Source organism: Balaenoptera borealis (assembly GCF_965194805.1).
Source record: "Balaenoptera borealis genome assembly, chromosome: 7".
In the NCBI taxonomy this organism is placed as follows: Eukaryota; Metazoa; Chordata; class Mammalia; order Artiodactyla; family Balaenopteridae; genus Balaenoptera; species Balaenoptera borealis.
The window spans coordinates 51,816,419-51,888,507 of NC_138864.1; the positions used below are offsets into that span (position 1 = coordinate 51,816,419).

Sequence of the window (72,089 nt, forward strand, 5' to 3'; positions counted from 1 at the left end):
CTGGGACCACTCTATTTCTCTTCCAGGCTGTATGCATTTGTAGGGTGAATACAGGAAGCATTAGACTTAGCAAAACTTAAAGGGTAGTTTAGTGACAGTGTTAGGCTGATAGAGCTGATACAAGATGTCACAACAATTGTAATTAAAAAGGAAACTCTATCCTATGGTCTAAGATATCCTATAAAGAAAAGATGATCTGTTTGATTTTTTTTTTAATTTATATAATTCCAAAATTGTAGGATGGTTTCAAGCATATTGCAAAGACTCTAATAAATAATTACTATATTCTTTACTTTTTATCATTTTGTAGTAATTGCTTTCTCTCTTGCTATCTATGATATTTTTCTTAACAATTTGAAAGCAATAGAAATCATATTTTGTACCCTTAAATGCTTTAGTACCTATTTCCAAGGAACAAAGATGTAATCTTTTATAAACAGAGTGAAATTGCCAAAATTAGATAAATTAATATTGGTACTCTTAGCTAATTAATAGTCCATATCTAAATTTCATTCATTGTCTAATGTCTATATGGCTTTTTTCCCTCAGTAAAAATTGAATAAGTGATCACGCATTGTATTTAGTAGAAATGCCTCTTTATTTTCCTTTATTCCTCAGTTTTTCTTTGTCTCTCATGATTCTGAAAGAGCACAGGGCATTACATTTGTAAAATATCCCTCAGTTTAGATTGGCTACTTCTTCATGATCAGGTTCATTTTGTGTATTTCTAGCACTACAGTAGTAGTGATTTTGTGCCCTTCTCAGTGCATTGCAGCAGTAAGCACATAATATCAATTTGCACCATTAATGGTAATACTAATTTTAATTACGTCATTAAAATGAAATCCACCATGTTATTACACAATAAGGTTACTGTTTTTCTTTTTGCAGTTAATGTTTGTGGTGAGCTGCTTGGATGCTGTGTCATATTTTTCCATTGAACATGAATCCACTTGTTTTATCATCTACTGATGATTCATGTCTGAATCAGTTATTGCTATCATTATTGTGAAATAGTGTTTTCTTCTCCCCCAAGAACTTACATATTTTTATTTCTTTAAATATAAAAGATGAGTTAATAAACATTCTCACTAAAATCGGGAGTAGCTAGAAACATTTTATTTACCCTTTATTTATTATAGTTATGAAATATTTTTACTAGCCTACTAAGAGGTAATGCAGGCATAAATGACCTACCAGAAAAGTCGGGAGATAATATCATCACTGTTTCTGGTCCATTGTGTGTAGCCTAAAAAAAAAGAAAACAAGGTAAACAATTTGCGAATTCTTACTTTTAATGTAATGGTATGAAAACAGCTAGATACAATTGAAATGTATACAAATCAATGGCTGATTGATTTATGCCCACAATAATAATGACTAGTTTTTAATAAAATAAATAAAACAATGAATACCCATAATAATAAAACAAGTAATTTCATGTAGGTAAGAAAATAAATTAACAGTCCCAGCCATGTATGTATTACTTTAAAAAGAATAAAATTACAAAACTTGACCACTAGATAAGGAATTATTTGAAAAACAAAGAGGTATATGTATATTTTGGAAACTTTATGTGAAAGAATAGCTACAATTTTTAAAAGAATGATGTGGCTCTTGCTACCAAACATTATAATGTAATAAAAGTTAGAATAGTGTGGTTCTTGCATAAAAGTAGACAAAGGGAAAATGTAGATATCACAGAGTCTCCATTATAAATAAAACAATTATGTAATAATGGAAAAATTACAAGTGGATTATGGGTTAATTATTACACGTCACTGTGAAAATTGGACAGCAGTATTTTGGGGGAAAGCGGGGTAACTTCTCACATTGTACACAAACAAAATTTTACTTTTTAAATGGGCTAATTGTGAATGGCTGACATATATTGAGTATATTATATACTATATATAATATATATTATATACTATTCATGTCCATAATAGTTTTTATTTTACACAATTCTGACACATACACTGGTGTTCTTTAGTACATTACCCTTTGTGAGAAGCATTAGAAGAAATATACTCTCCATTTTATAAATGAGAAAGGGGACATTTAGAAAATTTAAGAGATTTGTCATAGTATTGGGTTGGCCACAAAGTTCGTTTGGGTTTTTCTGTAAGATGTTATGGAAAAAACCAAACGAACTTTTTGGCCAACCCAATACAGGTGTCTGGTTCCTGCAGAGATGAGCTTGATATCAAATCTTAGAATTCTTAATCCTATGCAAGTTAAATCTTGTTGCCTTTGTGCACTACTTGTGTATAGTTCAAGAAAAGCTCTCAATACCCCATAATTCTAAGAAGGAAATAATTTTCTAGACCGTTGAACCATTCTGAAATAGAATAGATAAGATTCTTTCACAAAGATGCAATAACTGTTACTTAAATATTATACTTACCTTAATATATTATATCTATTTCAGATACATCTATTTGTAATTTTTAAATGAAGAATCCATTGAAATAAGAATAATAGTAAAGAAAGTTACTAAAATAAGAAGTGGGGAGGAATCCTAATTTATAATATAAGTCAATGTTAAATGTTTACATGTACTAATTCTAGGTAGTTATTTAAAAGAAAGCTTAGTAAAAACTCTATATTTTTTGCTCCTGGAAAAGAACAATTTGTTTATTACAAAAAGAAAAGTGATGCTTATGGTAGAAACTAGTTTAGTAAATGAAAAAATTTTAAATGAACTAACTTTAAAAAATATGAAGCAAATAATAAAGGGAAAGAAAACAATAAAACCAAAGACTATGAAGTTTGAGGAAAAAAATTAAAGTTTTTAAAAATATTTACATTAATAATAATAAATTAGTTGTATTACACATAGGGCCATACTCATAATGTGAATTCATTTTATTCAGTGGACACTTATATCCTGTTACTAATTCTATTTTCAATGTGTCAAAATTAAACTTGGGGTATTCAGTCAAATCCTATTTGCAATGAATAATATAGTGTATTTGAGAAATAGAGGTTCTTCATTGTAACTAAATAAGAGGGGCTTAATTATTAGGGTTTCTACATCAAAACAAGACAACTATCTCAAGAGAAAATGAAAATAGAATGCATAATGTAAGCAGCCTTCATAGAGGGCAGATCCATTCTTTCTCAGCCATATGTGTCAGAAAACTAGTCTGTGTTCTCTATGTTTATTTCTTTTGTCCTTTTGCTCCCAATTCTCCAGTAATCTTATTCTCCACTGTACTTCAGTCGCCCACTGCCGAGTTCAAAACTTAGACTTTGGCATTACCAATAAATATTACTTTCTCTAAAATTGCAGTTTCACTTTCCCAATTTCCTCAAACCCAACAGCAATCCCACTGATAGCAGATTACATTTCCATACTAACACAAAAAATAACTTAAAATGTTTGATAAACATATGCAAAACAAGACATTTTCTTAAAAGCTAGGAATATCAAGATAGTAAGAATTTAAAGACCAAAGAAGCAATCAGAGGAGGTTGCTTTTGGTTGGAACACATCCGCCAATCATGATGAAAGACAGCTGAGTATCTGAGCTATAACTGTGAAGGCTCAAAGGACCAAGGGAACCTACATCCATTCTAATAAGCACTGCCTCCCAACGTGAGGAAGCTGCTAGATACCCATATGTAACCTAAGCAGGGAACATTTGGGTTATACGCTTCAGGACAACGATGATTAGAGTTATCCTTTCAGGGGAAGTCGTAGTCCTGGTTTGAGCATGGGAAAAAAATAAAGAGCTAAATCTTTTTCCTAAGAAACTGAACCCTTGGCCAGGTGTCATATGAATTTCAGTTCGAATTTGTTTGATTATGAGTGGCCAAAGAATCTTCAAGCATGGTTTCATTTTGTAGAACCTCAAGCACTTGGCAGAAGCAAATGAAAAGGCAAATACATCCTGGAAGACATACCTTCATTTTAAGCCTGAGTGGTTCCCTAGAAGCTATTGTAAAATGTCACCAAGGAGCACCAGGCAAAGAAAATGAAGCACACAGCAAAAAGTCACCATGACTGAACCCAACCAGTGACATAAAAGATAAGGAGTTAATGCAAAAATATCAGTTTCTTAAATGTTAAAAGCAAGGAAATCTCTACAGGAAGTCAGAAACTATAAAATGACAAAGCAGATCTAAAATAACTGAATCTTACATTATTCATAGATGCAACATAGTGAAACAATTATAACAGTATTTGCAGTCAAAATAGCCTTCAATGCTGCATGGGTAATTGCTATATGACAGAGATAATACGGCAGATCAGCAAGAAAAAAAAATGGTCTTTTCAAACAAATATGCTGAGAAAACTGGATATACTTATGGAAAACTATGACGAAGAACCTGTCCTAAAAACAGAGAAAAAAATCAGTTATAGATGGATTCCAGCACAAAATATGGAAAGCAAAACTATAAAGCTTTAACAAAATATTATAGAGAATATCTTCACAACTTCACTATAAGAAGTTATTTTCTTGGGCAAAAATAAAGGAAAAGCCAGATAATCTTAGACACCATAAAGGAGAAGATAATTTTGCTTACATTAAATTAAACATGTATTCATCCACAGTGAAGAATACATGAGTAAACAGAGGAGTTACGGAAATGAGATAGGACATGTGTAGCACATGTAACTGATAAGAGGAAATTTTAGAATTTCTGCAAATCTCTCTCTCACTGCACACACACACACCCCCACCGCCACCGCCCTCACATGAGCACACACACACATAGATAATCTAATAGGAAAAAGAAAAAATAATCTTGAACAAGCAATTCATGGAAGATGAACACCAAGTGGGTAATATAAGAGAAGGTATTTAGCCACATAAATAATCAGAGCAATGAAAATAAAAACTGTAGAATAAATTACACATCCATCAGATTGTCAAAATTGTAATGTCTGACAATACTGTTAACAATGGTAAGCAACAACTTGTATGATCCCATTTTTATGAAAGGTCCAGAGAATGTAAATCTTTAGAGATAGAAAGCAGATTAGTGGTTGCCTGAGGATGGAAGTGAGCATGAGGGGTGATGGCTATGAGAAATATACTTAGGGTGATGGGAAAGTTCTAAAATTGTATTGTGATGATGGTTGCACAACTCTATAAATTTATGAATTTACAAAAATCGTTGATTTTTTAAATACTGGGAACAAGTGAATTCTATGGTATATAAATTAAACCTCAATAAAGCCGTTAATTTAAAAAAAAAAAAATAATGTGAAGGAACAAAAACTAACATGCAATGCTGATGGGAATGTAAATCAAAATAACCATGTTGGTGAAAAAGTTTGGCATAATTTATTGAAGTTGAGAATATCAATACCATATGACCCATCATTGCCAGCCGTAGGATATAAATTAGAAAATATCTTGCCCATTTGCAGCAGTATATCTGAATAAGTATTGGAGAAGTGATGTTTGTCAGTACTTCACTGAAAACATCCAAATTATTTAGTACACATCAATATAAACAAATTTCAGCTGAAATCAAGAGCACACTGTTGACAGAAGTAAAATAAAGGAATGCGTAAAGCTTTATTTCATACTCATGTGGTTCAAAAACACGGAAAATAAAACTATACTTCTTGAAGACACACATACCTTGTTCAGGTGTACCTAGGTGGTAAGACTGTAAACTTACACAGAAATATAATTCTCACAAAAGTAATAGATATAGCAGGGAGACAGATTTAAAAACACTGAAAAGTGGATAATTCTGAGGTATTGTAAATATATTATTTCTTAGCCGGTTAGTGTTATATACTTTTAATATTTTAATTGTTTATTAAATTGTGCGTATAACTCTTATAATCATTAACAAAATGCATATATGGTTCGTGCATTTTTTCTATATTTGCTATTTTTCACAATAAAAAGAACAATTAGAAAACAAATATTTAGGTAATGTGGATAATAGAAATGGCAGAAACTGACATGAAACACTTTTTATAACATTAAATATACATTTAAAATTATTATTTATAACATACATATACATGATTACTAATATATATACATATATGTAATTGCTAAGCTCAAGGCGACAAGTAGCATCACTTTTAATTAATGCACTAGGAGTCCTAGGTAATTGAATAAGTCAAGAAAATAAAAGACATCAGGATTGAAAAGACCGAAAATGCTGTTTTTCGCAAATATGATTTCTATGTAGAAATTTTGGAGAACGACCAAATAATTGTAATTAATATTCAACTTGTAATTTACAGTTCATTTAAAAGAAAATCATGTCTGTAAACCACAAACATAAAGAAAATGTAATTTTATAAAGATAATTATATTAAAAACATCCATCTCACGTTGTTAAGAAATTTAACAAAATTTACGTATATCCTTTGTAGAGTGCGTACTGTGCATCAGTCACTGGGATGAATTTCAGAAGTTCAAAGTAAAAAACGGTCACTGTACCCATCCTCATGGAATGTTTTATGTAAGCCACAGAAAATTAGAAGGCAAATTAACGATGTTATGGTTGAGAAAGGAGCTTTCTAGAGGTAGAATAGTCCCAGTTTACATCTGTTTTGCTGACATAATCATAATAGCACCTCCTTTTACCCTCAATTATGTCCAAGTTTGGAAGATAAATTATATAGTCATCAAAACTAGCGGACCACTAGGACATAACCTTAATTTGGGTTATGGGTGTGGCACTAACCCTAATTTGGAAGTTTCAGGAACGATATCACTGAGGAAGCGGTGTCAGTGCCTGGTTGGACCTGAGTTATGATTCAGATTCATCCAAGAGAAAAGATAATAGGGGTTCGTGACACACAGAAGCAATAACACATCAATACTTACAAAAAAGGGAGACCATTACATTGGATAATTGAAAAAACAAATGAAAATGACTGAAGCCCAGACTATAGGAATTGTGCAAGAGAAGAGGGAAGTTATTTTGGGGGGTTTTTCTTGTGTTTTTTTTGTTTTTGTTAGTTTCTGGTGTACAGCAAAGTGATTCAGTTATACATATACATATACATCTCTTCATATTCTTTCCCATGGTTTATTACAGGATTTTGAATATAGTTCTCTGTGCTATACAGTAGGACCTTGTTGTTTATCCATTCTATATATAATAGTTTGCATCTGCTAAACCCAAACTCCCAGTCCATCCCACCCCATCCCCCAACCCTTGGCAACCACAAATCTATTCTGAATCTGTTTCTGTTTCGTGGATAAGTTCATTTGGGTTCTATTTTGTATTCCACATATAAGTTATATCATAGGATATTTGTCTTTCTCTTTCTGACTTATTTCACTTCATATGATAATCTCTCGGTCTATCCAGGTAACTGCAAATGGCATTATTTCATTCTTTTTTATGGCTGAGTAGTATTCCATTGTATATCTGTACCACATCTTCTTTATCCATTCATCGGTCGATGGACATTTAAGTTGTTCCTATGTCTTGGCTATTGTAAATAGTGCACCTGTGAACATAGGGGTGTATGTATCTTTCTGAATTATAGTTTTGTCCAGATATATCCCCAGGAGTAGGATTGGTGGATCATATGGCAACTCTACTTTTAGTTTTTTGAGGAACCTCCATAATGTTCTCCACAGTGGCAGTATCAATTTACATTCCCACCAACTCTGTAGGAGGGTCCAAGAACAGAGAAGTTTTAATGGATGAGGTTGGATCAATAAGCAAGACCCAGACAACTGGAGGGCTTTGGAGGCCAGTCTAAAGAGGACAAGGAGGCTCTAAATAGATTGCATGTGTTTGCAGAGGTAGTGAGTGGAGGAGCTGAAATGTAATAGCATATTGATCTGACTTCAAAATCTATGCTCTCATTGTATATATGGCTGGAATTCTGGGGAAAACATTTATGGAGCATGCAGAGGAAGAGAAACAGGACACTGAGAAGAAGAATCAGGGAGGAGAAAGATCAGGAGGGAAGGATACCATGCAAGCTGAGGGGAAAAAGCTTTGAAAGGTGAAATATTCCGCAGCATCATGTACTCTAGAGAAGTCTCATAAGGTAAATGGACCTGAAATTATGAATTAGTCTATTTAGGAGTGAAAATCAAAATTATGGATGACTCATGTGCTCCCTTGTCTACTAATGCCATCTTTTCTTACACTTGACATCTAAGCAAGAAAACTCAAGGTCCTCATCAGCTTCTCATTGTTCATATTTCTATAAACAATTGATTCTGGGGACTACTGACTTTTCTTCCCAACTATCTCTGAAATCTATTCATTTTTTTCTTCCTTCACTTCCTTCCTTTCCTTATAAATCAGATTATTATCCCTCACTTAAACAATCACTTTAGTATGATATGACTTAAATGTGGAGTCTAAAAATGCAACAAACTAGCAAACATAACAAAAAAAAGCAGACACAGAAATAGAGACCAAACTAGTGGTTACCACTGGGGACAAGGAAGGGGGAAAGGGCAATATAGGGGCAGGGAATTAAGAGGTACAAACTATTGGGTATAGAATAAGCTACAAGGATATATTGTACAACATGGAGAAAATACAGCCAATATTTTATAATAACTATAAATGAAGTATAACCTTTAAAAATTGTGAATCACTGTTGTACACCTGTAACTTATATAGTATTTTACATCAGCTATACTTCAATAAAAAAAATAAAAATAATCACTTCACCTGGTTAGAAGTAATTAATGAAAAGTGTATAAAGTTCTATTGTCATTTTATATCAAGTTGAGAAAGAACAGCCTTACACAGAGGCAGTTCTAGGAAAAATTGACAGATCTGACATTAAAAGACCAGACTAAACATATATTAAGAAAGTAATATAAAAATCAACGATTAAATTCTTTTCACTGCATTAATAATACCAAGAAAAAGAAAACAATTCTTTTAAGTTGCTTTAAGTGAAATACTTCCATTGATTTTTATTTTGATCTAGTTTCATACCACTTAAATTTTTTAAGGCCTATGGAAAGAAGGTGAGGTTTTCTTAAGAAAATTGTGACTATCCTACACTGTATATTAAGTAGTTAGGGCAGGAAGTGTATTACCTAGTGGTTACAAGATTAGGTGATCAATTCTGACATGACTAACCAGTTCTGGTCTCAGATCTTCTTTTAAACTGTGGCTATAATTGTGCCTGCCATATGTAATATCCTTGAAGCTTAAATAGATGTCTAGCACATAATAATTGCTAAATAGGTGTTTATCATTTTTTACTAACTGATATACTTTTTATAATAATTAAAAATTTTACTTTGAATCAGGGTTTTCTCTTTTTTTTTAGCATTCTTCTGACTTGAAATCCTGTACATTTATAAAAACAAGTCGTGTGGTGAATATGGTTAACAGTTTGTATTTTATATACCAATTGGTACTAAGGATCTCAAATAAAATTGTTCTCATCTTAGAAGACAGGATTACCAATATTTTACGTAGAAAACTTCCTTTAGTTTTTTGTTTGTTTTTTTACTGGAGTATAGTTGATTTAAAATATTGTGTTAGTTTCTGCTGTACAGCAAAGTGAATCAGTTATACATAAACATATATCCACTCTTTTTTAGATTCTTTTCTCATATAGGCCATTACAGAGTATTGAGTAGAGGTCCTTGTGCTATACAGTAGGTCCTTATTAGTTACCTATTTTGTATATAGTAGTGTGTAAATGTTAATCTCCAATCTCCCAATTTATCCCTCCCCCCTTCCCCCCCAGTAACCATAATTTTGTTGGAAAACTTCCTTTACTTTTATCCTCTAACTTACATTTCCTTCTTCTCTGCTCTAATTATATTTTTCTTTCTTGCGACCATGAAACTCAGTAGAGAGTCATTATATCTACTTTCTGTCTTCCCTTGTTGGCCACCCCAATTCACTTACTAAGCCAAAAAATTCATCCTCAGTTTTCTTAATTCCTTGTCATATATCTACAATCCATAATTTGTTAAATTATTTTTGTTATTCTCTAAACTTCCTGTACTAGTTTACATTTTCCTTTTAAGTCTTTAATTAAATATTAAACAGATTCTGTAGCTGACGGTAGAGGTGCTTAATGTAAAACATGTGAATTTTTCTTGAAAGTCTACTCTATAGTTGTTTTTTTTTTAATTATTTTTCCTGTTCCTCAGTTTTTACATTCTCTTCCACCCAAGCAGAAACACTTTACAGTTTCCTGATTGCCAAGGATCCATCTTGGTTTTCCAATCACTTCAACAGACTCCTTCATATCCTGTGATGGTTTTATGAACCTATTTTCCACACAGATATATTTAAAAGAAAATCTGGTATTGAAGTATTTTTTTCCATATTACCACAGAGTATTGAATTTGCTGTAGACATATTTGTTGTGAGGCATGGTACCATGTTTTGTTGTTGTGCAAATAAATGTGTCCTGGCACTGACAGTGATTAGGACAAAATGCATCATTATAATTGGCCAGTATACTCAGAGAATTTCTGATTCATTCATCTCTGGCAACAAAACTTCTTGCAAACACTGATGGTGAACGTCCATAGAAAGCAAATATTTGCAGAAAGGTGTTTAAAGGATATTTAAAAATCAGAGTGGAATTATTTGCCTAAGCAATGAAATAAAATGTACCTAATCAATGTTTCATTTATCTAATGTGAAATCTTCACAGTCTATACAGGGATACAGTGCATTCTGGTTTGTGGTATGCACTGATTCCCCAGGAATCACCATCACAAGCCAATAAATGGACAGTCTGCTCTTATGCTTTGAGAGGCAAAAAAGTGGTTGTAAAGTGCTACAAACATGAAATCCTTTCCCACTTGTGGCTGGCTGGTGGAAATTCACTGCAGAAGACCAGAAAGAGACTTGACTTGGCTTTTCCCTTACCAAAGTGGGACTGGAAAATGAAAGATTTTGAAAAATTAAAGACTCATTTTAAATATATATATATTTTGTGATTCCAAAGTGGACTTCACAGATGTTTTATCTATAATTATCCATCCCCCACACCCCTTTCTAATTATAGTGTGGAAAAAAAAAAATCAGTGATGCCCAAAAATTAGAATTAAAAAAAAAAAAAGAAAAACTCGTACAACTTAAATGGTTTGAAATGTTTTGATTTTTTTCTACTTAGAGATTGTGAGAACAAGCTCCTAGAACTTTTTGCTTTTATTATTAACTTTCTAGAGTACTTTATTTCACCAAAAGAGAAAAGGGAGTCTACAGTCTTTCTTATTCTCACAGTTGACTTTACATTTAAGACTTTGTTAAATCCATATTGTATTTTTCATATGCTGAAATTTATTGAATTCCAGGTACTCTGGTTGAGGTTACTAATACCCAAGCCTGTGACAAGTGCAGGTGACTTTCTCACCTTAGTCATGGGGGCAGATAGAAAGTTCATGTACACATGAATGGGATCCGAGGAGACCCAGACACACAAGAGAATTCTTCACATCTTCAGTCCATACACTTCTCTGCTTTCTTTTTTTTTTTCCCTAGTAGTTTTAATGGGTCAAGAGAGAGATGGGTCAAGAGTGTGAATTGCAGACTCTGGTTCAACAATCTAAAAGGGTCATTTGTTTTCATTGGAAGGGAGAAAGTATAAGTACCTTATAGGCAACCAGAATGATAAGGTAATGTATCTCTTGGCTCTAATAGGCATTTATATCCTGTTATATACTCTCTATACCTATATTTTCCTCTGACACAGTAAGAGAATCATACTTGAGGGACTACTTCAAGACAAATTATCACCAGAAATGTGACAGCACAAGGAAAAACACTATTTCTTCGCCACTATATCATTTAATGGTACATTTCCCGGCTACTTCACCTAACTTCCTGTGTGGGTCAAAGAGAGTGTGGCCTCTGTGTGGATATTTACCTTGGCATAGTTGTTCCCTCTCTAATTTTCTTCGTCCTCGCTCACCTTACTGTGGCTGGAAGCCCCTTAATATTCAGGGAACCAGACCAAAATTAAACTTTGTATTAAAGTTAGTCAAGGGGAAGACAGCATTCTGGGTGTGGACGGGGAAAGCTGAGATCTATCTCTGTATCGCAAGTCAGTCAGTCTGTAACTGGCGTCTTTAATTCTGCTGTCAGTTCCTCTTCCTCCTGTTGATCCTTCTTCAACAATGAGACACTTCTACAAAGTTCTCAATTTCTCTCCCTTTCTCTCCTTTTCTCTTTAAAAATTTTCAAACACTTGATTTTTCGGTTAAAAAAATTAAAAGGTTCAGAACACAGCTAAAAGATCTATAAAAATTTGCATGTAATTACATTATAACTGCTTGATAGTTAATATCAATACACTGCACATCAAAATAGTTGTTAGGTCAACTCTGTGCTATGTCTTGGTTTGAGGAGAGCTTTCTTTTTTTTCCTAGTAGTACTTTCTTGAATATTGAAAGAACAAAGTTTTGATATATTGGGGGAAAAAAAAAACGTGACATATCTTTTGTGGTAGTTTGATGTCCTGCAAAATTGTTTGTCTCTTATTTACAAATAGCGCTCATTGCATGGCCTTGCTCATTTCAGCTTATCACATAATCACCACTGTAAAGGCATGTACATTCACTTGCAACAAACCAGTGTTGACTTAGTTTTTTGTTTTTTTGTTTTTTTTATAACTTTATTTATTTATTTATTTTTGGTTGTGTTGGGTTTTCGTTTCTATGCGCGGGCTTTCTCTAGTTGCGGCAAGCGGGGGCTACTCTTCATCGCGGTGCACGGGCCTCTCACTATCGCGGCCTCTCTTGTTGCGGAGCACAGGCTCTAGACGCGCAGGCTCAGTTGTTGTGCCTCACGGGCTTAGTTGCTCCGCGGCATGTGGGATCTTCCCAGACCAGGGCTCGAACCCATGTCCCCTGCATTGGCAGGCAGATTCTTAACCACTGCACCACCAGGGAAGCCCTTATTTACAGTTTTTGAGTGCAATGGAGTAGCACATTTATGAACAAAGAGCTCCTGGCATATCAGTATGCAGCCCAGTAGTTGAAAACTACTTAATGCTTATAATTTTGGCCTGTTGCTTCTGGTCCAGTCTAGATTTTCTGCAATAGCCAAGAAATTATGGCATATTTATCCATTGATGTGGCCAATGGGCAAGACAGGAGATACCTGAAATTACTGGGAAATTATTAACTTTAAGGTACTGTGCTTAAGGCATCTTATATATTAGTTCATTTAATTCTCACATAAACCATGTGTTAAGATTATTTTGAAGAGACTTAGAGATATAAAGAAAGTTCCCAAGGTCTCACAGCCATTTATCAGGTGACCTGGATTTGGATGGGGGGGTGTTTGCTCAGTGTCTGCCATACTACCCAGTGAGTGGAATATATGTTTGGCCACTCATCTCTTTAAAACTTTTCTAACTGTAGCTCTTGGTTCCTAACATCATTTACTGAGCCTTGTTCTCAGAGACAGCTAAGTTGGCAGAAATTTCATCTTTCCTAAGAGAAAGTCCTAAAGAGCAACACATTTATGGACCAGAAGAGCAGCCTCACTTTTGTATTATGTTTAATCCTTTTCATTTAAGAGACCATTTTCTCATTAAAAACGTGGGTGCAGTTACTTTCCATTTTTGTTAACACAAACAACAAAAAAATTGGCTTACCTGTAGGAAGGAAGGCAGTCATTTAGCCATCTGGCCTGGAACTTGATCCTCTACCAAAATTGATGGAAATAGTGTATTTGGAGATAAATCCAGAGTTAGAGCCAGGAATTGAAAAGTTTTCCTATTTGTAGATCAGAGACTTCTTTCTTTGTAGAGAAAACTCAAGTTCCTCATGACTTGTATTGATACCTATTTCTTGGGCTACCCTTATATGTTGGCTTGTATTATACAAGCTTAGAGTTTTATATATATATATATTAGAATTGACTTTGGGGTTAGTGAAAATTTTGTCAATTACTAGGAGGTTACCTGTCTACCCATCAGTTGGAGGAGCTGAATAAGCACCATCACCACTATCTACCTAACGCTCCAGGCAGCAGCATCAGTCATGTTAGACACTCTCTTTCAGGTTTTCCAAACTCTATTGATCTCACTTGTTCTTTATTTTAGGCTAGTGTATCACGTCTCAAGCCTCAATCTTCATAGAAACCACCTGAGGATCTTGTTAAAGGCAGATTTGGATGTGATAGGACTAGATGTCTAATAACCTAGTTATTAATCATCTCAGTTTCTAATAATGGAGGTGGTGCCAAAGCTGCTGATCCAAAGGCCACTTTGAGTAGAAAGGCTTTAGTCCTGTTGTTTTTAAAGTGTGGTCCTAAGCCAGCAGCGTTAATACCACCTTGGAACTTATTAGAAATGCATATCCTCAGGCCCTATCCTAACACCGCAAACTCTGAATCTGATGCCAGCTAAAGTTGGAGGAATCACAGCTTTCGACTGCTTTCTATCACTCCATTTCCTTTGCCACTTGTCTTAGCTCAAGTGCACATCAAATCTCTCTTAGACTAGCCAAAGGGCCCTCTAGCTGGTCTCCCTCAAATCTCATTTTGTTATAAGCCATCCTCTACATTACTACCACAATGATTTGTACACTGAAAATTGGAAGAATTTGCCCTCCTCAAATCCCTCTAAGTGCCCCCTTTCTTTGCAAAATAAAGTCTAAAGTTTGTAACCTAGCATTTATAGGCTTACTAAAATAAATCCTAATGATTTGCAAACAGGAAGTGATAGCTCAAGTTAAAATTTCTAGATAGAATATCATTCGTGGATGTAAAGGTTCATTATATGGGACAATTCATACAGGGAAATAAAAAAGATGATGGCTCAGGGAAATCAGTGTTCTTCATCTTGGTCTCCCTAGCTGTGAAAGAAGCAGGGGAAAAAATAGAATGATAAATCTGAAAAATGCTAGAGTAGGTTTTGCCTCTATTCAGGAAAAATAGTGAGTAATGATGGTTCTGGTTGCTCTATGAGGATTGGTTGAATAATATCCCTCCACCTCTAGGTAAATTTTTGAAAGAAATTCTATAATAGGGAGAGGAAAATTTAGGTCAAATTGTAGAGTTTGGAAAGTTACAAGTATCTGTAATTACTTTATTTCAATGCCAAACTTTTTTTTCTTTTAATATGAAGGGTATTAAAAAAGCTGGTGTGCTTTTTCCAATCTTGGTGCCACAATTTGGCATTTTTTTGTGAGGAATAAAGTTTAAAAATGTTTTTCACACCCTCTCATTTTGGTTCCCCATATCTGTTTCTTAGGTTAGGTAGATGAACCTACTATAAAGTTTCTTTCAGAAGTGCTCAGTGTGATATTTTCCTTTTCAAAACTGAGCCCATAAGTGTGGTTATAGTCAGTGTTGTTTAAAGGGATTTTAAGAACTTGCCTGATGAAGCCCATAGTTAGTTGAGTTTAAGATTACCTTGCTATGTTACAGATGTTTTCCTTTCATTTGAAAGCCTTTTACTTTTGTTATGATTTTATTTTGTTTTAAGGATATTGTCAAGTAATATAAGATTCACAGTTAATTAAAAGTTAGTTAGAAAGTAGAAAATGAAGAAAACTCTTTCCAAAGAAAACAGACTGTAGATTTATAAAAGCTTGCATCAAGGTTTGCATCAAGTTTTGGTAAAAGTTATTGGCAGTGGTGATGGTGGCCATTGGGTTAGATTAACTTCCTGATTAACTTTATGTAAACAGATGAATGAACCTATTATAGTGAAAGATGAAAATGAATATATTATTTGTCCACATTATTTCTTTTGTGTAACTCTAAGGAAAAATAATTGACTTAAGAAAGCAGAGTCTTTCTGATGTCCTGTGAATCTAGATACTTGCAAATCATAATTATCTGCAAAACAGGGTTTTAAGAAAACTGATTCAATTTTATAACTTTGTATAAATCACTTATTTTTCTGGAATTCAGTATCCTGAATTATAGTATGGAGTAAATTATCTTTGAAGATTCTTCCAGCCTATAGTATTCTGATTTGGTAAGTGGTCAAGAAGTTAATGTCTTTTTTACAATGGAGGATGGCTCCATGATGTATTTATTCTCTACCTGACATATAGAAGCTCAATTAGTATTGAGAAGCTATATCTGGACAGCCTTTCAAGTAGCATTTTTGAGTACCAATTCTACTTTAAAACTTGTGTTGCATTAAGTTAGAACATTAATGCCGATCTCAGAGATATATCAACAAGATCATTTCCTCATACTTTTGGCATGCTGTTTTTTTTAACAGGGCAATAAACATCTCTACATTTAAAAAAAAAAAAGTTTCAAAGATTCCACATAAATTTCCACAAAATATAATTCAAAAAACTCAGAAGAAAATGCAAATATATGAAAGCCATGTTAATCATTTTTCACTAGATTGGTCTACTTTCTCAGATTCATCTTTAATTTTTGAGCACAAATATTAAACCATTCTCTTTCCTTGTAGCTTTCTACATAATGTAATCAGGAGATACACTGGTGCATAGCATAAACAGTAGATGACTGTGTAAACATTTGAAGTAATATCTGCCCTGTCTAATGTGAATCTATTGTATATATTCATATAGGTGCAACTAAGAGCTCTTTTCTTTGTAAATAAAATATGTAAATAGCTGATTTGTAAGTACCTATTTCTTTCAGTTATCCAACTTTCACAGATGAGGAAAGTAAAGTAGAATTGAATGAATATCTGAGGCCAGTATATAATTGTAAGCAGAAAAGTTGTTGTTTTTTAAATGTTTCCCCAAAATGAATGAGCTAGAATTTCGCAGTGAGTACCAGAAATCGTAGCACCCACATGGAAGCTATGTTGAGAGCGGAGGTGGGAACAAGGAACCGTAATAAGTGGTGGACTTTGGGGTACGTTTGCCACGTAAAACCCCTCAAACAACACTGCATGGCATTTTGGCTCCTTGGATTTCATGAGATTCAGAAGGTGGATGAGAAGAGATACAAGTTTGGCAGAACATTATAGCCATGTAGTACAGGTAATGTTGTTGAGAGAATCAAGTAGGCTTATTCAGAATTACATCTTCCACCACTTGTGAAATTAACCTGATAATGGAGTTAATCTTTTCCCTGCTTTTCTTCTCCATAAATATGTGAATGAGAAAAGTTTTTTCTATCTCACTGAAACATATGGTTAAAATAGGTAGTGTACTTGAAAGTGCTTTCCAAAAGTATCAAGTAGTTTACAGTTCTGTAACATTGTTGATCATTAAATAGAGACAACTAAAGTAGACTGGAAATTTAACATGTGCTACCCAGAATACAAATTCCTTAAATATATTACCTAAACTAAAACTAACAATAACTCTATAAAATACTGGTGGGTCCTCTTTTTAGCTTCATTTTACCAGCGAGAAAACAGGCTTGTCCATGCTCCTAGAGATTTTCAAGGAGAACTAGAATTCATACCTAGGATGGATGATACCCAAAACCATCTAGTAAGTTCTAGGCACCACATTAAGTTACGTATTTTTGTATTTCATAAATATTTAAGTATTGTGCTCAAAATCTCTTAAGGGGTAGAATTAGAATTCACACCAAGTCTGTGGGTTTCTATGTTTCTGTTTCAAGTTGTCAAAAACCACCATTACAATATTTCTTCCATAATTGAGCAGCTCTTCAAGAACTGAATATTTGTCATACGTAATTTTTATTTTATACCGAAAATAGTGCATTGCAGACAAGTGTAGATTCTCAAAAATCATTTTGAGATTTAATGTTAAGCATTTCTATTTTTGAATAGAAAGCAACCTACCATATCTATGAAAAAAACATATGCCCAGGAATATAGGCACAGACATAGAGAATGGACTTGAGGACACGGAGAGGGGGAAGGGTAAGCTGGGATGAAGTGAGAGAGTAGCATTGACATATATACACCACCAAATGTAAAACAGATAGCTAGTGGGAAGCAGCTGCATAGTACAGGGAGATCAGCTTGGTGCTTTGTGACCAGCTAGAGGGGTGGGATAGGGAGGGTGGGAGGAAGGCTCAAGAGGGAGGGGATACAGGGATATATGTATACATATAGCTGAGTCACTTTGTTATACAGCAGAAACTAACACAGCATTGTAAAGCAATTATACTCCAATAAAGATGTTAAAAAAAAACATATATTAATCCTTTGGCAGTCGTATCATTTGCAAATATTTTCTCCCATTCTGTGGGTTGTCTTTTCATTTTGTTTATGGTTTCCTTTGCTATGCAAAGCATTTGAGTTTAATTTGGTCCCATTTGTTTATTTATGTTTTTATTCCATTATTCTAAGAGGTGGATCAAAAAAGATATTGCTGTGATTTATGTTAAAGAGTGTTCTGCCTATGTTTTCCTCTGAGTTTTAAAGTATCTGGTCTTACATTTAGGTCTTTAAACCATTTTGAGTTTATTTTTGTGTACAGTGTTAAAGAATGTTCTAATTTCATTTATTACATGGAGCTGTCCAGTTTTCCCAGCCCCACTTATTGAACATACTGTCTTTTCTCCATTGCATACTCTTGCCTCCTTTGTCATAGATTAACTGACCATAAGCGTGTGGGTTTATTTCTGGACTTGCTATCCTTTTCCGTTCATCTATGTTTCTATTTTTGTGCCAGTAACATACTATTTGGATGACTGTAGCTTTGTAGTATAGTCTGAAGTCAGGGAACCTGATTCCTCTAGCTCCATTTTTCTTTCTCAAGATTGCTTTGGCTATTCAGGGTCTTTTGTTTCTCCATACAAATTTTAAAAATTTTTTGTTTAAGTTCTGTGAAAAATGGCATTGGTAATTTGATAGGGATTGCATTGAATCTGTAGATTGCCTTGGATAGTATATTCATTTTGACAGTACTGATTCTTCCAATCCAAGAACAGGGTATATCTTTCCATCTGCTTGTGTCATCTTCAATTTCTTTCATCAGCATCTTATTTTCAGAGTAGAGGTATTTTTCTCCTGCGGTAGGTCTATTCATAGGTATTTTATTCTTTTTGATACAATGGTAAACAAACAGCTCATGCACCTCAATATCAGAAAAAAGTGGGCAGAAAACCTAAATAGGCATTGCTCCAAAGAAGACATACAGATGGCTAAGAGGCACATGAAAAGATGCTCAACATCACTAATTATTAGAGAAATGCAAATCAAAACTACAATGAGATGCCACCTCACACCTGTCAGAATGGCCATCATTAAAAGTCTACAAACAAGAAATGCTGGAGAGGGTGTGGAGCAAAGGGAACCCTCCTACACTGTGGTGGGAATGTAAATTGGTACAGCCACTATGGAGAACAGTATGGAGGTTTCTTAAAAAACTAAAAATAGAGCCACCATATGATCCAGCAATCCCACTCCTGGGCATATATCTGGAGAGAACCATGGTTCGAAAGAATACATGCATCCCAATGTTCACTGCAACACCATTTACAATAGTCAAGACGTGGAAGCAACCTAAATGTCCATCAACAGATGAATGGATAAAGAAGATGAAGTACATATATACACTGGAATATTACTCAGCCATTAAAAAGAATGAAACAATGCCATTGGCAGCAACATGGATGGACCTGGAGATTATCATACTAAGTGAAGGAAGTCGGACAGAAAAAGAGAAATATTGTATGATATCCCTTATATGCAGAATCTTAAAAAAATGATACAAATGAACTTCTTTACAAAACAGAAAGACTCAGTCTTAGAAAGCACACTTATGATTACTAGGGGTGAAGGATGGAGGGGAGGGTTAAATTGGGAGTTTGGGAATCATATATACACACTACTATATTTATAATCGATAACCAACAAGGACCTACTGTATAGCACAGGGAATTCTGCTCAATATTCTGTAACAACCTAAATGGGAAAAGAATATGAAAAATCATAGATACATATATATGTATAACTGAATTACTTTGCTCTACACCTGAAACTAATACAACATTGTTAATTAAGTATACTCCAACATAAAATAAAAATTAAAAAAATTTTTTTAAAAAACCCTACATAAATATTTTCCTATTCATCAAGGAAATATCATTATCAACAATTTTCTCTGGTTTTACAAATAATTTTTGCACCTGAAATTGTCATTAAAGTCAGGCTTGTTTGATAAAGTAAATAAGCTCTTCCTTCAACTCCTTGTCTAAATTAGCATCATCAGCTTTTGATTGAGATATTCAGACCCTAACTACAATTTGATACATGCTGAATACTACTACCCCCTTCCCACTAACAAATCACTGTGTGATATAAAAAAGCCAATAATGGGAAATGGGTCTATGAAACAAGACTTTTATTTGGTCTGAGACATGAAGCACAGGCTATCGTGACTAAATTCAGGAAGAGAAAATATAAGCAACCAAAGGCATGAGGGCTTTGCACATGACAGGCAGGCAATTAAAACCAAACTAAAAAAATATATAAACAAATATTTTAAGAGTTGACTTGGGTGACAGGAATTATTCACAATATTGTGTCAGATACTGAATAGAGGAAGTGTATTTTTTCATTCATACCCGGATATCACACATTTCAGTACAAATTGCATCTGACAGCTATTATCAGAGAACTGATTACAGTGGTCTACATGTAAAAGGGTTTGTTTTTCTCTTATAACAAGAAATCCGGAAGTAGGCAGTTGCTATCGTTGTTTCTATAGTTCAGATATCAGGGCCAAGTCTCTGTGTTTCTCTTAGCCTTTTCATCACGGTTCTAAGACGGCCGCTACAGCTCCATCCATTCCTGTCTTAGGTACCAGGAATTATGATGGCACAAAAACAATAAAGAATGCCTCCCAACTGAGTCACATGTCTTTAAAGTGCTTTCCCTAAAACCTCATCCAAGGGCTCCTGCTTCCATTTCCTTGGCACCCTCATTGTAAAGGAGGCTGGACCATGGTGCTTTATAATGTAAGATTTGCCACTAACCCAGAAATAAGGATCCTATTACCAATAACAAAGATGAAAATATATGTGGGAGAGACAAGCAGTTTTTTCTGTCACTACACCCTAGTGAAACTGCTTCACAACTGATATGAGGAGAAAGATTATATAATTAATAAGTTGTACTTATTAAATTGTGGACCAGTAACGAGTAATAGCATGAGTTCAATTATTAGATGGTGGCTGTGAGATATAAGAGTTGGTATTTTCCATCAGTCCGTTAAGACACATCATGAAGAATAAAAAGGGAATTCACTTAGTCAGTTCAACCAAATAGCTAAAAGCATCAGTTTCAAATTTTCATCAAAGAATTTTGATATTCCTTATACTTACTCTAATGTTATTAATTAGCTTTTAAAGAAACACTAATCAAGATACAAAAAAATGCTTCCAGAAAAGAAATTAAGACTTCAAATGAGAAAGATAACAATCAAATTTGCATGGCATTCATATGTTCTAATTTCAAAACCGTCTTCAATTTGTTTCATCATAATATTTTCAAAAGTAAAATACCCAAGTTATAGTAATGAAAATTAGTGAGAAATATATGAATGCTTTAAGTTAAGAAGCTTTATAATCTATTTCTCACCTTCCTTTAGATGTTGCTTTATCATTTGGACTGTAAATGGAGTAATGGTGTAGGGATATGGGGGATAAATCAGGCTATTCGATAAAATGTATATATTTGAAGGCTGACTTAAGTGACTGATATGTTTAAATATTTTCCTACTAAATATGTTTCCAGTGTCTTAAAAAATTTAATAGCAACATAAAGCCTTAATATTCTTGCAGGACTAATGTAGTCTATTTGGGGCTTTCTGTAGCTGATAGAAGTAACTAAAAAATTAACAGTCCAAGTATAATTCCTTTTGGAAATCCCAGATAAGTTAATTAAAAGCAACTTAATTTAATCTTCCAAAATTGTGCTGTTTACATTATGCATCTGATTAACTGCCAGAACACTTTTTATTTAGTAAATACGCCTTCATGCATTTTCTGATATTACATTTTACAGGTGACAGATGGCCCTAGCATGTGTTCTATCTTGGCATGCAATCTAAATTCCTGATTCCAATGACCATGCATGTGTGGATTTGTGTGCAGATGTGTATGTGCATCACATAGAAATATGGACATCCACACCACACGTTCTTGTCTCATGCTGAAGGGAAAAAAGTGCCTGATTATTAACAACAAATAATCTGCAAGGTCCGAACTCTGATTGTTTTATTTCTATAAAACAGAGGATTGAAGGGCTTCTCAGACAACCTGAAGTAGATGGTTGGGAATATACTGTATTCCCAAAATTTAATGTTGGATGGTCCCTTAGAGGTCATCTAGTGTCCCTTATTTTAAGGAAGGGACTTGAAGTTATAGCCTGGAGGGTTTAAGTCAATGAACAACATCATGAAAATAGAGGCAGAGAACCTCTGTTTGAGGTGGAAAATAGCATTACTCCAATCTTTATAAGAATGAAAAAGCTAGAAAATCTGAAAGTTAGTTACTTTTTTTTAAGTCACCAGAGAACTGAAGTCACAGAGCAACCCAGTAACCAAAAATCTGGGAAAAGCCAGGCACTGGCAGGAAGAAATTGTACCTGAACATTTGCTTACCTGACCCAAACACCACCAGATTCTATGTAAGCCTATAAAAAGCTACAGCTACAACTTCTCAATTAGTTACTAAATACTGAGTGCAGGCTAGTGAGAATGTGAAGCCTCTGGGGGCAGGTACAGAGGGGTTCACAAACTCAGGTTTTGCCTCTACAAATGCCACAACACACTCATAGGCAACATCAGGGAGCATTCTGAGAAAGCATTTATTGAGTGCTGGCTCAGCCATGGTGGGTCCAGGAGTGGTTTACAGACATCACTGCCAAAACTTCACCCAGTTACCGTCCCATCTCCCCTCCAGAATAAAAGCTTTCATTTGCAAGGGAAAAGCAATAAGAAGTGTCATCTAAGAGCACTGGTAGAAAACCATTCCAGCTTGGGGGAGAGGGGTGACAGGGAAGAAAATCTTTACCTCTGAGGATGATCAGGGACACATGCTATTACTAACTCTAGAGTTGGAGGAAAGCAAGAGTTCTAAAGGCCATTCTTCTGAGACTGAGGAACACAGCACCATGCTGAGACTGTGGGTTAATCAGAACATGAGGGAAGATCCTTCCATCTCACCCACAACATAAAAAGTATTGCATAAATAACAGTGGGATACAGTTGAGAAGTCTGCATGAGATATTATTTCTCAGGAACAGTGCAAAGGAAAGACACAAAGCCAATGGAGGAAAACAGTCATTGACAAAAATGCTCTGACAGTCTACTTGATAAAAACCAGCTATCACTAGAGGGCTTTAAACCTGTGTGTCACTCCTGTGTGTGTATGACTGAGTGTGACTATACTAACACACCTCACACCAGCCAGTTCTCTATTAGAATTACATAAAGCCATACACTGAAGGCCAAGTAGAAGTTTCTCTAAGAATAGAACATATTTACCTCAGTGACTACACTCCTTAAGAAGGTGTCAGTTTTCAACAAATGAGGCAAATCAAAAGGCAAGTAAAAACACAACACAAGGAGACAAAATCATCATCAGGCCAGTTGTAAATATATAATTATAAGATAGGAAATTTTCTAAAAACCTGTTATGTTAAAGAGTCTAATAGAAAAGATAGACATGTAAGTTCAGATACATAATTGCATCAGAGTGATGGACAATATAAGAGAAAATTCAAATGGAAATACTAAAAATTAAAAACATAATAACATAAAAAAACAATAATGGAGAAAAGTAATGTAAGGCCTTCAACAGCTTCATTGGTAGACCTGACACAGCAAAAAAAGTCACTAAAATCATCCAAAATGAAACAAAAATCAAAAAACAAAGGAAAACAACAAAATAGCAAAAGAAACAGAAGAGAGTGCCTAGGAACTGTGAAAAAATAACAGTTTTGCATATGCATAATTGGAATTCAAAAAGATGAAGAGAAAATGAGGTGGATGAAACTTTTTAAGAAATAATACCCTCCCCCAAAAAAGAAATAATACCCAAGAAGTTTCCAAAATTAATGACAGACACCAAACCACAGACCCAAGAATCGCAGGGACCACTGAGTAGAATAAATTAAAACATATACACACACGTATATCTAATTATATTCAAACAAACTGCTGAAAATAAAGTCAAATTAAAAAATCTTGAAAGAAGCCAAAGAAAAAAAGACATATTACTTATATAGGAATGAGGATGAGAATTACAACAGACTTCCATAAAAACCCAGGCAAGCAAGAACATGATAAAGTAACATTTTTAAGTGCTGAAAAAGAAAGGGGAAAAAAATCAACCCAGAATTCTATAACCAGTGAAAATATCCTTCAAATAAAGATAAAAATTTTCTAAAACAATCAAAACACCTGAAGACCTTCATTGTCATCAGAACTCATCTAAAAATCAATTTTAAATGAAGTTTTTCGGTCAGAGAGAACATAAGAAAATTGTATCTACCCCCAAAATGCAGAGAATTGAAAATGGAATAAATGAAGATAAATGAAATTTATTTTCTTTTTTTTTAATGTTCTAAAAGATAATAATGTAAAGCAAATATGGGAATAATGTATTGTGTGTTAATAGTATACATAAAATGCATTCACATGACAATATTACATAGGATGGGAGAGATATAGAGTTGCCAATCATTTAAATTATACATGGAGTTGTGTAATATTATTTGGAAGTTGAATCTGAGCAATTAAAAGCTATATATTGTAAAACTAAGGGAAACTACCGTTGTTTTTGTAATAGTATAAATAAATCAATCAATGAGATAAACTACAATCATAAAAATACCAAAACAGAAGAATGCAGGAAAAAAGAAAAAGAGAAACAAAGCACAGATATAAAATAGAAATGATCGTCTTAGATAGTAATGTTATAACATACAAGTTAAAGGACAGAGATTGCCAAATGAGATATGTAAAAAGAATGCAAACCCCAATACGTAGGTTGTCTATAAGACACTCACTTTATTTTTTTTTCCAGTTAGCTCTTTTGTTTTATTTTACTTTGTTAATATATTTTTATTGGAGTATAATTGCTTCACAATGCTGTGTTAGTTTCTGTTGTACAACAAAATGAATCAGCCATATGCATACCTATATCCCCATATCCCCTCCCTCTTGCGTCTCCCTCCCTCCAACCTTCCCTATCCCACCCCTCTAGGTCATCACAAAGCACCGAGCTGATCTCCCTGTGCTATGATGCTGCTTCCCACTAGCTATCTATTTTACATGTGGTAGTGTATATATGTCAATGCTACTCTCACTTCGCCCCAGCTTCCCCTTCTCCCTCCCCGTGTCCTCAAGTCCATTCTCTATGTCTGCATCTTTATTCCTGCCCTGCCACTAGTACTATTTTTTTTAGATTCCATATATATTCATTTTTTTTAGATTCCATATATATGCATTAGCATACGGTATTTGTTTTTCTCTTTCTGACTTACTTCACTCTGTATGACAGACTCTAGATCCATCCACCTCACTACAAATAACTCAGTTTCGTTTCTTTTTATGGCTGAGTAATATTACATTGTATGTATGTGCCACATCTTCTTTATCCATTCATCTGTTTATGGATGTTTAGGTTGCTTCCATGTCCTGGCTATTGTAAATAGTGCTGTGATAAACATTTTGGTACTTGTCTCTTTGTCAATTATGGTTTTCTCAGGGTATATGCCCAGTAGTGGGATTGCTGGGTCACATGGTAGCTCTATTTTTAGTTTTTTAAGAAACCTCCATACTGTTCTACATAGTGGCTGTACCAATTTACATTCCCACACAGTGTAGGAGGGTTCCCTCTTCTTCACACCCTCTCCAGCATTTCTTGTTTGTAGACTTTTAATGATGGCCATTCTGACAGGTGTGAGGTAGTATCTCATTGTAGTTTTGATATGCATTTCTCCAATAATTAGTGATATTGAGCATCTTTTCCTGTGCCTCTTGTCCATCTGTATGTCTTCTTTGGTGAAATGTCTATTTAGGTCTTCCACCCATTTTTTAATTGGGTTGTTTGTTTTCTTGATATCGAGCTCCACGAACTGTTTGTATATCTTGGAGATTAATCCTTTGTCTGTTGTTTCATTTACAAATATTTTTTCCCATTCTGAGGGTTGCCTTTTCATCTTGTTTATGGTTTCCTTTGCTGTGCAAAAGCTTTTAAGTTTCATTAGGTCCCATTTATTTATTTTTGTTTTTATTTTCATTACTCTAGGAGGTGGGTCAAAAAAGATCTTGCTGTGGTTTATGTCAAAGAGTGTTCTTCCTATGTTTTCCTCTAAGAGTTTTATAGTGTCTGGTCTTACATTTAGGTCTTTAATACATTCTGAGTTTACTTTTGTGTATGGCATTATGTAGTTTTCTAATTTCATTCTTTTACATGTAGCTGTCCAGTTTTCAAAGCACCAATTACTGAAGAGGCTGTCTTTTCTCCATTGTATGTTCTTGCCTCCTTTGTCGTAAATTAGGTGACCATATGTGCGTGGGTTTATCTTTGGGTTTTCTATCCTGTACAATTGATCTATATTTCTGTTTTTGTGCCAGTACCATATTGTCTTGATTACTGTATCTTTGTAGTATAAAGTCAGGGAGCCTGATTCCTCCAGCTCCATTTTTCTTTCTCAAGATTGCTTTGGCTATTCAGGGTCTATTGTGTCTCCATACAAATTGTAAAGTTTTTTGTCCTAATTCTGTGAAGAATGCCATTGGTAGTTTGATAGGGATTGCATTGAATCTGTAGATTGCTTTGGGTAGTATAGTCATTTTCACAATATTGCTTCTTCCAATCCAAGAACATGGTATATTTCTCCATCTGTTTATTTCTTTCATCAGTGTTTTATAGTTTTCTGAGTACAAGGCTTTCGCATCCTTAGATAGGTTTATTCCTAGGTTTTGTATTCTTTTTGTTGCGATGGTAAGTGGGATTGTTTCCTTAAATTCTTTATTTTTTCTTGTTAGTGTATAGGAATGCCAGAGATGATTTCTGTGCATTAATTTTGTATCCTGCAACCTTACCAAATTCATTGATTAGTTCTAGTAGTTTTCTGGAGGCACCTTTAGGATTTTCTATGTATAGTATCATGTCATCTGCGAACAGTGACAGGTTTTACTTCTTTTCCAATTTGGATTCCTTTTATTTCTTTTTATGCTGTGATTGCCGTGGCTGGGACTTCCAAAACTATGTTGGATAATAGTGGCGAGAGTGGACATCCTTGTCTTGTTCCTGATCTTAGTGGAAATGCTTTCAGTTTTTCACCATTGAGTGTGATGTTTGCTGTGGGTTTGTCATATATGGTCTTTATTATGTTGAGGTATATTCCCTCTATTCCCATTTTCTGGAGAGTTTGTATCGTAAATGGGTGTTGAATTTTGTCAAAAGCTTTTTCTGCATCTATTGAGAAGATCATATGGTTTTTATTCCTTAATTTGTTAATATGGTGTATCACATTGATTTGCATATATTGAAGAATCCTTGCATTCGTGGGATAAATCCTACTTGATCATGGTGTATGATCCTTTTAATATGCTGTTGGATTCTGTTTGCTAGTATTTTGTTCAGGATTTTTACCTCTATGTTCATCAGTGATATGGGTCTATAATTTTCTTTTATGTGATGTCTTTTTCTTGTTATGGTATCAGGGTGATGGTGGCTTCATAGAACGAATTTGGGAGTGTTCCGCCCTATGCAATTTTTTGGGAGAGTTGGAGAAGGATGGGTGTTAGCTCTTCTCTAAATGTTTGATAGAATTCGCCTGTGAAGCCATCTGGTCCTGGACTTTTGTTTGTTGGAAGATTTTTAATTACAGTTTCAATTTCATTACTTGTGAAATGTCTGTTTATATTTTCTAATTCTTCCTGTCTCAGTCTTGGAAAATTGTACCTTTCCAATAATTTGTCCATTTCTTCCAGGTTGTCCATTTTATTGGCATATAGTTGTTTGTAGTAGTCTCTTATATTCCTCTGTATTTCTGCCGTGTCAGTTGTGATTTCTCCTTTTTCATTTCTAATTTTATTGATTTGCGTCCTCTCCCTTTTTTTCTTGATGAGTCTGGCTAAGGGTTTCTCAATTTTGTTTATCTTCTCAAACAACCAGCTTTTAATTTGATTAATCTTTGCTATTTTTTTATTTGTTTCTATTTCATTTATTTCTGCTCTGACCTTCATGATTTCTTTCCTTCTACTGACTTTGGGTTTTCTTTGTTCTTCTTTCTCTAGTTGCTTTAGGTGTAGGGTTAGATTATTTGAGATTTTTGTTTCTTGAGGTGAGATTGAATTGCTATAAACTTCCTTTTTAGAACTTCTTTTGCTGTGTCCCATAGGTTTTGGGTCATCGTGTTTTCATTGTCATTTGTTTCTATGTATTTTTTTATTTCTTCTTTGATTTCTTCAGTGCTCTCTTGGTTATTTAGTAGTAGTGCACTGTTTAGCCTCCATTTATTTATGTTTTTTACAGTTTTTTTCTGTAATTGATTTCCAATCTGATAGCGTTGTGGTCAGAAAAGATGCTTGATACGATTTCAATTTTCTTAAAATTTCCAAGGCTTGATTTGTGACCCAAGATGTGATCTATCCTGGAGAATATTCCATGTGCACTTGAGAAGAAAGTGTATTCTGACAGTTTCAGGTGGAATGTTCTATAAATATAAATTAAATCTATTTGCTCTATTGTGTCATTTAAAGCTTGTGTTTCCTTATTTATTTTCTGTTTGGATGATCTGTCTTTTGGTGTAAGTGGGGTTTTAAAGGCCCCTACTGTTATTCTGTTACTGTCAATTTCCCCTTTCAAGGTTGTTAGCATTTGCCTTATGTGTTGAGGTGCTCCTATGTTGGGTGCATAAACATTTATAATTGTTATATCTTCTTCTTGGATTGATCCCTTGATCATTCTGTAGTGTCCTTCCTTATCTCTTGTAACAGTCTTTGTTTTAAAGACTATTTTATCTGATACGAGTGTTGCTACTCCAGCTTTCTTTTGATTTCCATTTGCATGGAATATCTTTCTCTATCCCTTCACTTTCAGTCTGTATGTGTCCATAAGTTTGAAGTGGATCTCTTGTAGACAGCATATATATGGGTCTTGTTTTTGCCTCCATTCAACCAGTCTTTTGGTTGGGGCATTTAATCCATTTACATTCAAGGTTATTACTGATATGTATGTTCCTATTACCATTTTTTATTTTGTTGTGGGTTTGTTTTTGTGGGTCTTTTTCTTCTCTTGTGTTTCCTGCCTAGAGAAGTTCCTTTAGCACTTGTTGTAAAGCTGGTTTTGTGGTGCTGAATTCTCTTAGCTTTTGGTTATCCGAAAAGCTTTTGATTTCTCTGTCAAATCTGAATGAGATCCTTGCTGGGTAGAGTAATCTTGGTTGTAGGTTTTTCCCTTTCATCACTTTAAGTATATCCTGCCACTGCTTTCTGGCCTGCAGAGTTTCTGCTGAAAAATCAGCTGATAAGCTTATGGGGATTCCTTTGTATGTTATTTTTCTCTTTCCCCTTGCTGCTTTTAATATTTTTTCTTTGAATTTAATTTTTGTTAGTTTGATAATTTGTGTGTGGTGTGTTTCTCCTAGGGTTTATCCTGTATGGGACTCTCTGTGCTTCCTGCACTTGGGTAACTATTTCCTTTCCCATGTTAGGGAACTTTTCCACTATAATCTCTTCAAATATTTTCTCAGACCCTTTCTTTTCCCCTTCTTCCCCTGGGACCCCTATAATTCGAATGTTGGTGCATTTAGTGTTGTCCCAGAGGTCTCTGAGATTGTCTTCAATTCTTTTCATTCTTTCTTCTTTATTGTGTTTCTCAATAGTTATTTCCAGCATTCTGTCTTCCAGTTCACTCATTCATTCTTCTGCCTCAGTTATTCTGTCACTGATTCCTTCTAGTGTATTTTTCATTTTAGTTATTGTGTTGTTCATGTCTGTTTGTTTGTTCTTTAGTTGTTCTAGATCTTTGTTATACATTTCTTGTATTTTCTCAGTCCATGCTTCCATTCTATTTCCAAGATTCTGGATCATCTTTACTATCATCACTCTGAATTCTTTTTCAGATGGATTGTCTATTTCCTCTTCATTTATTTGGTCTTGTATGTTTTTACCTTGCTCCTTCATCTGTGATATATTTTTTTGCCATCTCATTTTTTATTTTTTAATGGGTGAGATTGTGTTCCTGTCTTACTGGTTGTTTGGCCTGAGGCTTTCAGCACTGGAGTTTGTAGGCTGTTAGGTAGAGCTGTGTTCTGGTGCTGAGAGTAGGACCTCTGGGAGACCTCACTCTGATGAATATTCCCTGGTGTCTGAGGTTCTCTGTTAGTCCAGTAGTTCAGACTCGGCGCTCCCACTGCAGGAGCTTTGGCCCAACCCCCGGCAGCTTGCTTGGGGGTTCCTCCTGTCTCCTTGGCGGTTGAGGTCCCCCACCACCATCCGGCAGGTGCCTTAGTTGTGGGGAGATGTGAACTTCGTGTCTTCCCACCCCGCCATCTTGACTCCGCCCCCCCAGAAACTCACTTTAAATATAAACATCATACTATAGTAAACATGATAACTTAAAAAAACAACAAAAGAGAATAATAAAAGGATGCATAAAGATGTGTCATGAAAACATTTATCAAAAGAAAGCAGGAATATATATATTAATATCAGAAAATGTAAATATCAGAACAAGGAATATTATCAGTCATAAAGACAATTCTAACAATGATAAAAGGGTTAGTGCTCCAAGAATATATAATTTTAAATGTTTATGCACCTACATAGGGAAAAAAAAAAAGAGTACAGAACCTAAAAGAAACAGAGACAAATCCAGAATTATATGTGGATTCATCAATATTACTGTTTCATAATTAGTAGAACAAAGAAGAAGAAAATCAGTAAGGATAAACATATCCTAAATAACACTATCAACCAAATTGACCTAGTTAACATTTATAGAACACATCTGAAAAACTGAGTGCTATCAGGATACAGATTCTTTATATAAGCCTTAATAAATTTAAAGAAAAGAAACCATATGTTCTTGGTACGTAATGAATTTAACTAGAAGTCATAACACAGAGATATCTAGAAAATTTCTCAAATATTTGGAAATTAGGCAACATATTTCTCAATAAATCATGGATCAAAGTGGAAGTTTTGAAGGGGATTTTAAAGTATTTTGAACTAAATTAAAACAAAAATACAGCAGATCAAAATGTGTGAGACAGGGCTAAAGTATTGCTGAGGAGAAAATTTATAAAAGCTTATGTTAGAAAAGAAGAATGATCTCACATCAGTGATTTAATTTTCCAACAACTAGAAAAAGAACAGCAAATATGACTCAAAGTAGGCAGAAGGAAGGAAATGATAAAGATCAATGCAAAAAGCAATGTGGTTGAAAATGGAAAAACAGTATAGAAAGTCAATGAACCGAAAGGGTGGTTGTTGGAAAAGATGAATAAAACTGATGAAGCCCTACTCAGACTGGCAAAGAAAAAGAGAGGAAACAGAATTTACTAATATTAGCAATGAAATAGAGGATATCATGAGGGATCCCACAGACATTTTAAGGAAAATAAGAGAATCCTACAATGCTGTGCTTATAAATTCAGCAAATTAGATGAATTAATTCTTTCCTTGAAAAACACAGACTAATAAAACATGCAAAAATAAATATATAACCTTGGTAGTCCTGTATCTATTAAGAAGTTGAATTTATTGTTAAAAATCTTACAAGAAGAGAAAACTCCAGGCTTGGATGATTTCACTGATGAGCACCAACAAATATTTAGGGAAGAAATAATACTGGTTAACACAATTCCTTCCAGAAACTAGAAGAGGGAACACTTCCAAACTCACTTTCTGAGGCCAGCAGTGCTCTAATGCCAAAATCAGATAACGATGTTCTAAGAAAGCTACAAACCCAGCATCATGAACATATACACTAAAATCCTGAATAAATTGAATGCAGAAATATATAAAAATAATTACACATCATGAAAAACCAGGTTTGCTTCCAAGAATGCAAGGTTGATTCAATATTTGAAAAGTAAACATTATAATTCACCATATTAACAGAGTAAAGTAGAAAAAATATAAATATCTCATATACGCAGAAAAGAATTTTCTGATAAAATGAAACACCAATTCATGATAAATACTCTCAGCAAACTAGGAATAGAATAAAACTTTGTTAACCTAAGACAGGATATCTACAAAGCAGTAGAAACAACAAAATTCTTCATCTCACTGCATGCTTAATTCTGAAAAACCGAATTGTTTACTACTAAGGTCAGTAAAAAGGCAAAAATGTCCACTCTTGCCTCTCTTAGTCAACACTGTTTTGGAAGTCCTAGCCAGTGCAAACAGGGCAAAATACAAAAATAAAAGGCCTACTGAATAGAGAAAAAAACAAAACAGAACATTTTTTTCTATTCTCAGCATGGTTGTCTATGTAAAAATCCCCCCAAATTTAACTAAAAGCTGCCAGAACTAAGTGTGTATCCAATGTCATATGATAAAAGGTCAATAAACCAGAAAAATCAATCACATCTCCATACACCATCAAAAAACAACTGGAGTCTGAAATGAAACAAAAATAACTCTAAATATAATAGCATAAACAAAAGATATACTTAGATATAAATATTAAAATAAATGCTGGAACTCCATGCTAGAACCTAGGAAACAGTAATGAAGTAACAAAAGAAAAACTCTACAAATGAAGAGCTATAGCCTGGTCATGGATTTCAAGCTTCAATATTATTAAGCTGTCAATTGTATGTCATTTGCTCTATGGATTCAGTGCAATACCAAACAAACTCTTTGAAAGTTTTTTTTATCAATATTGACAACATTATTCAAAATTTGTGTGGAAAGGCAAAGTATCCAGAATAGGCAAATAATTTTGAAAAAGAAAAACTAAATTGGAAGAATCACCCTGCCCAATTTGAAGATTTATTATAAAGCTACAAAAATCAGTAGAGTGTAGTAGTAGAAAGTGATAGGCACATAGATTATGGGACACCAAAGAGAGCCCAAAGATACCTATGTAAGTATAGCCAACTGATCGTCAACAGTAGTGCAAAGACAATTCAGTGGAGAAAGTATACTGTATTCATCAGACGGTGCTGGAATAGGTGGGCATTTGTCGTCTAAAAACAAAAAAAAATGTGACTTAAATCTCACACTTTATGTAAACATTAGCTCAGAATATATCACAGACCTAAATGTATGATATAAAACTTTATAATTTCTAGAGTAAAATATAGGAGAAAATTTGCATGACTTTAAGTTTGACAAAGACACCAAAGACATAAGCAGTAAAGCAGTAAAGTTTTAGAAAATTGACAGATTTCTCCTTGGCATTTACCCAAAGAAGGTGAAAACACATGTCCAGACAAAACCTGAACACAGATGTTTATAAGCAGATTTATTCACAATTGCCAAGACTTGGAAGCAATCAGTATGTGTTTCAGTAGGTGAATGGATAAATAAACCGTGGTACTACATCCAGACAATGGAATATTATTCAGTACTAAAAAGAAATGAGCTATCAAGTCAGGACAAGACATGGAAGAAACTTAAGGGCGTGTTACTAAGTGAAAGAAGCCCATCTGGAAAAGACTATATAGTATATGATTCCAACTATATGACATTCTGGATAAAGTAAAACTATGGAGACAGTAAAATGATCAGCATGTGCTAGACTTTGGGGAGGTGAGGAGGGGTCAATAGGTGGAGCACGGAGAATTTTCAGGGCACTGAAAATACTCTATGATACCATAATGATGGATACATCTTATTATACGTGTGTCCAAACGCATAAAATATACAACACCAAGTGTGAACTGTAAGGCAAACTCTAGACTCTGGGTGATTATGATGTGTCAGTGTAGGTTCATCAATTGCAACAAACGTACCACTCTGGTTGGGGATGGTGACGATGGGGGAAGCTGTGCATGTGTGGGAACAGCCTCTGTAACTTCCCCTCAGTTTTGCTGTGAACCTTCAACTCTTCTAAAAACATCAATTTAAAACATTGACAAATTTGACTTTATAATTTTTTAATCACTTTATGAAATGCCCTCTTAAGTGACTGAAAAGACAAGCAACAGAATGAAAGAAAATACTTGCAAATAACATATCTGATAATGACATTTATCCAAAATACATTAAAAAACTTTTACATTCAACCAAGAGAAAACAGTGCAATAAAAAATGGACAAAATACCTAAGTAGATACTTAACCCCAGATATACAGTTGGCAATTAAGCGTATGAAATAATTAATATAAATAGTTAACAAACTGCAAATTCAGATCACAATGAGACACCACTGCAAACCTGTCAGGATGCCTAAAATTTGAAAAACAAAAAACTGACAGTACCAAGGGCTGCTGAGGATATGGAACTCCTGGAAGATGCATACACTGTTGGTAGAAATGCAGTATTGTGAAAAGAGTTGGATGGTTTCTTTATAAAATGAAACTATGGTATAATACTCATCCTCCTAGGCATTTAAACCAAGTAAATTGATCCAAAAGACTGCATATTATATAATACAATTCATATGACAATTTAGAAAAACAAAAATGTAAAAATAAAAAAGAGATCAACATGTGCCAAGCACTGAGGGTAGGATGAGCCCGAGGGTATCACAAGGAAACAGTGGGGGTGGTGGAACTGTTTCTATATGATAATGTGCCAGTATGATTATATGCGTTTGTTAAAACCCGTAGAACTGTACACCACAGAGTGAGTGTTACTGTATGCAAATTAAGAATCAACCCTGATGAATGGGGAACCCAAGACGAGATGCAGACTGTGACAAATGAACCCAGCTGTATTCCAAATGCATGACATACCTACACTGAAGAAAAGGGAGAAAGGAGCTGTACACACACACACACACACACACACACACATACACACACACACACACACACACACACCAGAAAAAGAAAGAGAAAAAAATATAGGGACAAAACTGATATGAGAACGGTAGACTCAGCTCCCCGTCGCTGGTTTTTTGTTCAGTGGCACACTGCCTCGATGATTTTCTCATCTCAGTTAACTTTAGTTTGGGAAAGTTATAACGAAAGCCTAAGTCCGTGTAGATTTTTGTGCCTCCATAGTTTTTGTGATCATGACGTTACATTGTCGCCTTTATCTGTTGGGAAGTGTAACTGTGTTTCAGATTCCCACATTTAAAAGTGTCTCCACCAACAGAAAAAGTGTGATTGCAAGCAGTGTTGTCTCCCTCAAAACTGCTCAAAAAGTAGCAGCTCTTCTGAGTGTTTTGAAAAGATCTATCCAATCAGTATATACGGCTTTGCTTCTTAGAGTCCTCAGAATCATCCACCTAGGCCTCTTGCACTGCAATGCCAACATCTAATATTTTGAGAGAAAAAATGCTATTCTTTTCAAAAAAACTTACACTTTAGTATTTTCAGGAAATGTAGCCTTCTCCCGTGCCGCTAAAACATGCAGCTATGTGACCAATCGACCACTGGTTAAGAAGCTTACCTCACCCCCGCTCAGCCTGCCTGCCCTTCTCCTGTCTCCAACCTGGTGTTCCACCTTCTCAGGTCTCTTTTTTTTTTTTTAATTACTTTATATTCTTTTTTTTTTTTTTTTTAATTATTAGCACCTTTATTATTTATTTATTTATTTATTTATTTATTTTGGCTGTGTTGGGTCTTCGCCCCTGTGCGAGGGCTTCCTCTAGTTGCGGCAAGCGGGGGCCACTCTTCATCGCGGTGCGCGGGCCTCTCACTATCGTGGCCTCTCTTGTTGCAGAGCACAGGCTCCAGACGCGCAGGCTCAGTATTTGTGGCTCACGGGCCTAGCCGCTCTGCGGCATGCGGGATCCTCCCAGACCAGGGATCGAACCCGTGTCCCCTGCATTAGCAGGCAGACTCCCAACCACTGCGCCACCAGGGAAGCCCAGGTCTCTTTTTTCCTAAGCACTTTGCCTAACATGTCAAATGAGTTTACACTCTTTAGCAATAACATGCTACTATTATTATTACCATTATCATCATCATCATCATTGTCACCATCCTTATTGGCTGTTCAGCTTGTTTGGGCTTAATCTGAACTCCCTACTTCCCCCATAAAACCTTCTTCTTCTTCATTTTGAACATTTCACCACAGCCTTCTGAATTATACTTTTACCAAATGCTAAATTCAATTTTGTTATAAATTCTATTCTGCCTCTAGAGGAAGGTGAGGCCATCAGTTTCACAGAAGCTCTGCTGGTGCTCCCTGTTGTAGATGTGAAGGTGTCGGTTGGACTGGGGTGATGGGAAGGGCAGTTGCCCGGGAGACATCTAATTGTGTTCTGGTTACACTTTCACTGCATCAAAGCTTCATTTTCTTTAGGAACTAATGTGTCATTCCTTTGCTGGTGATCTTGGGAAAGTCACTTAATCTTTCACTGGGTTTCCTGAAAAGAAGATGATTGGAGGAAATATGTTTAGAAAATTCTTAGATCAATGCAAGTAACTCCAAAACGGTTTTTCTAAATTAGGGTTTCTAAACAAGTACACCTGAGAACAATAGAGACATGCATTAAAATAAAATAAAACAAGGACCTAGTAATAATGAAAACATGGTTTTTGATGGAATAATTCTCTTACAAGATATGGACCATCACCCTTAGTGTATTAGGCAGAATAATGCACCTCTCCCACCTCCCCACCCCGTTACCCACCCCCCCACCATGCGCAAAGATGTCCACCTGAGTCCCTGAAGCCTCCAGATATGTTACATGGCAAAAGGGACTTTGCTGATGGATGAGAGGTTGCTTGCTAATCAGCTGACCTTAAATAAGGAGGTTATCGGGTGGAAAAGTGAGAAAGAAAGGCAGAAGAGTCAGTGAGAGATGCAGCAGAGGAGGGGTCAAGAGAGATGAGGCTTAAGAAGGATTTGACTTATCCCTGCTGGTTGTGAGCTGTAGGGACTACGTGGGAGACTGGAGAAAGCCTTCTAGGGCCTAAGGGCAATCCTCAGCTGTCAGCCAGCAAGGGTGTAAGGATCTCAGTCCTACAACCACAGGGAACTGAACCTGCCAAGACCTGCATATCCCTGGAAATGGATTCTCCCCTTGAGCTTCCAGAAGGGAATGTGACTCTGCCTGCGCACATTTTGAGTTTAGCCTTGTGATACTCAGAGCAGACAAATCAGCCAGTCCCATGGGGCTTCTGACCAATAGAACTGTGAGATAAGAAATTTGTGTTATCTCAAATTGCCAAGTTCATGGTAATTAGTTACAGCAGAAAGAGAAATTGAATATGCCTAGTAACTAGTTCTGCAGCCTTGGGCGTAGCAGTGCTCGACAGGGATACAGAAAGCGAATTGTGGACTAAAAAAATCCCTTCCTGACTCACAGAGAGAGGGATTTTTACTGACCCTGCCATTCTAAAACCTGCACCTTCTAATTTTTGAATATAAACCTCAATCACTACACCTTTATATTAGTAAAGTATTTCATAAAAACCAATCGGAATATAAATAACTGTTAAAGAAGCAGTGAATACTGGATATAAATTCTGAAACAAATGCAGTTTATTCAGATTTTTGTTTTATTCGATGAATATGTCTCACAATTCACTATCGGTGGAAATGCCCTAGATACTCTTTCTTCTGCTTTTCCCCATTAATCATAGCCTATCTTAAAGTGACAAGAAACAGACACGTGTCTTTGACGATTAGGGAAGTCTCTACCACAGAGATCATGAGAGGAGCCACTGAGCAGGGTTGATCTGAATCTTCATCCAGGTACACTCTTAACAGTATTATTGAAAATTTCCAAAAGCTCCACTGAATTTACTACTTCACAAATTACATAAGAACTGTGAATCTGTGAAATACTGACTTCTTCCTATTTTAACAATTATCACAGCGGTTGACCTCCGAAGACCCACACTCCGTAGCCACTGCATGGCCTAAGGCAATCGTTTGAATGTAGATACACCAGAGATAGAACCCTGGTTCCAGTCTGTGAATTCTGGCAGACCTTTTGATGCTTTAATTTTTAACAGAATCTTTAACAGAAGTGAGACTCTCTTGGAGCACAGAAAAACAGGACTTAATGAAAAAATCCCAACTCGATCCTCTTGTATATATAAGTAAACAGATGAAAAGTTTTTTTTTTAAAGTTTATATTAAAAAGCTTTGCATCTTAAAACTTCCCTTTCCTTCCTAAGGAGTGAAAACAAAGAAGGGTCTCGAGGTTGAGACCTCAACCCAGTGATAACGGCCTGCAGGGTTCGATGTGAGCTTTGCATCCTCACTCAGCCAGCACAGTAGTCCTGAACTTAGTTCCTTGTCTTCATCCGCAAGAGATTTAGGTTTAATCTCTCAAATCCATTTTCCACTCCAGAGCTGGCCAGAGCCGTGAGTTCTACAGATTCAGCCTCTCAGATTCTGGGGTGAGAAAGTTTGAGCCACACATGACTTTTCATTGACCCCACCACTCAGAGGGACCAACCTATAGTTGTCTGGGAGTTGTTCTGTACGGTTTAAAGGGAACTGACAGCTCGCTGAGCAGACCCTATCACTCACAGGACGTTGTTACTTAAACATGAAAATCTTTCTTAACCATACCCAACTTTTTAAAATGCAAGCAATGCCTTGGGATCCTACTAGAACTGTAATTTGAAAAATAGGCTATATTTTGATAAGAGGTAGGTATATTTCATAATGTCTTTCATAGTGTTTGACGTTCCACATTTTAATATCATTGTACTTATGAATGTAAAACAGGTCAAACTTTTAGTCTTTTCTGCATGGGATTAGCCCTCGGAATCTGCCCATAAAGGACTGATTTCATAGGTTCAGTTAGTCCATCCCACTTATCAAGGCTTTGTCCCAGTGTTTAGTCTCCTGCTAATGCCCTGACAGTGTTGATGGGCCATAGTGATGTTGACAGGCCACAGAACAGTTTAAATGCAAATGTTTATTTCCACCCAAAGCACCCATTTGGATAGGTACATTGAAAGAATGCTTTTCCCAGGGGATACGTAATCTCTATGTAATCAAAATATTTCATGTGAAAGCATCACAATGCCAGACTCAGAGCTTTGATCTTGAGAGCAGAATATTGAATCTATAAAACAGAGTACAATGCTTTTAATAAAGAAAAACAAAAGGCGTAGCTTTGAACATGAGTTGAATAATATTATTGCATGTTTTCCGCCAAGAATGATCATGGTTAAATGAAGGTTAAATATCTTTGTTTACAGAAAACACTCAAAGAAGGCTTTTCATCTTTTTTTTTTTTTTTTTTCTGGCTCTATTGTAAGGTACATAATGATAGGTCTTTGCACCTGACAAAGATGAGCACTTCTTGGTGAAGTTTGCCACCTTGTGGCAAATATATTAATATAATTTACTGTGCAGGATTAGTAAGGAAGCTTGAGACTTAAAGTTTATTAGAAAATTTAATGGTGCATTAAAAGTATGTGTAATAAAATTCTGTTTATCCAGAGTATTGGAAAAACTGGATGTTCTTGTTAACATTTTAAGTAGCTTTGAATTACCACAGATATAAATATTTATATCTATATGGTACTTTTAGCGATACTACAAGTTAACAGTGCAAGCTCTGGAGACAGAGTGTCTGGATTCAAACCACAGTTCAACCATTTTCTAGCTCTATAGCCTTGGGTAAATTAGCTTATCTCAGGATGCCTCAGTTTTTTAATATGCAAAATAGGGATAATTATAGTTACTCCCTAAGGGTGAGATGATCATTATATGTAGCATGTAACAAATTTAGGACAGTGCCTGGCAAAGCTAATCTCTCTCTGTATATAGTAGTTATTATTGTTATTATTATGATTGGTGCCTTAAATTTTCTAGTGTGGTCCTGATTATAAACAATATATCTTATCGTTGATTGATATGTGGTGTTCCTCATTTAGAGAGTCGAATGAAAAAAATGTGGAGAAAATAATCATATTTAACTGCTATGTGGTACTGGTGATGTACCAGGCACTCATCTAAGTACTTACCACGTACAAATTTACTTCATCCTTATAGCAAGACAGGTATAGTTATTGCCCCAATTTCACAGATAAAGAAATGAAAGCACAGAGAATTGAAGTAACTTTTCTTAAGGCCACAAAGCTGTAAGTAACAGAGCCAAGATTTAAGCATTGATAACCTTGCACTATCAGTTGTGCTCTTAAACACTGCACATATTTCCTCTTGGTATAACTTATATTTGGGAAAACTAGTAAATATTAGATACCTACTTTAGCTACAAAAAGAGGTAGTAGGACAGTATCGTACACATCTTCTTGAAAGTTAGTAAATTCCACTAGAAGTACCAGGTCTTTTAACTCTTATCTGTTCCAGTTCTACATGTGGCCTCTATTCTGTTTGATCTTTTTTTTTTCCCCTGGTTGTTTTATTACAGTCCATTTTCAAATTGAATTCATTGGAAGTTTCTTCCTACTTGAATTTCCCATTTGAACAATTTGATAGTGTACTGTGTGTCTGTTTCCTTTTTCTTCTCCTCTCTGAACCTTAGAAAAGAGAACATAAAACAATAGTTTGGGTTTTTTTTCCCACATCTCTGTTGGAAATACTTTACTGGTGGAAACATTTGTTCAGACTTTTCACATGGGGCATTCAAGTAATGTTTACTGAATAATTGATAAATGAACGAATGCTATATTAATATATCGATGTGAGATTATAAGGTTAGGAAAATCACAATATGAAAAACAGCACATGAAGTTTCTAAAAGCATATGTGTCATCTACTCATCTCTTTGTCACAGTGGTCTTGAATGGCAAACAGTGCAATTATTAATATCTGTGTATCTTAGCTCAGGAAGGAGAGTGAAGACTGTTTGCTTTGGCCAGGGTGGGGTTAATCTGAGAAGAGCCGGGCTTTTTTAGTATAACCTCACCAGTGTAGTGCATAGAAACACTGTCATGCTTATCATTACTTCTACTGAAAAAGAAATACTTTTCTCTCACTATCTGTTTTTGTTAGTAATGTGTCACTAAACAGTTATTTTCCACCTTTGTGTTGTTGTTGCCGCCTTTGGAGAAGTGCTTCTTTTCTATTCTATTTTATCTTATATTTTCTTATCCTATAAGAAAAATCTGCAAAAGTCGTTCTTCCCTTTCAACAAGAAAAACAAGTTCTTCTTAGAGGAACTAAAAAGAATAGAGAGGTCTCAAAATGACCCTTGCAAGTCTGCCTGGAGAGGAAATTGGAAAGCGGGTGGTTACAGGAGCATAAATTTGGCATTTTCAAACACCAGTCGCGTTTATGCTTTTCTCTACTGTATGTTTTGATCTACAGTGATATTTGAGGTATAGAGGGTAGAAAAAGCTCCTGTGACCAACGTATCAGTTTCCAAAAGGGAGTGAACTTTAGTGCTACCAGAAGTTCCAAACAGTGGAATGATTGTGTGGAAACAAAGGGCAGTTTATACATTTGGTCTAAAGAGAGTAAATAACTGGAGCGCATTACTAGGATATCCAATCTACACCGACTGATGCCAGGATGTCGTAAAATGTGGACCTACAGTTGGGTATTTCTTGAGATTAGTAAGATTTCCTTCATGCCATTCCCGAACGAAAGATGGAATCAGGTCAAGCCATGGTTTTTAATAGGTGTACATCTGAACACTTTCTCCTTGACAGGAACTCTTTTGTAGCCATACTTTTTTTTTTCTCCCTTCTACCTTTGACTTCAGTGTCTCTACTTCGTTCTTAGCATCTTTCCCGTTGACTGGCTGGGACCTCATAATGGTCCAATTCACCAAGTGATTGGGAAGTAATGGCCAGTTTCGGAGGGATTTGCTTTACTGAATACAATTTCAGTAACTGAAAGCATTTAAAAATTCTTTTAAAATGATTACTTTATAGTTAGACCAACAAAAGCAACAAATAAACTTTGCTTGCTTCTTCATGGAGAGGATGGAAATGAAAAGTTTACAAACACTGCTCTTGTATTTTCTGCAAACAGAAATAAATGAAACAAATCAATGATGTATAAATGCTCATTACTATTATTCATGAAACCCTTCTAGAAAAAGTTACAGTATTTGGTGCCTCATGCCCCTCCAACTTAAAAGAGAATATTTTATCAAGAGATAATGTATGATGTAAAATATCTTGTACCTGCTTTATGTTACGTAGTAGTGACCGTGCTTTATCAGATCTGTTTTCAGTGGCGTTATTCTAGAATGTTTTCTTTCCAGATGGTAATTGAGAAGCTAATTAAAAAAAAAAATGGTGTCAGGTACCACAACAGTAAGAGAATTTTGCTGTTTTCTGAGGTTTTGTTTTTTACCTTTTTTTTTTTTTTTTTAATGGAGTGTGTTGGATGTCTCTCTAATTTTGTTCAGATGACTGCAGAAACCCTGTCAAAACACTGGAACACTGGAAAACACTGGAACACTGGAAAAGCTGTTGCTGCTATTGATGCATAACATAGTGCTATTGGTCTTTTTATATAAATAAATAAATAAATAAATATATATATATATATATATATATATATACACACATATATATATAATTTGAATTTTTGGAAACTTTAGCTGTGCTGTCAACTTTGGAGACATATCTCAGTTGTAATGTGTTGGGTTGGCATTGTACGGAAATCCACAGCCATATTGGTCTAAAAACGTTAAACATAATTTTTTCCATTTGTACAGGGGTAACACACTGTATTAAATATGTAAGGTCTTATCTACATGGGTTTGATTATAGAAACTAATAAATTATTCTCTAAATAAAAAAAAAACAGATAATGTATGTTAGTAAATGGTTAGGGTTCTATATAAATATGCTACCTTAAAACTACATTTCCACATAATTTAATTCTAATTTCACTGGCATTTTCTGACCACAGAAAAGAGTGGGATCATTTGAAGATTTCTACTGTTTGATCACTGAATTGCCAGTTTGTATAGCTATTTGTTAACTTGCCAGATACCCCAGCTACTAAAGTTCAGTTAACATTCAACACATACTGACTATCAAAAAATTAAACCATTTAAGTAAAATAAACAAAGTCCTTCTGATGTACTGTTTTTCACAAATAGACAAAACAATGTGTCCTGCAAGTGGCTAGAAATACGTTAAGAGCTCACATGTGTCCAGATACTTCATCACTCAAAAATGATACTAGTGTTTTCCATTGTTTGTTTTTCATGTTTGTGTACTGGAATTCAGTTGAGCTGTATGTTACTCACAGATCATAAAGGCCAACAAACACAAACTTGGATCTGTTGTGCTTCCAGTGCAAAATGCCTGTGTATTGGAGGAATCCACACAGAATTACACAGTATTCATCAGCCCACAAAGATGTAATGGACCAAATCAGCATAGAAATACCATGCCAAGAGGAACTGAAAATAAAAATGTCAAATTGTTTAGTGTGCAACTTAACATTTAAAATATTTTTTTCTTGAGTAAAAAGTATCTTTAATTGGAAAGTTGTACTGTCACTGATGATATAAAATGAGAGTATTAACAAAATTTACACTTTATTTTTATTTTTTCTTTTTTTATTGAAGTATTGTTGATTTACAATGTTGTGTTAGTTTCAGATGTACAGCATAGTGATTCTGTTCTTTTTTGCAGGTTTTATTCCATTATGGGTTATTACAAGATATTGGGTACATACACTCTGTTAAAATATTATTAACTCAATTAATTTGAGTTGACTATTCCAGGCAACTAATTTGGGGAATATTTTCTCCCTCCCTTCCCTCCTTCCTTCACTTCCTCTTTCTTTCTTTCTTTCTTTCTTCTTTTTCTTTCTTTCTTTCCTTCTTTCCTTCTTTCCTTCTTTTCTTTCTTTCTTTCTTTCTCTTTCTTTCTTTCTTTCCTTTAGAATGTAACTTTAAAATGTCCCAGGAATATACACAATTTTTGGTGTTCACTGATTAAAGGTCATTATTATGAGGACACATATTTTGCAATAAACTAATGCAGCCAAACTTACTCCCAGATTGTCTAGTACTTAATCTTACACAAGGATCTGTGTAAATTCTCTACTCCATTGGAAGCAGATAAGACAAAAGTTAAGAATTATAAAATAACAATAAAGTATATAAAAAAAGTAATAAGCCTGGATAATTCACCAACAGTGCAATCCCTGAAAGATCAAAACTTATCCTTGCATGTGGAGTAGTCATCAAATCCCTGTTATATAAATCAGTATCTCCTTAAATAATATTTACAAAAGATGTACATAAAACACTAGGAACTACATAATAGATTTCTTTGACTAGAGCCTAAATCAGTGGTTCTCAGAACCCGGTACCTGGGATAAAAGCATTAGCATCAACTGAAAGCATTTTTAAAACGTAAATTCTTGAGCCTCATCCTAGATGTACTGAATGAGAAACTCTGAGGCAGGACTCGGCAATGTATGTTTTATCAAGTCCTTTGGGTGATTCTGATGTACACTAAAGTTTGAGAACTACTAGCCTAAATACCCTCCACTAATGATTCTTTCATTAGTTATCCCTGTCTGTGTAGAATTCTGGTAAAAAGTCAAAACTATAAACACCTTTTTTCCTCCAGAGGTATGGAAAAGGCACAAAAAAGTTATCATTTCTGTAAATTAATTTCTTCTTCATTACAGAAATTTATATTGGTTTTAGCAGTTGTTTCTAACTCGAGTTATAGAAATCATTGAAAATAATGGCTCAGTTGCAATAGCCAAAAAGTTTGTCAAATGATCTCTTTTTTAAAATATACTCAGAATATTTTGAAAAGATCTAACCAGCATTAGAGAGGGCAGGTGGTGGGGGAGGAGAGCGATGGGAGATTGAGAGGAGAGACAGAAAGTTCACATTTATCTTAAGAGGGCTTTACTTTCAGAAATGAGCTGTGTGCTGACTGAAGAATGACCACAGTGGAATAATCATGAGAGTATAGCAAACTTTGTCAAGCTCGGGTAAACTAGATATCTTAGCAGGAAATCTGGTTTGCTGTCAGAAGGAGACTCACTATGTTAATGAAAAAGAAAAGGTGTGTCCAGACTTCACGTAGAATATACTAAGGTATCAATAAACACAGAAGAAACGTGTTTTAATTTAAACCCTGTCACATTACAAGAAGGAGTTGAAATAATCAGAGTTCGGAAAAGTGTGTATCAGTAAGTACCCTACATACGAACTTTCAAGTTGCAAACTTTCAAAGATGCAAACGTGGGTTCGCATGTCCAGTCACGAAAGTTAGTTCTATTTGAGAAGGCACTGTTACTTTTTGAGGCACAGGACCTGAACATAGAACGGTCCACGAAGTTTGCAGCATCACTGGATCGTTTTGTCAAGAGGGTAGATGGAATCGAATCCAGCGAGGAACCAGAACCTGTGCCATCAGTGTCAGGCATGAGTGAAATTGCAGCTTGCCCTCCATCTCCTATTGCTGACAATCCTTCAGCTCTACCGTCTCCCACCTCCTCTCCCTTTTTCAGTCAGTAACTCTTCTTGCCTGTTCACTCAATGCCAGCTCCTATGTACTACTGTACTTTTCAAAGTACTGTACTGTAAAATTAAAAATGTTTTCTTGATTTTTTGTGTTTGTTTTTTATGTATTATTTGTGTGAAAAGTATTGTAAACCTATTACAGTACAGTACTGTATAGCTGAGTGTGTTAGTTGGGTACCTAGGCTAACTCTGTTGGACTTACGAACAAATTGGACTTATAAACGCCCTCTTGGGATGGAACTCATATGTATGTAGGGGACTTACTGTAATTACTTAAATTTCCAATGTCTGCATTTTTTCCAGAAACTAGTATAAGCTTTAATAATTTTATTTCACTATGAGGTACCAAGTATTATGTGTACAGAAAATAAACTCTTACAAGAATATATGCATTTTCACTATGACGTATCTCAGGTATGAATTCACCAGAGTATCAGGGTCTTTTAAGATAAAGGTTGCTTCCTGCTGGAATACATTTGACAAATGGGGCCCCATTCTATGTGCAACTATGAGAATCCTGAGAATGCCCTTTCCCAGTGATAGATGCTATCAGGCTTACCTTCCTATATTTTACCTTCATATAGTATAATTTTCTCAGGCCATTTTTCAGACCACTAGATTTGAAATATAATATTTCCCAAATTTTTCTTAAACTCCAAAATTAGTTTCCATATCATTTTTTTCCTCTGTAAATCTACAATAGGAAAAGTAAGGAATTATTTGAAATCATCTTATTCCATTTGTCTATACAGATCTTCCTCAGTTTATGATGGGGTTACATTCTGATAACCCCATTGTAAGTTTAAAATGCTGTAAGTCGAAAATACATTTAATACAACTAACCTACTGAATATCATAGTTTAGCCTAGCCTACCTTAAATGTGCTCAAGAACACTTACATTAGCTTACAGTTGGGCAAAATCATCTAACACAAAGCCTATTTTATAATAAAGGGTTGACTATCTCATGTAATTTATTAAATACTGTACTGAAAGTGAAAAGCAGAACACTTGCATGGGTACAGAATTGTTGTAAGCGTACAGGGTCATTCGCCCTCACGACAGTAAGGCGGAGAGCTATGGCTCCCTGCCACTGGCCCCTGTCACTGCCCAGCATCAGGAGAGAGTATCACATAGCATATCACTAGCCCAGAAAAAGTTGAAAATTCAAAATTCTAAGTACAGTTTCTACTGAATGCATATTGCTTTCTCAAGATCATAAAGTTGAAAAATCGTAAGTTGAATCATTGTTAAGTCAGGAACCATCTGTATATGCAGGTATCAATTCCTCTCAAGATCTCCATGGTATATATATGGTAGATAAAATAAATACTAGTTAGAATTTAGCAAAAGGGAAAAAACCTGGTGTAGTGATTTTTCTTTTAATATTAGGACATGCCATGGACTAGGAATAAATGTTATTAATTGCCAGAGAATCCTAAAATTTTGAAGCCAAAGGTAGCTTTGGATGAAGCTGTTTTTAACCCAGAAGTAACATCAGAGGTCTATAGTCTTCAGCACCGTGCTGCTGCTTTAGGAGATGAGCCTGAATAAAGTCCCATGAATCCATGGGTCTCAAGCATGGTTTGGGGAAACTGAATATGTCACCTCTGCTCCAGGAAGAGAATATAAATTAGCTGAAAGAGAAAGAGCCCAAAGATTCTGCAAGGGGTCTTGAAGTTGATATAAGGTAAATTGACAGCCTAGAATTCAGGGTGAAACGTTCTGCCTGGACAAGACTACAGTATGCCTCCATTTAGATCACTAAACTTGTTGGGAGAACCAGAGAAATAGCTGAGGTAAATTACACTGCATGATATATATGCCAGGATAAAACCGAGGCAAATGGACACTGAGACAGGGATAATATCTTTCTGGCAGTGAGGAGGGGACTGGAAATTTTTCTGAATTTTCAACTTCATTCATTCACTGATTCTCTATTCATATCCTATTCTGTGCCATCCACTGACACAAAATAAAAGTGATGGACCTCTTGACGCTAACACTAGTGAGCTTACATTATTTATCTGTCTTTAAAATCACTGAGTTGGACTATATTTGTATTGACAAGATTAAGTTTTCTGACTCGGGAAGATAAATAATTAAAATTATACTATGTCATGGATGGTGTGTGTATAGTATTTGGTACAACACTCTTCCTGTAGTAACTACTCAAAAAATTTAAGTCTCTTTTTATACTTTCCCTTCTTAAACCTAAATCTGGTGTTTGTTTACAAATTTTATTAATTTATGTTTTATAATTTATTATTTTCTGCTTTTTGTTTCATTATTCTGTCTCTTGGCTTTTCTATTTTTAATTTTTATATTATTTTACTAGTACGTTATCATTTTTGGTTAATGATGAATTATTTAAGGCTAAATGTTAAATCATTTAAAGTTCCTTCCAATTAAAGCTTTATCTGCATCTCCTATTTTTTGATATGTAGAATTCTAAAAAAATATTCAGAAATTCTAGTTTTTATTCTTGTTTTACCTGACAGGAGAGTTTTAAAATATCCATATTTATCTGAAATTGGTTAGGCTTTTCTTAACTAAAAAATTATTTACTTTGTATTGTTATTGGCCTGTGTTTCCTTTAAGGTTTATTGACACTCTCCGTGTCTGCTACTTCATGTTTAATATTTGTAACTATTCCATAGACACTTGAAAATAAATATTGTTCCTACATTCTAGGACTTTTATGTATTTTAACCTTAACTGTTTTATCATTCTGATCTTTCTTTTTTCCTGCCCTGTGCATCTTGTACATTAATGAAGTTGATGAGAAATTCAGTTTTGTTTTAGACTATCCTCTAGCTAGCTTATGAAAACAAAGGGAAAAAAAACCGAGTATAATAATGAAAAGTATGAATGGGAGAGGGGTTATAACCACAGAGATAGAGATTTGTATACATATTTATATGTATATTTTTAAACTTTATTGATACATAATATACACATAATAAAATTCATTTTAACACAGATAAATTATGGTAATTATATGCAGTCATAAGAAATGCAATTTTAAATTTTATTAATTGTGTACAACATTATGTAAACAACAGCACATTTTATCCTGTATTTAAATGGATATTCAGTTGAGGAGTCCACATGATGAAAGTTCTGTTCATTATGTCATCTAAAGAACTTTTGGAGGAGATGGCAATTTTATATGTAAATATTTAGGCAATTTAATGAGTATAAATATTTATCTTCAATGAATAAAATGAGGAATTTGACTTTACTTAACTTCAAATAAAAATCTAGGGAAAAGTAATCTAACATTTTAAACATATTTAAGCTCAATATAGAGATACTTTTATGAAAATAGCAGAATTTAATTTATGAGTTACCCTGGAAAATAGTATGCTTCGTTTCATAGGAACAGTTCACGCTATGACTGCTAGAGTTGCTATAAATGTGGCAGCGGGTTGAGGTGGATCACTTCTAAGACTCCCTCCAACTCTTGGATTGTATTATTCAGGGCGGGGCAGGGCGGGGAGAGAGCGAGAGAGACAAAGAATGGAAAAAATACTTCTCTGCAACCATATTAGTTACTCTAATAAAAAAAATGATATATATACTGTATTGCAGTTCATTATGAACTTTAAAACATTAACAACTAGATCAGTAATAAATTACATATCACTGGAATTGAGAAGATGTATTTTCTGTTTCTTGTAATTCCACATTGAAATCACACTTTTTGTTTCGTGTTCCATGAGGGATAGGATGTTGAGTTTACCCATGATGCCCCTGGTAAATGAGATGGTATAATTTAGTGACTAATGATGCACTGTGGGTTATTTGGAAAATCCATTTATATTCAAAGACTAGAGAAAACAGGTGAACATTCTTTAGTTCTGCCACATGGTTATTGATTTCCTTTTTTTTTTTAAATAATTATACATTTTTAATAGTAAATGTTAAATATAACCAAAGACATGGGATAAGGAAGAAATAAAATCATGAAAGATAGGTTGAACTTGTATTTATTTTATGATTAAAATCTCTCTTTTATGCTTAAAATATTTTAGGTGGAACCTTGTACATACAGTTTGTCTTAACAGGGTTTAGTTAGAAGGCACCTAGGAGAACACTTACCCGATGAATTTTTTTTTTTCAGTTTTCATAGCTTCCATTTCATTTTTAATGAGATCCAAATGGCTTTTCAAATATATAATCATTTTAAGAGCTATGACATGCCTAAATGGACATTAGAACTTTTGTCTTTTGTAATCTTAGCTCCAGTACTCTTGTAATGAAGGATGTAAAGTCCTGAATCATTCTGGATTTAGGTATTTTAAATTGTTGGCAATAAATAATTAGAAATGAGAAACCACCCCAGGAAAACATCTCACTGAGCCCATTTATTAAACACTGACTTTTTCTGGCTCAAAAATAGTTGAAGTTATTCCATCAAAATGTCAAAATAAACCAATTGACTTCTACAAATTAGGTTTGTCTGTTAATATTGCTGATGAGAAAAAGCAGTATCATAAAAATCACTTTGCGAAGCCATTTCCTGATGATATAGTTCATATATATGTATATTTAACATTGTATCAATAATTGTGCTTGCTTATAAAGCCATACACAAAAGTAAAGCAAGTCAAAAAACAGAGATTTGGCAATCCAAAATGTATGTAAAATAGGAAGCAGTCATAGGTCAATTCTAAAATATTGAGAGTAAAACAAAAAGTATATTTAACCATGGGACATATTAATATCAGTTTAAAACATAAGAGTGTCATTTTGTATTTTTCCACATTATCATCTTAGTGGATGATGTTACAATAAAACGTGGCTAATTCAGAAACCTGGAGTCTAGTCTTCCAAAAGCCTCAGGTAACTGAAAGTCTCCAAAAGTATAAATGGAAGAAGAGGAAAGGGTAGGAGGAGAAATATCACAAAGAGTCAGCCTTTCAAGCATAAGAAGCAAACAGAGAAGAAGAGAAGCCTCAGTTAATCCAGTGCTCTATTTGCCAACTGATCAAAGAGAAACAGCTTACTTCTTGTTGTCAGGCTCTTCTTTGGAATGGCAAGAAACAAAAATAAACAGAGCAAAAGACACAAAATAAGCAAACACAGAAGAAGGAGACTGAGGAGGAGGAAGAGAAGAGATGGTGGGAGAGAGGAAGCGTGGGCATTGATGGTGAGGATAAAGGGAACTCAAAGAGAGGACACAACAATTCTGGAGACCATTCAGTTACCTTCAATAAAACCAAACATATGTGGAATTGTGAAGTGGGAGAAGTTAGGATTTGCAAGTGACGCAGTGCTAAATAACAAAAATGTTCCTAATGTCAGATGAACTCACGGTTGAATCTATAGAATTAAAACTGACTATAAAATATACGTGAGCTGAAGTGTACATTGTAGTATAGCAGAAAAGAGTAGACTTAGCCATCTGAGGAAAAGCAGTCTTCCACCCACACCACAACCCTCCCCCCCAAAAAGGAAAAGAAATTATGACAATGACAAAAAATGAAGTTAGTTTAACACTATCTGGTTTACTATTATAAGTTATGGAAAGTAAACATCTGATTCTTTATAAAAGTTAATCTCAGAAACTTAATATGACTAATATACACTTTAAAGAACACCAACTAACTTTAGAATTATGGTCAAATAAAGACTTTGCAGTTATTAAATGAGGTAACCTGGAGCCACCAAATCATTAATATATTATAATCACAAGTTAAAACAAGAGATGGATATTCAATACCAATTTGGGCACAGAAGTAGGCAGTCTAATGGGCTAAACTTAGCTGTACCATAGACCAACCAGAAAGGAATATTGGATGTAAACAAGAGTTGGAATCAAAAGCAGAATGAGAAGGAGGAAAGTTTTGTATAAGTGTGTAAATCACAGCATGTGTGCTTGTGAATGTATGGGATAGTGCCCGCCTATTTCTTCTCTCACTGACTCTGGTCAGGGAGGAGTAGTTAGTAAATCATGTAGGTGTCATTCATTCTATTTCACTTGTTCTTCTAACTGATTGATATTGCTGCATGGAAGATAGCAAGGACTGAGAAAAGGTGCCTTCAATGTGTTGGTCTGAGCCTGGAGTGAATTCAGTTCCTGACCTTTCTACTCTTGCTTTAACTATGGAGATTTGGGCTAGTTCAGAACAGGGAGTAGGATAAGAAGTCAACCATGGTTTCTTTCCAGGTTTCAATAAGAGATAACTTAATTATTTAAGCTCTTCTGGATCATTGAAAGTGATGGAATAATTCCCAATTAATGTTGTAAAAATACGATAATCCTGGTACCAATATCCAAACTGCACAGCATGAAAAAGAAAACTATAGCTCAGTTTAAAACAAAACATAGATGCAAATTTATAAATATATTATTTTAAAAAGTAAATAATGCATTACAAGAATTCTTTATCAACAAATAGGTTTTATCCTAAAAATCCAGTCATTATTAAATACCTAATTAAAATATATCCTTTTTTTAGCCTCAGTATTTTAAAAATATATATAAATGTTTCTGAAAAGAATAATAATTGTACATTCATTTCTTTTTTTAAAATTTTTTTTGGCTGCATTGGGTCTTTGTTGCTGCACACGGGCTTTCTCTAGTTGCCACAAGCGAGGGCTACTCTTCGTTGCGGTACGCAGGCTTCTCATTGCAGTGGCTTTGCTTGTTGCAGAGCACAGGCTCTAGGTGCATGGGCTTCAGTAGTTGTGGCACGTGGGCTCAGTAGTTGTGGCTCACAGGCTTAGTTTTGCTCCACAGCATGTGGGATCTTCTCGGACAAGGGATCGAACCCGTGTCCCCTGCATTGGCAGGCAGATTCTTAATCACTGCGTCACCAGGGAAGTCGCACATTCATTTCTAAAATCAAACAACCAACCAACCAACAAACAAAAATTTTAGCAAGCTTTAAAACATTCTACAAACACTAAAGTTGGTAAAAGACACCAGTCACTGAATAGCAAACAGGATCATACTGTAAAGTGAAAGATTGAAATCATCTCATTGCAAATCAAAATGACAAAAGAAACATTAGTATTCAACACTGTTTTAGACATTCTGGAAAATACAAAAAACATGGTGCAGTTAGGTATACTTTTTGGAAAAAATAAACTTATTTGCAGAAACGTGATTATATAAATATAAAAACCAAGATGAACAAAAAATCTACAAACAACAAATGCTGGAGAGGGTATGGAGAAAAGGGAACCCTCTTGCACTGTTGGTGGGAATGTAAATTGATACAGCCACTATGGAGAACAGTATGGAGGTTCCTTAAAAAATTAAACTACCATACGACCCAGCAATCCCACTACTGGGCATATACCCTGAGAAAACCATAATTCAAAAAGAGTCATGTACTACAATGTTCATTGCAGCTCTATTTACAATAGGCAGGACATGAAAGCAACCTAAGTGTCCACTGACAGATGAATGGATAAAAAAGATGTGGCCCATATATACAATGGAATATTACTCAGCCATAAAAAGAAATGAAGTTGAGTTATTTATAGTGAGGTGGATGGACCTAGAGTCTGTCCTACAGAGTGAAGTAAGTCAGAAAGGGAAAAACAAATACCGTATGCTAACACATATATATGGAATCTAAAAATAAAACAACCACAACATTGTAAAGCAATTATACTTCAATAAAGATGTTAAAAAAAAAAACTACAATGAAGTCAAAATTCCAATAATAGAAAAGAAAAATTAAAAAGTGCGCAGAGATGGGGCAAATATATATAACAACATGGCTTTCCTATTTTCCAAAAATAACCTTTATAGAAGGTTATAGAAGGGTTGAATTTAACAAACTAACTTTACCTTCCATTGCACAGGAAACATGTGGTTTCCGTATTTTCTGTAACTGATGTCATTTTTCTCACTTATCCCTGTACTACTGGGTAGCATATGGGGACGAGGAGTGCAGTTGGTTGATTTTAACTTGCTTATTAAGAGAACATGTCTGCTGTACTATATTTTGACTTATAGTCCAGCAACAAGTTATTTTAACTTTGAAATTCTTAATCACATCAGCTATTAATGCAAGATGCTATTCTTTATTGGGATGAAATAATTCTTTATTGGGATGAAACTTCATGTCTACAAAATGTATAGAAATTATCCCAGAGATAGAAAGCTGGAACAAACAACTTATATGTGGCAGTTGTTCAATTTTAATTCTAAAGCTGCCTGAAATGTCCTCTAATATTGTTATAAAGGATAGACCCTCACATCTTATTCTGATATTTTGTGGGAAGATATCATTTTTATTGGTCTCTAAAAAGGAGAACTAATGAGGGGTAGAATCAGGAAAGAACTTAAATCCACAAAATTCTCCCCCCAAAAGTTTTGCTTGTTTGGGATCACCACATCAAACATGGAAATTCAATTCTGTTATAAAGGTGAAAGATAATCCTGAAAGCAGGATAAATAAGAATGAAAAAAATACATATGTTTTAGCTGGCTATCACAAACTGTGTGATTAAATGTTTGTGTTTTACAAAAGCTAAAGCACATTTTGTCAGTCATTTCCCCCGTCAATTTCTGAGTTTGGCATCTAGCCCATGAAATTAAATCCATTTATAATTAAGCCATCAAAAGAGTGGGTTTCTACAAACCTATTTAATAACAAAGGTGTCCTTATGCAATAAGCCTTTTGAAATCTTTAAATTGGGAGATTTCAATTCATGAAACCCATTCAGACATAAAAGTTTTAAGTTCAAGATATCATATTTAGGGCAGGCTAAATGATGTATTAAGTGTGATAAGCTCCACATTCTCTTGAGACATGCTCATTAAACTTATAAGAAGCTACCTGTAATATCAAGATGCATTAGTAATGCTAAAGGGAGAGAATGTAAATATAGTGGAGTATATTTGCCAACATTAAAAAAAAATCTTTTTATAATCACCAGCCACCTTAAAACATGTCACTGCATGAGTAGCAGTAAGCAATTTATGCTTGAAGCTCTGGTACACAAAGGTCACACATTTGATGATGAATGAAAATATATGCAATTAATGGTTCAATTTTTATAAAGTTACCATAACTTACTGACTTTATTCAAACAAATACAATATGGATAAGGAAAATAGTAAGTTTAAATAGGGAAAACCTTGCAGACACCACTTTAATATCATCAATATGTGTAAGAACCAGTAGTGATGTCAGCTCTCATTTCTGATTTAGGGAATTTGTGTTTTCTCTCTTTTTGGCATCATCAGTATGGTCAGAGTTTATCAGTTTTATTGATCTCAAAGAAGCCGATTGATATCATTAATTTTCTCTAGTGCTTTTTAAAAATTTTTGTTAATTTTTGCTCATCTTTTTTTTTTAACTTTTTAGAACAATTTTCTTGAGATAAAACTGATATATTAAAAACTGAATATATTTAATGTGTACAATTTGGTTAGTTTAGACATATGCAAACACTTTGGAAACCATAATCACAATCAAGGTAATAGACTTATCTATCACCTCTAATTTTCTGTGTGCCCCTTTGTTGTTTTTGTAGGAACACATAACATGAGATGTACCCTCAACAAAATTTTCAGTGCACAATGCAGTATTGTTAACTATAGGTACTATGTCGTACAACAGATCTCTAGAATATATACATCTTGCGTAACTGAACCTACTATTTATTGAAGTGTAGTTGATTTACAAGATTATGTTAGTATAGTGATTCAGTATTGTTTCCATTTTATACTCTATTATAGATTATTACAAGATAGTAGTTCTTTCCTTGTGTTATACAGTATATCCTTGTTGCTTATCTATTTTGTACATAGTTGTTTGTATCTGTTAATCCCATACCCCTAATTTGTCCCTAACACCTCTCTCTCCACTTTGGTAAACACAAGTTTATTTCTATGAGTCTATTTCTGTTTATAAATACATTCATTTGTACTATTTTTTAGATTCCACATTAATTGATAACTGATATAATATTTGTCTTTCTCTTTCTAACCTACTTGGTTAAGCATAATATTCTCTAGGTCCATCCTAGTTGCTGCAAATGACAGTACTTCATTCACATATATATATATGTATATAAAACATCTTCTTAAGCCACTCATTTGTTGATGAGTACTTAGCTTGTTTCCATGTCATATGTCATGGCTATTATAAACAGTGCTCCTATGAACATTGGGGTGCATGTTTCTTTTCAAATTAGTGTTTTCATTTATTCTGGATATTTACCTAGAAGTGGAATTGCTGGATCATATGGTAGTTCTATTTTTAGTTTTTTGAGGCACCTCCATACTGTTTTTCATAGTGGCTGCATAATTTACATTTCCACCAACAGCGTAGGAGGGTTCCCTTTTCTCCACATCCTCTCCAGCATTTGTTATTTGTAAACTTTTTGATGATAGTTATTCTCTCAGGTGTGAGGTGATGCCTCATTGTGGTTTTGATTTGCATTTCTCTAATAACTAGTGATGCTGAGCATTTTTCATGTGCCTGTTGGCCATCTGCATCTCTTCTTTGGAAGAATGTCTATTCAGGTCTTCTGCCCATTTTTTGATTGGGTTGTTTCTTTTTTGATATTGAGTTGTATGAACTGTCCGTGTATTTTGGTTATTAACCCCTGTCAGTTGAATCATTTGCAGATATTTTCTCCCATTCCTTAGGCTGTGTTTCCATTTTGTCAATGGTCTCCTTTCCTGTGCAAAAGCTTTTAAGTTTAATTAGGTCCCAATTGTTTATTTTTGCTTTTATTTATTTTGCCTTAGGAGACTGATCCAAGAAAAAACTGCAGTGATTTTTGTCAAAGAATTTTCTGCCTATGTTCTCTTCTAGGAGTTTTATGGTTTCCATTCTTCCATTTAGGTCTTTAAGCCATTTTCAATTTATTTTTGTATATGTGAGGGTATGTTCTAATCTCATTGTTTTCCATGTGCTGTCTAGTTTTCCCAGCACCACTTGTTGAAGAAACTATTTCTCCATTCATTGTAGATTCTTACCTCCTTAGATTAATTGACCATATGTGCATGGGCTTATTTCTGGGTTCAGCATTGTGTTTCATTGATCTGCGTGTCTGTTTAGTGCCAATACAATTCTGTTTTGATTACTGTAGATTTTTAGTATAGTCTGAAGTCTGGGAGGGTTATATCTCCAGCTTGTTCTTTTTTCTCAAGATTGCTTTGGCAATTTGGGATCTTTTTTGTAGTTCCATATGAATCTTAGAATGATTTGTCCTAGTTCTTTGAAAAACGTCATGGGTATTTTGAAAGGGATGGTGTTAAATCTGTAGGTTGCTTTGGGTAGTATGGGCATTTTAACAATATTAATTCCAATGCAAGAGCATAGGATCTCTTTCCATTTCTTTGTATCATCTTCAGTTTCCTTCATCAATGTTTTAGAGTTTTCAGAATATGGGTGTTTCACCTCCTTGGTTAAGTTTATTCCTAGGTATTTTATTATTTTTGATGTGATTTTGAATGGGATTTTTTGTTTTACTTTCTCTTTCTTAGGTTTCATTATTAGTGTATAGAAGCAAAATAGATTTCTGTATATTAATATTGTATCCTGCAACCTTGCTGAATTTACTTATTGGTTCTAATAGTTTTGGGGTGGAGACTTCAGGGTTCTCTGTATAAAGTATCATGTCACCTGTAAATAGTGACAGTTTTACCTCTCCCCTTCTAATTTTGATACCTTTTCTTTCCTTCTTCCTTCCCTTCTCCCCCTCCCCCTCCCGCTACCCCTTCCCCTCCTCCTCCCCCTTCTTCTTCTTCTTCTCTCTCTCTCTCTCTCTCTTTCTTTTTGTCTGGTTGCTGCAGCTAGGACTTCCAATACATGTTACATAGCAGTGGTGAGAGTGGGCATCTTTGTCCTGTTCCTGATCTTAGCAGAAATGCTTTCATCTTTTCACCATTCAGTATCAGGTTGGCTGTGTGTTTGTCATAAATGGCCTTTATTATATTGAGATATATTCCCCTATACCCTCTTTGGTGAGAGTTTTTTTATCATGAATGGATTTTGAATTTTGTCAAATGCTTTTTCTGCGTCTATTGAGATTATTTTGTGATTTTGATACTTCCTTTTGTTACCATGGTGTATCACATTGATTCATTTGTGAATGTTGCACTCTCCTTGTGACCCTGGAATAAATCCAACTTAATGTGTATGGTCCTTTTTATATATTGTTGGATTTGATTTGCTAATATTTTGCTGAGGATTTTTGCATCTATGTTCATTAGAGATATTGGCCTGTAATTTTCTCATTTTTTGTGTGTCATATTTGTCTAGTTTTGGTATCAGGGTAATAGAGGCTTTGTAAAATGAATTTGGGAGTATTCTCTTCTCTTCAGTTTTTTGGAATAGTTTGAGAAGTATAGGTATTATTTTTATTTTTTGTGCTTTGTAGAATTCACAGGTGAAGCCATCCAGTCCTGTACTTTTGTTGGCTGGGAATATTTTAGTTGCAAATTCAATTTCATGTCTACTGCTCTGTCTGTTCAAATGGTCTGTTTCTTCTTCTTTTTTTTTTTTTTAGCATCTTTATTGGAGTATAATTGCTTTACAATGGTGTGTTAGTTTCTGCTTTATAACAAAGTGAATCAGTTATACATATACGTATGTTCCCATATCTCTTCCCTCTCGCGTCTCCCTCCCTCCCATGCGGTCTGTTTCTTCTTGACTCAGTCTTCTCAAGCTGTATATTTCTAGAAATGTGTGCATTTCTTCTAGGTTGTCCAGTATTTTGGCATATAACTGTTCATAGTATTCCCTTATGATTTTTTGTGTCTCTGTGATATTGGTTGTTATTTCTCCTCTTTCATTTCTTACTTTGTTATGTTGGGTCCTCTCTCTTTTCTACTTGGTGAGCCTGGCTAAAGGTTTATCATTTTTGTTTATCTTCTCAAAAAAACAAGCTCTTATATTGAACTTTTATATTTTTTTGCTCTATTTTATTTATTTCCTCTCTGATCTTTATTTTTTCCTTCCTCTGCTGACTTTGGGGTTTGTTTGTTCTTTTTCTAATTCTTTTAGGTGGTAGGTTAGCTTGTTTGAGATTTTTCTTGTTTCTTGAGGAAGGCCTGTTATCACTATGAACTTTCCTCCTGTAACTGCTTTTGCTACATCCCATAGATTTTGGAAAATTTTGTTTCCAATTGTATTTGTCTTGAGGTATTTTCTGATTTCCTGTTTGATTTTGTCATTGATCCATTTGATTTTTTGTAGCATGTTGTTTAGTCTCTATGTATTTGTTCTTTTCCCAATTTTCCTTCTGTACTTTATTTCTAACTTCATACCACTATGGTCAGAAAAAATGCTTGATATAATATCTATCTTCTTAACTTTGATGAGGCTTGTTTGTGACTTAGTATGTGATTTATCCTGGAGAATGTTCCATGTGCACTTGAAAAGAATGTGTATGCTGCTTTTAGTGATGTAATATCCTATAGATATCAATTAAGTCCTGCCGCTCTATTATGTCATTTCAGCCCACTGCAGCCTCATTGATTTTTCTGTCTGGATGATCTGTCTATTGATTTAGTGTGCTATTAAAGTCCCCTACTATTATTGTATTATTGTCAATTTCTCCCTCTGTGTCTGCTAGTATTTGTTTTTTATATTTAGGCGTTCCTGCATTGGATGTGGATATGCTAGCCAGTGTAATATCCTCTTCTTGAATTGATCCCTTTATCATTATATAATGCCCTTCTTTGCCTTTTGTTATAGCCTTTGTTTTAAAATCTTTTTTTGTCTGCTCTGAGTATTTCAACCCCCGCTTTCTTGTCATTTCCATTTGCATGAAATATCTTTTTCCATCCCAACACTTTCAGTCTCTGTGTGTTTTTAGCCTGAAATGAGTCACTTGTAGGCAGCATATTGAAGGGTCTTGGGGTTTTTTTTTTATCCAGTCAGCCACACTAAGTCTTTTGATCAGAGCATTTAGTCCATTGATATTTAAAGTAACTTTTTTTTTTAAAGTAACTATTGATAGGTATGTACTTATTTTCATTTATTCCTTGTTTTCCAGTTGTTTTTGTAGTTCTTCTCATTCATTTCTTCATCTTTTTTGTTTCTCACATTGTGGTTTCATAATAATCATTTTATTTTGGTAGGGTTCATTTATTTTTGGTTTTTGATTTGTGGTTATCCTTGGGTTCATATATGTTGACCCATAATTATATCTACTTGAATTAAACAGATAGTAATTTAAGTTAAAACACATAAAATATCTACTTTTTTCCCACATTTTGTGTTTTTGATCATGTTTTACATCCTTATGCTTATCCTTTTACTGTTTATTATACTTACATTTGATTTTACAATTTTTGTCTTTTAATCTCTGTACTGACTTATTTAAGTAATCTTCAATCCTTATTATATATTTGCCTCTCCTATTGGTATTTTCCCTTTCGTATGGATTGTTAATTCTTTCCCATTTAAAGAAAACTCTTCAACATTTCTTTTAGGATAGGTTTAGTGTTGCTGAATTCTTTCAGTTTTTGCTTGTCTGAGAAGTTCTTTATCTCTCTGTCTATTCTAAATGATAATCTTGCTAGGTAGAGTATCTAAGGTGAAGGTTTTTTCCTTTCAGCACTTTGAATATATCATGCCACACCCTTCTGGCCTGCAAAGTTTTTGCACATAAATCAGCCAATAGCCTTATGGAGATTCCATTGTATGTAATTCTGTTTTTCTCTTGCTACCTTTATAATTCTCTCTTTATCTTTAATTTTTGCCATTTTCATTATGATATGTCTTGATGTGGGTCTGTTTGGGTTCACTTGTTTGGGACCCTGTGTGTTTCCTCTAACTGGATATCTGTTTTTTTCTTTAGCCATAATTTCTTCAAATACATTTTCAATACCCTTCTCTCTCTCTTTGCCTCTGGAACCCCTATAATGCAAATGTTGGCATGTTTGGTGTTATCCCAGAGATCTCATGTATTGCACTCATGGAGGGGGGGCGGTGCTGGTGTCTGGTTTTGGTTTTTCCTCTTTCTGTCTGCTGTTCTGATTGGTTGATTTCCATTATTCTATCTTCTAGATCACTCATGCATTGTTCTGTGTCATTTAGTCTGATATTCACTGCTTCTAGAGTGCTGTTTATCTCATATATTTTATTATCTATTTTTGTTTGAGTCTTCTTTATATTTTCTAGTTCCTTGTTAAAATGATCTGTATTGAGATCAATTCTCTTTCCTAATTCAGTTAACAGCTTTATTACCATTGTTCTGAATTCTTTGGTAAATTATTTATGTTTCATTATTTATTTTTTCAGAGGTTTACTCTTTCTCTTTCAGTTAAGAGTAACTCCTCTGCCTTTTCATTTTACTTAACTTTCTCTGTCTCTGTGAATTTAGGTGAAACAGCTATGTATTGTGGTCTTGAAAGAGAGTTCTTATGTGAGAGCATCCCTATGTAGACTGTGTGTGCCCAATGCCTTTGGTGGGAGGACTTGATTTGATGTGGATGCCAGCCATGTCTTTCCTCAAGATATGCTGGCTACTATCACCTTGGTAGGGGATGTGGCTGGTGATGGAGGAGCTAGAGCCTGCATAGAGTATGAGTCAGGACTTCTTCTGCTCAGTGGCTGTCATTTTCCTGTCAGGGGTGGGGTCTCCTCCCAAGTTCCTGGAGCGGAAGCCCTAAGGGTCGGACTTGAGCTGGCTGTGTTCCTTCTAAGTGTGTTTTTCTTTCTCCCCAAACTGGGGTCTTTGCTGAAGCAAGTGAAACTTATGTTCTTACAGAGGTCTAATGCTCTGCCTGTGTAGGCATCTGTGGCTCCTCTCAGACACAGCCCATGGTCGCTTCTTTTCCCCATTACGATCACCCCAGATATATGGCTAGGCTGTGGCATGGAGTGGACATAGCCAGAATGTTTACCTAGCTTAGGCCAAGACAAGCTTCTTTGTCTCTGTCTCTCTGTCTCTATCTATCTATACATTATGTATATATAAACCTATCTATATATATATGAACCTATCTATATATAAATCTATATATATATAAAATATTACTAAGGAGATTAAAAAACTCTTTAAATTTACTTTAAATAAATTTTCTTTGTTTAAGTAAGCAAAAATATGATAACAGATTCTTTGTTTAATTTTTTTCTTTACCTTTTCCTTTTTTATTTAATTTAATGTTTTGACTATAAAAATGCTTACATAACTTCAAAGTCAAACCTACAAAACAAGGTTTTTTCATAGAATTCCATATTCTATCCATATCTCTTGCATCTAGTTCCACTCTACTCTTAGAACACATTTTTTATTATTTTTTCTGTGTCCTTCCTGCTGAAAAACATATTTTAAGCATATTCACATATGTGAATATTTGTGTTCCCCAATCTATGTCCATTCTTAGATAAGGATTTAATACCATTTGTAGTGTTTTTCATCTTGCATTTCACACTTGCCACATATTCTGATTATCCTTACATAAGTGTATAGAGGGATATTTACTATTTTGTGTGGTTTTCTCTTGTGTGGCTCTTTATTCAGATAGCATCATTGATTAAAACTCATTTGAGTTTTGTTTATTTATTGTTTTTTATTGTTGTTTTATTCTTTTGCTATTTAAAATATTGCAGTAATGCAAAATCTGATGCTATGTATTTTCATATATACACCAGTTTATTTCTGAGGACAGATTCCTAAGAGTGATTTTTCTGGTCAAAGAGTAAATTTATGTATTATTTTACAGATATTACTGTTACTTTCCAGAGTGTTTGTGTCATTTTTCATCTTCTCCAGCTTCATTGTAAGAGTGTACTGACAAACTTTGCAGTTTTTGCCAGTGCTATCAGTGACAAATCATATTGCAATATTTTTAATTTGCATCTTTTTTATGTGTGAGTTTAGAGATCTCTTCATGTGAAATGAATCTAGGTCAACCATAAATGATCTTACTAAAAAGTTAAAAGTACATGGTGTATTAGTTTCCTAGGGCTGCTGTAACAAAGTTCTACAATCCGGGATGGTTTAAACACAGAAATTCATTGTCTTAGGGTTCTAGAGGTTAGAAATTTGAAATCAAGGTGTTAGCAGGGTTCATTCATTGTCAGTGCTCTGAGAGGAGAATCTGTACCATACCTCTCTGCTAGTTTCTCATGACAGCCAACAATCCTTGTTGTTCCTTGGCTTGAAGATTCATCACTCCAATCTCTGCCTCTCTTTCCACATGGTGGTATTTCTGTCACTGGATTAAGTATATCCAATCACTGGATTAAGGGTCCATCTTTGTCCTGTATGACCTCAACTTACCTTAGCCAATTACCTCTACAAACAACCCTATTTCCAAACAAGGTCAAATTCTGTGGTACTAGGGGTTAGGACTTAAACGTGTGTTTTGGGGAGGACACAATTCAACCTATAACGCATGGGCATTACCTCAATATGTTGGCAATGTGAGACAAAGACTGCTGGTATTCACAATATTTGATTTTCTTTTCCACAACACTTGGTTAGATGATATTTTATAGGGATTTTGCATCTGAGTAGGGACCTGTGATTAGTTCTTACCAATGGAATATGGATGGAAATGATGAAAGTGATATGTGATACATGTAGGTTGAGCAGTTAAGAGCCCAAAGGCCTTCTCCATTCTCTTTCTCTCTCTCCCTCTCTCTCTCTCCCTCTCTCTTACCTACTCTGCTGTCCAGACAATAAGAATCCAGTGAAGAAATTTACTGGCAAAGATATTACAGAGATAGAGCCCAAGTTTATGAATAACTCCATGGAAAACAGCTTCTTCTATCCCTATTGGTATTAGAATATTATCTGACTAAGAAAAAACTTTTATTATGTTATACCTATAAGAGTTGAAGATTATTGAACAATTAGAAAAAGGAAACTTTAAGTGGGTGCTACAGGTGCATAGTGGGTGGTCTGTGATGAAGAAACTTATCCGCGACCGAGAATGTGGTGATCCAAGTTATGCAGCCACAAAACCCTGAGTAAAGTTGTCACCTACAGCAATTTGGAAGGCATAACATAGGCATAACTTATTTAGCCTGTGTCTCTACTCATTGGCTCCTGGAGGCTTCTTTTGACAATGTATTATAAGAAAGATGATATCAGGAAATAGTTGGCCAGTGTATGAGCAGAAATAAAAAGAGATAAATCTATAAATTTTAAACTTTTCAGAGTTTCAAAAGCCAATTGCTTTTCTCCACCCAAAAATAATAAATGGACATAAAAACAAGAAAGATCCAGTGAGATCCTTCAGTTGAAGTGCTTGACTTGGTCTTGAAGTAAACATCAGATAAGGAATGTTACCCACCCAGGCAATCCATTTGCTCCAGGTGGTCCCTAGGGGCCCAGATTTAGCTGAAGGGAAGCCATGGGGCAAAAAAGGGCAACACAATGAATCAGACTTGAAATCTATGTCTAAGAAAGATCTTTGGGTGTGGCTACTGGGACTTAAAGCTAACTGAGAACAAAGAGATGAGATGCATTAAAGGTTTTTAAGAGAATTAAAGTGCCAAAGAAACATTGAGTTTGTAATAAAAAATTCCTGTGAATGTTGAAAGTCTTAAAATAACACTCACATTAAACCCTGTAGAGACGGTGAAGGAATTTGATCCTTAATGATGTGAAAACCTTTTGGAAATGTTTTGAAAATACTTAGAATGAAAGTTTCTATAGGCTAAGGAGCATGTTCCTACTTACTGTAAGAACATTATTGAATGTATTGCCCATAAGGTGTCTAGACCTAGCAAATGAAGGCTGAGTTATAAATTCCTTTTAAACTCCCACTCCACTAAATAAATAAAAAATAAGTAAATAAATAAGACATTTCTTTTTTTCTCCTAAAAAATTTTTTATTCCCCAAACAAAGTGCTTAATCTAATTAGCAGCTACTTACCTCTGTTATGTTTAGGTAATCAGCTTCTTTTCTTTCTCTTCATGGTTCTTTGTGCTTTAATAGTTGCCTTGAATGTGTGAATTTTATTGCAGTTTGCGTACACTAGTTTCTGAAAGTAAATATGATATAAATAATATGTCCATAGTAAATTTGCCGTGAGAATTGATTTCAGATTATAATTTCTCCTAACCCTCCTGATTAGTTGTTTAAAGCATACGAAGTGAGTGCATGGGTATTTTATTTTTATGTGTTGATGGAAATTTATTGGCAGAACCAAGGTTGATGTAGCAAAAAATTTACTGCTAAAGAAGAGGTTGTTGTATGCTGCACTTGTTTGAGGGCTGAATTTTTGAGGGCTGGATATTTCCTGACCTCAAGCAATTCCACCTATTTATATGCTTGTGTTAGGATTTCTTCGCTGTGTTTAATTAAACAACATCAAAATCATATTAGATATGGATTGTAGTCACGACTCAGGTTTTGTTTTCACTACATGCATTTGAAATTTATGTCGAGATTGTGAAGAAATGAGAAGAAAATGGGACACCAAGAACACACTGATAGAGACTAAAATAAAATAAAACTCGGACATATTCAGAAGTTAAATATTTAAGGAGCTAAATATTCATAAATTATTGTTGAGGATGTGGAGATGCTGTGATTTAGATTGAGAAGAACATAATAGACTGAGTGTTGAGATAAGAAATGAGAGCATTGTTTCCAGAAATGTGTTTTATGAAAACGAGTTTGAGGGTAAAAATAAATTGTATACTGGATTGAAAAACTTCAACAGCCTTCTTAAAGGTATCCTTTAATGTGCTAATATATATTGTGAGTCAAAAAATTATGTGTTAAGGACATGTTGGGGTATTTATGCAGAATTTTCATACCTTTGGCAACAAAACTCTTATTATTGGAGACTTTTCATCTCCAGTGTTTCAGGTATTGTGCTTTGGAAAATGACTTATTCTAAAAATAGAAACAACAATTACAGGAAAGTCTATGTAACACTATCAATGTAAAGTAGTACAGTGACAATCAACTATAACATGCCCTATTTGAAAAAGTTCATCCCGGGGAATTCCCTGGTGGTCCAGTGGTTAGTACTTCATGCTTTCACTGCCGAGGGCCCGGATTCAATCCCTGTTTGGGGAACTAAAATCCCACAGGCCGCTCAGCGTGGCCAAAAAGATAATTTCGTCCTGACTTTATAGTGAATGTATCTGATGCACCAAGTAAACATTCCTAATTATGCTTTGGAAATATTAATTTAATTCTTCAACCTTAGATTGCTTTTTTTGACCACAATATTGTCCCACTCATTTTAAATATATATGCTTGTACTTAAAGAGGCACTTGTGAGCAGATAAGTCAAGTAGCCTATACTTCCATGCAATTTTAAAAATGTGAGTGGTATGTCTCAGACTTATGCAGATGTGGAGCAGAGAACAATGGCAGTACCTTGGAGACAGTTACATTTGTGTTGGATGCATACTTATAATTTTCTAGTGTGAATTGCAATACACATATCCAGATGTTGGCCATGGTGTTTATTTCCCTCGACAAATAAAATGGCTGGCTATCAAACGATAACTCATGACATGAGGATAAGTGAATTGGAAATGTGTCAGAAATGGTGTATTTGAAAGAACACTTAACCAGGTGTCTAATTCCAGGAATATTGGACGAGTCATTTAATCTCTATGGATTTGAGTAATAAGGAAGTTGTAAGAGATGTTCACTAAGATACCTACAGTTCAAAAAGTTTATTGAAATATTTGGTTGACTCACTTTAAAAAAATGAGACAGTTATTATATCCCAGATATGTTTGTGTGTGGACAGATACTTAAGACTAAGTCAATGATAATTTTTATCTTATGATGTACCGTGTCAAAAAAAAATATGCTCTTATCACAACATAAAGATTTTTCTACATTTTTCTACGTTGTGAGTGTATAGTTTACCCTAATTAATGTTCTTTTTAAAATATGATATCACAAAAACATTGTAAATTTATCATTATCAGAGGTTTCTTCATCTTGTGTTTATAATAAAACTTTGATAAAAGGTTCTGGTAAATGACTCTGGTAGAAGAGAAAAATGGGTTTAAGGTTTGTGACCTATGATCAGTGTTGAAATTTTTTAAAACCCAAGAAGTTATTCTTGCCAGATGCTAATAACCAGTGGAGCAAGAATTGCCGCCCAAAATCTAATACTGAGTTCAAAATTAATAGACATTTACTTGCTCGGCGTTTTGTTTCCATTTTATTTTTATCGATCCTGGAGATCCTTGATTTAGGCTGTGCTCAACCCTTTATAAAGTGTTCTACCACCATCTAGTGTCAACAAACAGAAATGCACCATTTCAGTTTACAGATCTTTCCACTGATTAAATATTATTTGAAATTTGCATGATTTTGATAGTATGAGCACTTCGTGTCAACCCTTAAAACAGGAAATATGGCTTGTCAAGAGATAAATTATACAAAATGGTATCTAATGTTACTGGAAATAGGGCATTATATTTAATAATCAATAGGAATATTTATTAAGAAACATTTCTAAGCTACAAAAGAAGCAAATAATTGATAATATACTTTTTTAATTTATTTATTTATTTATTTATATTTTTGGCTGTGTTGGGTCTTCGTTTCTGTGCGAGGGCTTTCTCTAGTTGCGGCAAGCGGGGGCCACTCTTCATCGCGGTGCGCGGGCCTCTCACTATCGCGGCCTCTCTCGTTGCGGAGCACAGGCTCCAAACGCGCAGGCTCAGTAGTTGTGGCTCACGGGCCTAGTTGCTCCGCGACATGTGGGATCTTCCCAGACCAGGGCTCGAACCCGTGTCCCCTGCATTGGCAGGCAGATTCTCAACCACTGCGCCACCAGGGAAGCCCGACAATATACGTTTTCAATGCACTGAATATATGGCATATTAAGTACCACACCTGAATGAACAATTGCCTATACTAAAACTCACTCCTCTCTTCACTGTTCATTTCTACATTATGTGTATATTAGAACCCTTGTTGATGAATTCAGAACTTTAGACAGTCACAATTCTGCCTACTGTGTTAGAAATCTCCCATATTAGCTTGCCCATGTTTCTGTATATTAGTCAGCCAGTGTAGTCAATGCATGTAGTTACAATTCTGATCAGTTTGCCTTCCATATTTTTATTAAACACATTTCAACTCATCTGCAAGTTTTCGCAGTATGACACCTGAATGTTGTCCTGATTTGATTATTATTTTACGTTTCATTAGCAATTAATCAGTTAGTTAGTTCAGCATTTACTATGCACAGTGCTCTAACTCATAACTTTTTGCCTATCCCAAAATATTTTGGTCTTTTATTTTTATTCAACCTTGTAGACAGTATGATCAATATTAAAAATTCAATATTGACCAAGTAGAAAATACAACAATCAATGAGCTATTCATAGGCATATGTTAATAGCTTTATAAAAATTGCTGCTAATGTGAATATATTGTGTTAAGGGATAAGGTCATGTCCTTATTTTACTGAAATCTTTTGATACTTAGAACCTATTAACAGCCACCAAAAATTGTCAAAATATTCTATTACTTCTAATTATTATAAGCCTACCTGGTTCAGATTTTGACACCATGACTAAAGGAGTCATACCAAAAAAGAAAAATGACACTTTTATGCTAATCATATTTTATAACAATGGCCAATTGTGGACGTAATCCTATAAAGAGTGAGATCAGCAGACATCCTTAGAGCTGACTGTAACGTTCTGAGTTTGTAAAATGTGATCTCTGATCATCTGCCACTTCTATCCATTTCTACATAAGAGAACAATGTTGAAGTATTTTAAATACTGTCTAGAAGTTCTTTCTGCCTAACTTTACATCTCTGTTCTGGGCCTCTTTCCTGAAATCCAGACTCACATATCAAACTGCCTAATCTGCATTTCTGCTAGACCATTTACTAGGCATCTCATCTCAGAATACACACATTTAAAACTAAACTCAACCTCTTCCCTTGCAGTCTGCCCTTCCTGTCTTTTCCATATCAATTGCTAGAAATTCACACCTTCATGTTTTGCATAATCCCCAAACCTTCACCCCTTTCTTCTGTCACACCCCACGCTCACTGGCAACTTTCAAATGTAATTCAAATCTGATGGCCTCACATCATGTCCACACCTACCACCTTGGCCTCAACCACCTGCAACAGACTCCTAACTGGTCTCCCTGTTTTATTCTTTTCTCATTTGTTCCTCCTCCATAGTCTTAGCTCAGTGAAGCAGCCAGAAAAATCCTTTCAAAACGTAGGCTTAATCATGCAATTGATACTTTAGTCCTTAAAACTTCCAGTAACTCCCCACACCACTCAGGGGAAGGCCAACATTTCACAATGGCCAACACAGCCCGGCACATCCTTCCTTCCACATTACCTCTGGGCCATCATCTACTAATTCTCTTCCCCTCTCAGCCCTTCCCAAACATGCTGGCCTCCTTTTACTGCTTTGAACACACCATGGATGCTCCCATCCCTTGTCTTTACTGCTTCATTTACCAGAACCGCTCTTCCCTCAGCACCCCATGATTCTATCCTTCTTCTTCCATGACACTACTTAAAGCATCATCTTCAACAGGGATTTTCTCCAGCAATCTATCTATAAACCCTCATTCCACCCCTGATGTTCATTACTCTCTGCCTTACCTTCCTTCACACTGCTTATCGCCATTTAACGTACCATTTAGGCTACTTTTGCTATTTTTGTTGCCTTGTCTCCACTGTCTAGAATATAAACCTTAGGAACGTACACACTTTTTCACTTTCATGCACTGCAATATTCCTAGTACACAGAACAGTGTCAGGCACTTATTAATAATATTAATATATTAATAATGGCTGAATGAATGAATGGATGCAAAGAGTTTTCACCTCGAAAATGTTCTGGATTGATTTCAACCTAAGAATCACATAGCTTTGGGGCAAATTAAGTCAATTTGATTCATTTTTTAAAATAAGCATTGAAAATGATGATCGGATGTTACAAATATTTACGCCGCTACCTTCTATCCGAGAAGCCAAAGGTATCTCTGTGGATTAATTCACAGGAGACAGAAAAGCAGGTCTGTCCTCCAGGCAAATAATGTGTTTCATTCACTTTCCTTTCATTGTTTCTAACTGAACACTTGGCTTTCCATCAACTAAATACACAGTATCCTGTTTCATATGTAAAGTCCTTTTAAGCCTGGCAATAGTAGTTTAAGGTAGGATACACTGTGGCATGTTGCAATGGAATGTAAATGTGTACACGTGATCAGGAAGGAGCCAAGACGTGGCTTATTTGTTCCTGAGGTGTTTTGAGCATCTCTTAAATGTTTCATGGTAGCACGCTGAGAATGAATGAGAAAACAGAAGCGTGACGGGTGGGGGGACTTTAGTGTTCTTTCTTGCTTGCTTTCTCCGTCTCACGCTCTTGTGAGTAATAAATCATGTGTAGTAACTACTTTTTTTTGACATATAGGCAGTAATAAAACACCAGAACTAATTGTTAATGAACAGTCAAACATAAAGAAGGAAGACAGTCTGCCTCTTTATACATGATATGAAGAGACAATATCTCTACAATACTGTCTGTATATGTATATTATAGTCTGTCTTTTATTACTCAGTCTTTTCTAAACTCAATGATAATTATATGTTACAAGTTGAATTTGAACTATTCAAGACAAAGGAAACCACTGTCTCACTCTCTTATGAGTAATAAATCATTGGAGTAACTACTTTTTTTTGACATATAGGCAGTAATAAAACACCAGAACTAATTGTTAATGAACAGTCAAACATAAAGAAGACAATCTGCCTCTTTTTACATGATATGAAGAGACAATATCTCTACAATACTGTCTGTATATTTATATTATAGTCTATGTCTTTTATTACTCAGTCTTTTCTAAACTCAATGATAATTATATGTTACAAGTTGAATTTGAACTAATCAAGACAAAGGAAACCACTGTATGTTTAAGGATATTTAGTACATTTACCTTATAAACCTAAATTTACTCATATCATTGCTAAAGCACCACCTTTCCTTCTGTGCTTAAGATTTTGGCGTATAAATACAATGCACCTATGTTTACTAATACCAAAGACAACCTAAGTAAAACTTTGAAAAAACCTTCAATTTTCTCTCTGAAAACTAGAAACTTTATGTGTTTATCAAAAATGAAGTAAAATTTTGCTTGGTAATTTTTTTGGGGGGATGTGCTTTTTTTAACTTTAAATAATTTTTTTCAGTTTTATTGAAATATAATTGACATACAGCACTGTAAAAGTTTAAGGTGTATAGCATGATTTGATTTACATATATCATGATATTGATTACCACAATAAGTTTAGGTAATTTCCATCGTCTTGCATAGAGAGAAAGAAAAAGAAGGAAAAGAAAATATTTTTTTCCTTGTGATGAGAACTCTTAGGACCTAATCTCATACGAAGTTTCATTTTTACCATACAACAATGTTAACCATAGTCATTATGTTGTATGTTATATTGTTGGATCATTTTGACAGAAAAAAAAATGCAATGCTATATTTTTCATTCACTGGTGAGAGGTTCTGATTTATTTCACTCTTACTGAGATTCAGAGTGTTTTCAAGAATTGTGAGTAGGCTGAAGAGTTGCATTGTGTAGCTATATCTCCCCATTGCCTACTATCTCAACATTAGCAATTTTAAATGAAATGTAATATCCTAGAGATGGTGGGAAGTCAAAAGAAGGGGAAAGGATGGTGTGAAGGGTGACAACCCAATATTAAAGACATTGAAGAAATAACTTGGGAGAAGTATCAAAGTTATATATATTTATTTCAACAGTTTTGAGTATTGAATCTGTATCCCTATACATACAAGCCCTAAATAGAAGTATACATGGAGAAATTATTCCTTCTGGAATGTTTATGGGAAAATAGCACAAGATAAAAATTCTTATTTAATTACAGACATTAATATTTTTGAATGATTTTGTTTGCCTTTCATTTCTAATATTTCCCACCCAAAACAGTTAATAAAAGCATTAATTTTCCCTTTAGTTTTATCTTTATTGTAAAATTCTTCTTTATTGTAAAATACTTTCTTAGAAAACTCTTTCAAAAATACAGAAGACAAATTACCAAAATTTATAGATGAATTCCTGTGTTTCCCATCACCCAACAGTCTCCTCAGGGAGAATATCAATGTATTAGCCTCAAAATAAAAGATTAAAAATGGGAAATGAATAATAGAAATGCCAGACTTCACCAACTGATTTCAAATTTTGCTAAATTTAAGAAAAGAGGGTGTCAAAAACTATTGATACAGAATAACACAAAAATGAGCTATTACATAATAATGAGATATAGCTTCTTATAGAAGAATAGAATTAAATATACTGATGGCGATTACTCTTTCTTTTATCCCCCTCCAAAAAAACACAATTAAATTGTAGCCAAATACCTTTAAAATACTTAATGTGAACAGGTGTTAATGATTTGAAAACTGACAATACAGTTTTGTGAGTGACATAGAAAATGCAGTGAGGTTTATTTATTTTATTGAAATATAGTTGATTTACAATGTGTTAATTTCTGGTGTACAGCAAAGTGACTCAGTTATACATATATATACATCCTTTTTCATATTCTTTCCATTATGGTTTATCACAGGATATTGAATAGAGTTCCCTGTGCTATACAGTAGGACCTGGTTGTTTATCACTCTACATCTAATAGTTTGCATCTGTTAGTCTCAAACTCCCGATCCATGCTTCCTCCCACCTGCCCTTCCCCTTGCCAACCACAGGTCTGTTCTTTATGTCTGTGAGTCAAGTTGCTGATCTCTCAAGTTCAAATACATTTTAACAGTTTTGCATATTTACTTCCCCCGCCTCCATGTCTACTGTTTTTGACATCATATTTTACATCTTTTTGT

At 34.7% G+C, this 72,089-nt stretch overlaps 1 long non-coding RNA gene across 1 annotated transcript; it reads left to right on the forward strand.

Annotated features, from left to right (window-relative positions):
* Positions 1-2,783: 2,783 nt before the first annotated feature.
* Positions 2,784-54,644, forward strand: LOC309631838. Its single transcript, XR_014246599.1, has 2 exons — positions 2,784-35,424; positions 35,787-54,644. It is a non-coding gene; the product is annotated as an uncharacterized lncRNA (long non-coding RNA).
* The last annotated feature ends 17,445 nt before the right edge of the window (positions 54,645-72,089 follow it).